We start from the raw sequence: 62,596 nt of genomic DNA, 5'->3' as shown, positions 1-62,596 counted from the left end.
CTGAATACTGTGCATCTGAACTGTAGCTGACCTCCCCCAACTACATCATGGGAAAAGCTAAAATAATGGCCCCCAGGAGGGCTGTGCAGTGAGGTTAGTTACTGCACTATGAAAACAAACTCACAAGCCTTCTTCTGCAAGTGAAGATGTTGCAGATTTGTGCTTTGGTCATTGGGATTGTCTTATTTGAGGCTACTGTTTGTGCCCTCAGATGCTATCCCATACCTCTCTGGAAAGTCTTTATCCCCAGCACAAGAGTACTTCAGTGGGCAGATGATTTGTTTAAAGAGACTTTAAAATCTCTTAAGATGATTTGTCTTAAAAAATTTGGAAACAACAGTATTTTAAACCACTGCCCTGGGTTGTGTGGGAAGGTGCTGAAATCGTGACATTTCTATTGGTCTCTCTCAGGTTATTGTAAAGTCGTATCAATGTACCCACTGTTATGTGGAAAATAAAGTCTCTAGGTTAGGTATTAGGATATCAGGGTGACTGGACACTGGAAGAGGCTTCCTGGGGACGTGGTCACAACACTGAGCCTGGCAGAGCTCAAGAAGTGTTTGGACAATGTCCTCAGGCACATGGTGTGATTCTCTGCAGGAACAGGACTGGACTCAATGATCCTTGTGCGCCCCTTCCAACTCTGGATATTCTGTGTTTCTGTGATTCTTCTTCCACTTGCACTTTTTTTTGACAGTAACTCCGCTACTTTTTGTCAAATAATTCTTAAGTTTATCCCTGGATGTGTAAGAAGAAAGTGAAATCACAGACTTCAGTACTGCCTGTCCCACCTTGAAAGAGATGGCTTCTCCCTGGTCCTGCTGTATGGCTGCCAAAGAGTGCTAGACTGGGACTCATCACCCTGGGATTTATTCACACATCCATCACTGTCTTGGTGATGTCAGTTTGCCTGCAGGTTGCCTGCAATGTGAGATGACTTGCTCATTACCTAATGGTGATGGGATATTTGCACGTGTAAGGTGCATCCACACTCTATGCCATTGTATGAAGTTAATAGAAATGTATTAACTCATTAATGTAAATGTGTTAACTTGCCCCACAGGACTTGCAGAGACAAGAGATGACACCTTGTATAAGCAGGAAATCTGGGATATCCCGGGGGAGAAAGGAATATTGAGGAAATAAATGCATTTGTAACTAGCAGTAGAGGTCACTCTCCACTCACCTCACTTCACCTTACCTTACCTTGCAGGGAACTTGGGAGGCTTCATTATTTGACTTGGGAATTGCTGTGCAAACACAATAAAAAAGAGTCCTAGAATATGTTTATAAAAATTAAGGGAATAACATGTTATTAGAATAATTGTACAAATTACTGTCATTGCAAAATTGCTTTTATGTACAAATATTCCAGTTGGGAATAATTACAGTCAGACTACATGTAGCTAATAAAAGAAAACCACACTCCCTTTTCCAGTCTATCTTCTTCGTAGTTATGAATTTGTTGTGTGAATCATCTAACTAGAACATTTCTCTAAGAAAAACCTTGTTTGATGGAAGCTTTATGTTGAAGGAAAGCACCAATATTATAATATTATAATAATAATGATAATAATGGGCAATGTTTTCTTGTATTTTGAGTTTTTAAACATAGTGTTTGTGAAGGACTATGATCTTGTAGCTGTAAGCTGTGATTCTGCTGAGGTACTAAGCATCCTCTGAGGGACTATTGAAAGGTGTTTTGAGCACATGAAGGATCTTGAATTGTTTTCCTCTCCAGGAATTTAAAATGTCTCTAAAGTGTTCCAGGGAAAATGAAAGACTGTAATGTATTTCATGCTTTGTGCTGTCCTACAACAGATAAATGCCCTCAGGTGGAGCATTTGACTTCTTTCTACATGCTCAACTGTGTCTAATAATTATCCTGGAATTATTTCATGTCTGAAGAGTTTACATTGGAGAGGATATGGCTACTTGACACTCTTACTTTGCCAGCTCCAGATTATAATAAAGCCTTTCCTCTAGAGTTAAAAATAACCACTTTTCAGCTGGCTTTTGCATAGAAGGCTCACTGGGGCAGGACAGCAAATGCAGTAGAACAGCAAGCAGACATTTTTACCATGAGTCTCTTCAGGAAGTGGGAAGCTGTGGACATCCCACATGTGCTACAGCATTACATGTGTGGTAAAGACCTGGACATTGCCTTGAACAGGAAGGGGATTGTGGGGGATGTACTAAAATCTGGATCAGGACCATAGTTCCTCTTGCAGGATTTCACAGACTTGTTGAAATGTTGGTGGGAAGTGACCTCTGAATGTCTCTAATCTAAACTCCACCTCAAAACAGGGCTGAAGCCTACACTGGATGCATACACTGCATCAACCATGGCTCTGCTGCTGTCACCTTGAACACCTCCAAGGATGGAGATGCCACAGCCTGTCTGGTAGCCTGTTCCAGTCCTCTGGTGAAGAAGGTTTTGTTAATGCTTGGAGTCTAATCTCCAGGTAACAGCTTGTGGACATTGCCTTGATCACTGCTGCTGATGACAAGAGCTTGGCTTCATCAGGTTTTTTTAATGCCTTTGCATAGTGGGCTGCTATTAGGACCTGTCTTGACCTCATCATCCTCAGACCCAGCAAGCCTAATGCCTTCAAGCTCTCCTCACAGGAGAAGTGCTCTGTGCCCTGACTGTTTCAGCAGTTCACCTGCTGGATCCTGCTCAAATTTTCCACCTTGAACAGGAGGATCAAACAGGTGCAGTTCCACCAGCACCGAGAAGGGGCAATAGCTTTCCTTGATCTTATGCATTATGAGGAATGGTTTGTCTCATTTGTGGCAAGGGGAAAACTGTTGTTTTGTGCCTAATCTTCCAAGATAACACTTGGGTCCTCCTCAGCAGGGCTGCTCTGCAGTCAGTTGGTTCCCAGCCTGAACTGATGCATGGGGTTATTCCAGCTTGGTGCAGTGCTTTGCATGGCTCTGCAAAACTCAGGGAGGTTTCTTGTGGCCTCAAGTTTCCCAAGGTCTCACTGATCAAAGCAGTGGTGCTCAGCATGACAATCACCCCGCCCAGTTTGGTGGTGCCTGCAAATCTCTAGAGGGAGTCTTCTTCCTCTTGTTCAGTCTTTAAGGACTCCCTTTCCATGAGCAGGGAGGACACAGCCTTGGTCTGTGGGATCTATGGACTAGACATCTTCTGGCACCTCTTCTCTTTCCCACACCCACCCTTGGCAAAGCTGGCTGAAGCAGTCAGCTCCTGCTGCAGCCTGGCTCCTGGCCTCTCCTTTCCCTGCTCTTCCCTCCCTGCAAGTGCTGACACCAGTGTTTGGAACAGGGTGGCAGACCAGGCTGGTGGGCGGATGTGGGATACACTCAGCCATCACAGATATTTTTGGCCCAGCTACTATTTTTCAGCTATGAAGCAAAGCTTCCTCGGGCAGCAGAGCTGTGAGCAGAGCTGGGCTGTTGTCAGCTCTGAGTGATGATTCTTCACCTCCCGCCACTGCTCCCCACAAAGCACCAGGCAGTGACAGTCCCCCTGCTCTGCCACCCTGGTGTGTGTGAGGGTGTGATGTGTTCATGCTGCTCTGGCCAGGACAGGAGCACAGCACAGACAGTGACCTCGGGCAGAGGAACCATAACTAACCCCCAGTCATGTTCTGGGCACAGCTGTCTGCAGAGTCAGTGTCTGCTGCTGGCCAAAAAGTACATGAATTTTTTTTCTGCTGTTGTTCTTTCTTTTCCTTTTCTTTTTTTTCTTCTTTTTTTCCCAAGCCATGTGCTGCTTTCCTGCCCGTGCTGTTGGCTCCAGAGGTCTCTCTTGCAGCAATGTAAACACGGCTACTGTATGTCCCGACGATTGCAGCCTGTAGCTCACAATGAGACAGCCAATGCCAATAGATGTATAATGAGCGTTTAAAAAGCACTTATTTTGTCATCCAATCATCCATCTTCCTCATTGTGTAAATATTTTTTTTTGTTTCCACAACAAAATGACTTTAAAAGAAACGTTCACCAGGAAGAAAGAAAATTTTGATTCTGGTGATAAAATCAGGACAGTCAAAATGATTAATATGACATTGGGGAGAGCTCGCAAATGAGGCTTAATTTCTGTGGCAAAAAGACCTCGTGGATACATCAGTGCTATGTTGTGCCTGGAAATTTAGTGGCAGCTGGAAATTTGATGGTGACCTCTGATAAGTAAGAAAATGGTGAGGGGTTTAATGAATTACTTGAATAAGAAAATAAGCCAGTCTGTGCGGTATTCTTCCTGATATTTGCTTTGCTATTAAGTTCAGTTAATGTGGTTCTCATCGTGTCAGGATGATTGTGTTGACAGCACATCACGACATATGAGCATCAGGGGAGTTTGACTGTCAGGGAAGGGGACACATTGCTTCACACTCACGAGGTAGAGCACGGAGGTGACTTTAGTAAGATGGCATTTGGAAGCCTTTGGCAGGAGACGTCAGAGATTGTAAAGATAGAAAGAGTCCTGGTGAGCTTCTTTGCTCTCCTCTGTCAAACTGGCCACAGGACCTAAGTTTTGGGTGGTTTTTTTTTTTTTTGGTTTTTTTTTTTTTGTTTTGTTTTGGTGGTTTTTTTTTTTTTTTTGGGGGGGGGGGGGTGAAAAAAATTAGTCTGTAATTATATCTAGAAAATGGAGATGGAGGGAGGTAGCTGTGACCACAAAGTTTGGGAAAGTTACACTCATGGTTGATTACAGTCAGTGCAGTCTGTTCTTAGCCTCACTTTATTAATTTGCAGTGTTTATTGTGTGGCTCTTGTATCTTTGTTGTGAGGTTCAGGAGCATTTTCTGTGAAATGTTGATTTTCCATGTGAGTATTTATAGACTATGTTTGAGTCACCTGTTAATCTTCTCTTGTAAAACCAAAATAAGCTCCGTGTTTCTGTCAGTATAATGCACACTTTCAAGACCTTGTTAATTCTCAGTTTTTCCGGTTCAGTGTCCTCCTTCTAGGCTGTAACACCACGACTACATTCACATTCCTGGTGGTAGCGACTGCCCAGAGCTTCTGTTCAGTAGAGGGCAATGGGAACCCATCTAGGCTGATTTCCATCTGAAAAGTGGACCAGCATGGAATAGATAAGGAGATCCTGAGGGTCAGTGGGCTACCTGTGAAAGCCTGTACTTGGCACTGGAAGCAGTCTCAAACCCTGTCAAAGGCAAAGCAATGTGGTGGTTTTGAGGTTTTTTTTTTTTTTTTTTGGGGGGGGGGGATTGTTGTTGTTTGTTTGTTTGTTTGTTTTAATTTAGAGCAATAAGAGCTGTGTAAAAGCCGTTCCTTTCTACATTCATAATAGTGCAGTTGATTAAAACCTCAGGTTTCCAGTCCTTTCTAGTTTCTGGTGTCCAGTTTTCAGTGTTTTCCAGAGAAAGTTGAGCAAATTTAGCCACTCGCAGCACAGTCACATTTCTTGGTTATCTTGCAGAGCCTCCTTCAATATAACTGCCCCAAGGATCCCCAAGTCAAAGGCTGGAAACCTGCAAGCTAAAATACACAGAAAGGCGACACAAAAGGCACATGCTGACTATTTTTCCTAAGAGCCTATTCAGTGCTTGGGTGACCATCTCAGTAAGTCTCTGCAGCTCATTTCAGATCCCTGCAGTTCATCCAGAGTCTATGGTCTGTGCATGAGGAGAGAGGTGGAGTAATCCCTGAATAATCTTGACTAATGCCATAATGAACTAATGGAAGCTTTTGGAAGCTCTTTGATACGGTATAATGTTCACCTTTGATCCTTTAAGTTTATGTGGGGCTTTGTGAACACAAAATTGCAAAACTGATATAGAATATCCTGTTAGACTTCCCAGAAGGAACTTAGATGTTTATGATGGAAGTCATAAAGGTATAGAGATGTTCTGTTTCTTTTCAGTTTCATGCAAGTGAAGCATTTCACTTCTTTAACAGATCTGTAGCCATCTCTACAGGGTTATAATTCTCACATCCCTTTAGCCCCTTGGTTAATGAGAACACTGCTCCTCCAGAGCAGAAAGGGAACTGAACATGTGACTTTATCTCAATCACTCCACTGCAAATTCTACTAGTTTGGTTCCAGGTGCTGAAAAGCTGATCAAAACCTCTCGACTCTCCAGTGAAGCAGATGAAAGATGTTTCCCACTCAGTGCTTAGCTAAAGGGATTGCAACAAACAGTGAAGCAGCAGAATGAACTTTTGGACTGAACTCACTGGCACACTACTTGGGTTTCCAGGTACAAACACCCACAGGAAAAGACACTTGTTTTTTAAATACATTTTATACCCTTTTCCAACACAAAAAGTATCCTGAGGTCCCTTCATAGCATTACCTTAAGTAGAAAAATCCATCAAACATAATATTCAATCAATCCCTTTTAATCATATGATCAAAGTTTTTTACCATGGCAAATTGAACAAGCATCTAAAATGAGAGATGAAAAGCAATCAACACAGCAAACAAATTACTTTGATCTGGGAGGAAGTAGGAGAGTAAAGGGAGATTTAGGTAAGAAAGCTGTGGTGGTGACTTCTTCACTGAGGGATTGTGTTAAAATAAGAGGAAGAGGAGATGCTGGGAGCCCCAGAGGGGAGCAGAGGACAATTTGGCCTATTTGATGTGGTGGGTTCTGAAGGCCAGAAGATATTTGATGATGTGGTACAAACTTCTGCACTGGAGGAAGAGCAGCAGCTAGACCCAGAAAATTCCTGAGATTTCTTTCAGTAGAGGTAGACAAGGAACAAAGAAGCCTTTTTCTTCATCAGATTTGGCTTAGAAAGGAATGGGAAGGACGGGAATATATAGAGGATAGAGCTGCTGCCAGAGTCTCTGTAAAATTAATTAGTAGATTTCACCTTATTTTTTACATTCATCAACAGGCTAGAGAGGAATCGAGTGGGATTATTTTAAAGTAATTTTCACTCGAACATGTGTACTTTCTAAAAGGATAGTAAAGAAAATATATCACACCAGACTTGATGGGATCTTTTGTTTCATACAGTGTGGCAATTTACTTTTACATTTGACTTCATATTTCCCCAGTAGGTGCAGTGAATTATTTAAACTGTGGAATGGTATTTACTATTTAGAGAAGGCCTTGGACAGCTCAGCAAACTTTGCCTTGTTTCTCTGTCCAAGAGCTATATATAGCCTTTGCTTAATCAAGGTCTCAGATGTTGTGTGAGCAGAGCTAAATATTTTCATGAGTATAAAAAAGATAACTCCAGCCATTTTGCTTTGCTTGAACCAGTGCTTGTCTAACTGTGTAGTAACTGAGGATACCTTAAAGGCGCATTGATTTGTGCTATTTCTTACTCGGAAATTAACAGAGACAAGCAGATACAAACAGTGCATCCTAAAAACTTTTACACTGAACATCTCTGTAAAGCTGCTTAGTTACCTTTCAGGCAGCCTTGTTCTTTACCTCAAGATACAAAAAACCAATGCCTACAGTTATGTTGCTTTTGACTCTATTGGGCTTGACCTATGATCTGTAAGTGCTCTGACAAGAGCAGGATTCTATAAGACATGAGAAAATTTATCTGTCTGAAAAAACTAATCTGACGGTGAAACCTGACAGTGAATGCTGTCAAGTACCCTGAGTAAAGTGCCATTTTCTCAGCTGAAATTTGACCAGGAACCTCAGGGATAGGAAGCCCTCTCTTGAAAAAATGACTGAAAGGTGTTTAATGACTCAGAGCAGTTAAGGGTCTGTTCCCACTTTTGCTGGTGGATAGACAATACGAAATGAACAAATGGAGAGCCCCTCTATCCTTTTGTTCCCCACTCTCCAAACTATCAGAGAAGAACTGGTGGGACATGAAGGTGCCCTGAGAGCAGGAGGTTAGGAAAATGACAGCTATGGGCAGCTTTGTGGGTGAGGATCAGGATCTGCAATTTGAAATGGAAAAGAAACAGATTTCTCCGTGCTGTGTGGGGGAGTTGAGATAGGAAAGACAGGGGGGTTTCAGATGGGCTAGGGGTGAGTTTAGTCCCTGACACTGTACTCCATCCACCTCCTCTGGCAAACTTTGCCTCTTGCTCTCTCATTTGGAAAATACCCCCTCACACAAAGGTCGCCTTAACATGAGGCACAGGGCCACAGTGTAAGAGACAGCACTGAGCTAAAGCCATCAGCTGTCGTTCATTTAAAGAAAACAGGGACCTCAGAGGAACCTGAGCAGGGCTTTCATTCACACTGGTATCGGATGGAGCGGCTTGGTTTAAAGCACAGCTCAGGGCCCAGGCGGCAGCACCAGGACAGCCGGGATCGTGCTGGGACTGCCAAGCCCTCAGCACCCACTGCCCCTCACACCCCACTGCCCCTCACACACCATGTCCCCTCACACCCACTGCCTGTCACACTCATTGCCCCCCACACCCACTGCCCCTCACACCCCATTACCCATCACACCCCATGGCCCCTCACCCTCCACTGCCCCTCACACCCACTGCCCTCATACCCCACTGCCCCTCATATCCCATGTCTCCTCACACCCACTGCCCCTCACACCCCATTACCCCTCACACCCACTGCCCCTCACACCCCACAGCCCCTCACACCCACGGCCCCCTCATATCCCATGTCCCCTCACACCCTACATCCCCTCACACGCCAAAGCCCCTCATACTCCATTACCCCATTACCCCTCACACCCCACTGCCCCTCACACCCACTGCCCCTCACACCCACTGCCCCTCACACCCACCGCCTCTCACACCCACCGCCCTCCACCCCCGCCCCGCTCCAGGCCCGTCCCGGGGGCCGGCGCTCCGCCCCGGGGCTGCGCGGCCCGTGCCCGCCGGGGGCCGGGGCTGGCGCTGGGGCGGGCCGGGGGAGGGCTGGCCCGGCTGCGGCGCCCCGGCCCGGCCAACCCGAGCCCGCCGGGGCTGAGCCATAAAAGCGCCGGGAGCCGGCGGGGCCGCGGCTCCAGTTGGCGGCAGCCGTGCCGGGCACCCGTGGGGTGGGCAGCGCGGCCGCCGCTCCGCAGCGCAGGGACCTCCGCCGGCCGCCCCCAAGATGCTGTTTTGGCACACGCAGCCGGAGCATTACAACCAGCACTCGACCGGCAGCTACCTGCGGTGAGTCCCGGGCGGCGGCAGCCCTGGCTCGGGGTGGATGTTCGGTGGGGTGTCCCCGTCCCGCGGCCGCCCGTTGGTTCCCCGGCGGCATTCCGGGGTTAGCGCCGCTCCCTCTGTCTGAGAGACCTTTTTCCTTTTTTCCTCTCTTTTTCCTTCTTTATTTATTTATATATATATTTTTTTTAGCGGCTGGTTAGGCAGCTCTTTGCAGCATTGCTTTATTGCTTGTGCCGGGTCCCCTCGTGTCCGGGCTGGGGTAGCTCAGCTCCAAGGGAGCAGGAGGTGCGGCAGCGGTGGAGCGCTGTCAGAAGCCTGCGGAAAACGCCTCTTGGCAAATGGAGAAGGCACCCAGTTTTCTGGGGATGGGATTTTCTTTCTCTGCTTTTTGGGACGATGTGTGAAAAGCGCAGAATTTCACTTTCTGAACTTGTCTAAACCAGCTTTTTCCTGCCTCCGCACAGTTGCGTTTAATTAAATGTGCCTAATTTAAGTACAAGGGCTGCTAAACAATAGTCTGTGACATGTGTAGCACAAAACCGTGTTTCCTGCTTCCAAACGATGTCAAAGCAGGCAACTTTGGGAGTTCCCTTTTTGCTGGGTGTTGGTGAATTATTTGCTTTCTGAAGATGTAAAGCTCGGCCGTCAGCTGGTGTCGATTGCCGGAGTGGGATTTTGCTGAATTGTGGCAGTGGAGAACCTGGCTGTGGCCCAAGAACCCTGACTTTCAAATATACCCCCAAATAACCACTCTTGAGAGAACATTGAGTTTGTCTGGGGAAGCACTTCGAACGCAGATAATGCTTCCCTTTCAAGGAGACACGCTATCTTGACTATTCCTGCTGCCTATCAGTGTACTTGCAAAGGAATTTTATTTTGGACTAAATAATAATCTGCCATTATCAAATTATACAATATTGGGAGATTCTTGCCTTCTGGCAGCTTCTCAGTTTCTTTGTACAAGATTCTTCCTCTCCTCCCTCTATGTCAATAACTCAGTTTCACAACATGCATGTGGCAAAAATCTTGTTCTCTCTTGCTTTGCACTTGCAAATCTGATTAGTTTAGGGCAGTGAAAATGATACTAGCAGAGGAGCATCAGCTTTGGTGCTTGTACATATTCTCTGTTAGAGAGTGTTTACGGTGGTCAGGCTGCTTCGTTAACTCCACGGATTTGTAGCATCTTGTAGGAGTGCTACAAGATCATCAGGTCTGGGTCAGGCTTCACTCCATAATTTAAATTCCGTTTAATGGGCTAGAAAACACATTAGCTTGTTTTTGCTGGCTTCATGCTACCTTGAGGGATAAAGGATACCTGTTTTGTCAGGAAGGCTGCTGGTGTGGAGGTGACCTGTTGGTGTTTTAGGAACAAACTTCGGCTTTAGTGTCTACCTCTGTGAACGTGGTGGGTTTGTTCTGGGATTAAGAGTTACAACCACTTTTATGGCAATAATGCCCTCAGGTGTTTCAGGGAAGGTTGGTTGAACAAAACCCTTGGCTTTTTATGTAGAGATGGCTGATTCTGGCCAATTCACTTTCCAGAGGATGTGTCAAGACATGCATTTCTAACTGGGGCATTTTTCTGCTGAGCAATGCCGTTCTGAAGGCTTTCCATACCCCCTTGTAGTGACTGCACAAGAAACTGAAATAGTACAATATTTGAAGTTGCTGTAAGAAAAGTTTGTGTAAGTTATATTTTGCAGAGATCAAGAGCTTTCTGTGTATTTGAGAAATCCGTGTAAATTCTGCTGTACCTCAGTGGTATTTGCACCTAGAGCAAGATGATACTACAGAAAAATTCTTGAAAATTTTCATTCATTTTTTGTGAAAACCCAAAACGTGTTTTACTGTTTTGTCAGCTAAGTGAACTCTCAAATAACTTTCTCTCCTCCCAGTTCTGCAAACTAATTGCTTTTAAGACCAGAACTGTAAACCTTTAGCATAAGGGTGAAAATTGGAAGATTTTAAAGCTTTTTTTTTTTTTTTTTTTTTTTTTTTTTTTTTTTTTTTAGGAACTTTTGTAAAAGCCTGCTTTTCCCTAAATTTGATTTGTAACTCTTGAGTTAAGAGTTGAATAAGTGTTGTGATGGGTTATGTACTTATAACTTAAAAATTCTTTTGACCTCACTCTAAGTTCCAAACACTTATAAAAAGGTCGAATGTTTAAGAAGGTCTTGACCCAAAGCAATTGTACCACCGGTCATTAGTTCAAATGCTCTAGAAATAAAATTGTAATTAACTTGTGTGGCTTCGTTGGAGCTTTAATATGGTGAAGCTTTTCAGAAACCAAGTCATGGATTCTTCCATGCTCGCAGAATTCAGCAATCAGACAGCTGTGCTGGCAGGTGTAGGGGTGCAAAGAACCTGATGTCAAATATGGCATTTAAATTTTGACTTTCCCTTGCCTAAATTTCTCAACTCTTTCAGGTGAGTATATGTACAAATTCCTCACCCCTAGCTGTTAAACCCAGGCCAGATTTTTTAGGCACTTTTTTTGCCGAAGTGCAGGAGTTTTTGGGCGCTGGAATTTTTGACCTGTTCTCGCCTATAAAGCCACAGGCATTCAGGGAACATTGTGCAGATGAGCGGGTTGGGAGCAAATGTTGGCATCTGGGCTGAGTGAGATGACTCCAGAGCAGTATCAGATCCTGCATGTGTGTGGAGCAATGCTGTCTATTTCAGAAATCTACTGCAGGCATTTCTGTCACTTCATTACTGTAGTAAATCATCACTAAGGAAAAAAAAAACCCTCGCTGTGGCAGCAGTTAGGCAAGAGCTGTGATTATGTCAGTAATGCCAGGAAGCAAATGGGGCTGGATGCCTTCGAGTGGCTGATAATATTGAGGGTGTGGGGTTGGAAGAGAGAATGGAAACAGAGATGGGTGTTTCTTTTCTCCTGTCTGCATCTGAAATGGTACAATTTGCTTTCTGTCATTGTTTTCCTGTAAACAGGAGTACCTGTGTTTGAACCAGGCACTTGAGCAGTTTACTCTAAACTGCTGCACTGTTTCACTGGTGACCTGGGTAGCCTTCAAGGTTGTGAGTGCTGTGTGTGGATCATTAACTGAACAGGCAAGGAAAAAATACTTAATGCCCTTTCAGGTGCATGCCTGTACATGCTGGTTGGTTTTTCTTAGAGCATTTTGTGTATGGGGTTGTCTGAAGGAGCAGAACTGTAGCCTGTGTAAAGAGGCTCTCGAGTCTTCACACATCTGGAAGAAGTAGAGGAGAAAAAGAATCACTCATTCTAAATTGTCACCGTGTTCAGTATAATCCTCCTAATTTGGAAGCGTATTAATGTTTTAAGTAGGTGGACACAATGTTAGTGGCATAGGAAAGGCTAATGTGGTTCTTCAGTGTCAGACAGGCTGAGATAAGGATGCTTATTCCTGACATCTCATTTTGTACTAATCAACTGATCATTTGTTGAGCTCTCGGCCTTGCTCATACCAGTTCTGCTTGGGGATTAGTGTGGGCTGGGATCAGCCTGGCACTAAATCAGCAGGCAGGTCACCATCAGCGTTTTGTAAAGTGGGAAATGGGGCTGTGTGCAGGTCCTAGTGAAGCTGCTCCCACACACCTGTGTGCGCATTTACAAAGGTAGCCCAGTGCTGACTTAAGAGCTGTGTGATTCCTTGGGACAAGGTTTATTAGAATGCAGGGGGATATTATGAATCAATTAATCCAGCTGTTCATGCCATCATTTACCTGAATATCTCCTTTGTACACCAGAGCTGCGTCAACTTCTCACCCATGACTTGAAGACATTTTACCAATCTGACATTCAGCTGTCAAAATGCCCTTTTTTGCCCTTTTTTTTTCTTTTTCTGCAAGACTTTCATCTGAGAACTTGAGAACTCTTAATCAAATAATTCCACAAGAATGAAGGATCTATTATTGATTTTTTTCCTCATCAAGAAAATGCTTAACTGAGAAGTAAATCTGATTTATTTCTTAAAAACTTATATTAATTCTCAGACATACTCTGTTTTGCCAGTGCTATGTTCTTTTCTGTGCGGTGCTAATATCCTAGACGCAGAAGTTGCCTGGTTACATTAAACAGGCAAAATTCTTCCTCCTTTAGGAATTTTAACCTGGTGTTTGTCCAGAGACCCCCCCCCCCCATTCTCTCAGATCATGGGAACCAAATGCAGATTGAGGTTGGGATAGTCCATAAACTCTTTGCAACTGACAGTGTATAACTTGCACATTGCAGAGATGTCCTTGCGCTGCCGATCTTCAAGCAGGAAGAGCCGCAGCTGTCTCCTGAGAACGATGCCAAACTGCCACCCTTTCAGTACGTCCTCTGCACAGCCACCTCCCCCGCCGTGAAACTGCACGAAGAAACTCTGACCTACCTCAACCAAGGTAGGGTCTGCAGTACCTGAAGGAGAGGGTGTTTCCTGGGAGCAGTTCAGGAGATTTAATCCCATACTTTGCCTTTCCGGGAGGGCAGCGGGATGGGAAAAGAAGGATAGAACTGGGGAGGGGGGTGAAGGAAAGGAGGAATATTTTCTGCATTTAGATAACAGATTATCAACTCTTTTAAAATAATGAAGTACCACTGATTTAACTGTGACTTAAGGCAGTGTTGTAGGATGCACAGTTCCCTGTGGCAAAGTCCTGGCTTGGTCTCAGCTTAAGCTGCAGCCTCCTGCCTTCATCTCACAAGGCCAGATTGATGAAGCAGATGGGCCAGCTTGGGCTAGGGAGGGCTCTCACCACTGCAAGTACCCCGGCACTGCTGGAGGGCATAGCTGGGGAATGGTTTAGCAGGTATCCAAGGGCTGCTCTGAGGTTTGGGCAGAGTGACATCTCTCCCACAGGCTGGCTGGTGTGGCTCTGCTCAGTGCCTAACTTGATAAGTTGCCAGGGTTCAGTGCAGCAAGGTCCTCTGTAGCTAACCTCACTGACTAGTTCATACTCCTGGATAAACAAACACTTTGTTTCTCTGTGATCTTTTCTTTTCCCCCCTTTGGCAGCATTTGTGCAGACACATCTGTGGTTGGTGTTTGGCTGTCACTTTGCAGCACCTCCTGTGCGTGGGTCTTGAGAGGATCAAACCTCTCCATGCGCAGATTATGCTAAAACATATTTATGCTCAATTTCTGCCAGGCTGTAAAAAAGGACCTAACAAGAAGGCTGTCTGCTTTCTTACTGCGATTCTCTCCTTCCTCAGGACACTGCTCCAGCTATTAAGGCTTTGTGCACAGAGTAGGATGCTCACTTAAATAGGTTTCTCTTAATGTTGGTAGAAATCAGAGCCTGGACCTCCCTTGGACTCAGACCTCAGGTGCAGCTTGCTGCTGGACCTGTGTTGGTAGCTGGTAGACCTGTAGAATCCCCACAGAAAGATCAGTGAAGTACTGCAGGCTCTATCCAAGGAGCCAGGTATTTCCTGTCATGTAAGCTGGTACTGTTCTGTCTCTCAGGATCAAAAGATGCTTGGGATATGTGACTGTGTCATCTCAGTTTATTCGTCTAAACACAGTGGATCCCAGGAGGTTATAATGGGGTTTATCAATTGTGAGATCAAGATGAGTCTTCCTGTGAAACACAATTCTTTCCTGTATTGGAATAAAAGAATTTTTTTAATGAAAATCTGTTGACAGCCAAATATTTTAGCATACATGAAGCAGTGCCTACTTTTTTTTACCTTGGCAGGGAAAAAGTTAGACAACTCTTAATGCAATACCATGAGTTTTTAAAAGACTGTGGCTGGAGCAGTCCATGTTTTCCTTTGCAAAGTAAGACTGTTACTGCCTTTTAGATAGACCTTGTTGTGTTAGGGTTTGTCCTTCTTACTGCTGCAAGGAGTTGTCTGTTGCTACATCTTGACACTGCTTCCTGCTTCGTTGGCATTTCTTGGATATCATCTGTCTTTCATCCCTCAAGGTGGGATCTGTCTTTGCAGAATACACCCTGAAGAGCATGAAGCTGGGCAGGCCTGGAGGAACAAAGCAGGGATGAGGCTGGCAGGAGCTGTGCAGAGGGGCTGAGTTGGGAAGTTGGTGTGTCTAGTTTCTGTTAGTGGGTTATTGGTGAGAACATTGCCATAAGTTAAAAAGGGATGAGGATTTAAAGGCTCTGTCAGAAAATTAGTTCCCTTAGTTCTGTTCTGTGAGCTTGAGGGGGTGTGTGAAGGGGACCTCAAGGCAGCTGAGGTTTCTGGAACCAATGCTTGTGGCATGGGAGAAGAACTGGCTGACTCCAAAGCACTGTGATGCAACTACAATGCCACAGCCATCTTTTGAAGCAATTTAATACCATTCCCTACACCTTAACAGCTTGTGCTGGCTGTAAGCAAAGGGACACCTCTTGCACCTTAACCTCTCTCTGTGTTTGTCATGGATTGGCCAAGCACTGTTACATAAAACTTCCCTTCCTGAGTGTTGTGATGGATTACTTTAGCAAATGGTAACTTCATTAATAAATGTCCCTCTGCCCTGCCTATGTGTCAGTCATGGCTGGCTGACTAAGTAAGGTGGATACAAAGACACAGTGGCTGTCCCAGCACCAACAAAGCAATTCACATCCAGTGTGGTTACTTTCCCAAATTGTGAGTAAAGGGTTTGGGGTTTTCTACTTGCTGGATGATTCTTGCTGCTTGCTGTTCAAATGTTCCTTCTCAGCTTCAGCTCTTCACCACTCAGTTACTGACCTTTTGTCACTCTGAAGCAGCTCTGCATCCTGCTCTGAAACACATTCTCCCCATGGTGACTGGTTCAGTGGTGGTGAGTGGACCAGCTCAGGAATGTCCATATGCAGAACTGCATGGAAGAAAGCTCTGTCAGACCTGACCTATGGGCTATGGAAAGCCAGAAGAACTGGGTAGCAAACTGAAGGCCAAGTTGCATAGCAGAGATAGAAGAGGAATCATTGAGGAGTTTCATGTGAGATCTGAAAAGACTTCATGTGGGCTAGGAAGGAGGAATGTCCAGTGGCTGTGTCTGTGTACAGGTGGGAGAGGGCTCCAGGCTTGTGGAGCATAATGGCTTATCTTGAGCCTTGCTTCTTGCAGGATAGACCCAGAGGGATGGTCCGTAGTGCTGAGGACAGAGAGGTATTTGGCCTGGACTCTCTCTCCAAGGATGGAGGCTGAGAGGACTCTGGAGCTGGAAACCAGAGACCAGAGTTTTCACCAAGGGGCAGAGGAAGTATTTGCAAGGGAGAATAAGGAGTGAGCTTAGCTGTTAAGTTGACTTGGGGACATTCAGCAGTGGCAGAGTCCCAAGTTTTTCTGCTCCAGTTTGAAACTATGAGTGCTCTCTGGCCACAACTCTAGAACCAGCCTGTAAATGAGGTAACTAGAGTCAAATCTGTAGCTTGGTTTCCAAAGACTGACTCATTACACTTGTCTTTCCCGATCTCTTTCCCCCCCTGCCTTCCCACATTCCTTGGGAAACTGGAGCCAAATTGAACACAGTATTAGTTTGCTGATCCTTAGGGCACTTCCTTCATTAAGAGGTCTTTACTGGCTCTCAGGAGGATTACTCATCTGATGGGACAAAGTACAGGCTTATTAGTTTGGTGTCTCAATACCACTCCACCTTCAGTCTATGAGACTGGTAAAGGTGCTGTCCTTGCACTGGAAGTTGCTGCTGGCATTGCTCCTTTGGTCAGGGCTCACATCTGTCAACAGAACTACACTGTCCAGAAGTCTGCAGCACAAACATCCTAACGTTTCTGGAACTAGCCTGCCTTTTAGCACTGTTTCAGTGTCTCTTGTGGATAGGGATTTTCAGACAAACAATCAACCAGCAACCATATTACAAACCACTGCTTCAGCAAGATGGCTTGATGCAGTGCATATTCCATGGTCTGCAGTCATATGGGGTGTGGTTTGACCATGGCTGGTTGAAACCAGTTTCAAACAGGGACAGAAATGGAAGCAATGAAAGGTGGTTCCAGAAATTGCAGCATGAGGAATGTGGAGGAAACAAGCACTGCGTACAGTAGATCTGAATGCTCATAAATGTGAGGAAATAAAATAATTCTTTTAGAAAACAGAATGTCAAAAATCACAAAAACCTGAAAGTCATTGCCCAAGGGAATCAGCTTGTAATGCCAGAACCACATGTGGATTGTGAGCTGTTCAAGTCATTTTCTTTCATGACCAGTGTTGGGCTGGCTCAGAACCTCAGATGTTAATTACTTCAAATAGGAGGAGGCTAAGTTTGGTGGCAAAGGGTCACTGAGAGCAGGCTGTGTGAGAATTCCAGCCCAGTGTCCCAGTGGTACTTCTGAGTAACTTGCCACCATCTGCCTGTAAAGTTTTCTTGGGCTCTGTTCAGCTCTCCCGGTCTGCAGTGTGTGACTTGTGGTTCTTGGCAGTGCAAAGATTTTAGTGTACAGCTGGTTAGGGTTTGGAAGGCTGGACACCTCTGCTTTATGGTGTCTTCCAGGAGTCAGCCTTAGTGCCAGTCCTAGATGGTTCAGGAAACAAACAAGCCAAAAACCCAGGCCACGAGGGAAAACTACTAACATTTGAGAGAACTTGTGAGATTGGGAGCGTTGCTGTAGAGGTGCATTAGCAAATGATGCCTCATAAACCTAATGGTGGACTTAGATTAAGTCTGAGGCACACCTAAACAAAAGCCCCAAATTTCAATCCCGGGGTGCCAAGGCATATACCGAGGTTCAAAAACATATACCCAGTGCATAAACTGGTACATTTTAAATGGTGCTGCATTTAAAATTGTTGGGTGTTGTCCTGCCTCAGCTCAACTGTAGGTGTGCTCTGGTTGCTTCTCCAAAGAAAGGTGCTGGCAGCACTGGGCAAGGAACAGCTGAAGAGGATGCTTTGGAGTAGATTCCCAATTGTTTGGGTAGGAGATGAAATTGCTTACAGCAGGAGGCAAAAGAGAACCTTTGCCTCCCTTAAAAAGTCTAAAGTTCAAATTCAGTTGTCTAATCTTCTACAGCCAGAGAACCCAGTTTTAAACAGTGAAATTTACAGTAAATGAAAAAAGCTGTTTTATACTGACGTTAACTCCTACGTAATTGAGTTTTTATGGGGTCACAACTGCTTGATGTTTGTACTTTCCCTGGAACAGTTCTTTATTTGCCTAAATGAAGTGTAGAGACGGCTGAGTGACCAGCTCTGGCTGGGTGTGCTTCTGGTTTAATTATAGCTCTATTGATGGGGATATTTTTTGCTTTGTCCTGTGCTAGGAATTACCTCTTTTCCTAATAGTCACTGCTATCACTGACCAGGCCCTGGGCATGTGTAGGAGCTCTGCTGCTGGTGGCTTCTCCTGTGTGGACAGGACAAACACTCCACTCTTGCCTGAGATCAGAGACACAACAGTGGCTTTGTGTCACTGAGACTGTGAGTGCCAGGTGCTCCCTGGTGCCTGCCCACCCACCCTCACATCCTTTTTCCCTAATTGTTACGGGCTGCCATACTGCTCCTTGACCCCTTCCCACCTTGTTCTTGGGTTTGGATGGCTTAAAAAATGAAATGGCTAACAAAGCCAATTTGTCTTTCCCGTTTCTGAAAGAAGCATTTGGTGTTTTTGGTTCTTGTGGTGCACTTCATCTTTGGAGAAGGAATTTGTCTCCTGCCTGACTTTGAAGACAGCTCTGAGTAGGTTTTGGTGTCTCAGCTGAAGCCATTAATTGTGCTAGAAGCAATTTCCCCATATGTTTGGCAGCTCTGTCTTCACTTGGCAGCCCAGGATAAACAACCCTGTCTCCAAACCACACCATCCCAAAGCTCACTATGAATCTTGCTTCAGATGACAGGGCACCTCTGCGTAAGTAGAGCATCTGACTTCTGTTGTCCCTAGGAAGCTAGAATCTCAGTTGTCTTTTAACCAAGAGGCTGTTTTCTATTCTTTTTGTAATCCTTTCTTCTGTTGCTAACATCTGGATGAAATTCAAACTGGATTGTGAACTTGCTGGATTGTAGCCTGTGCACAACTCCTACTGGAAGCCCCTAGACTGCATTTTGTTCCCCCATAAATCTTCAATATCTGTGAAAAAAGGGAGTGCTCAGAAGTTCCTCAGAATGTAGTAAGAAGTATGAAAATATTGGGAAGATTTTTTTCTTACATTCCACATAATTTTTTTACTTCATCCCATTATCTGTATTTATTTGAGATTCCTTTAATTATGACAAAGAATTTTTTGCCTGTGATTTTACAGGATTTGATGTTTGTGTGGATGTTACTGTCAGTGTGAGATGATGTAGAAATTTTCCAATTAGCTTTCTCTAATTTGTGTCCTAAAAGATCACATTTTATGTAGCAGTAAGAAGCTTGAAAGATACTGTAGGTTTGATGTGATTAGCTGTTTTTGTAGGAGTAATATACATTTTTATAAGAGAATATACCTTTTTTTTTCCCTAAAGAGATGGGGGAAAAAAGTACTTTTTTTTTTTTTTTTTTTCCTTCCTTTCCCTCCCATTTGCTTCCTAATAAGCATTTATGTGTTCCTGAAACTAGACAGCAAGCAGTGAGATTCCTCCTGTCCCAGCTTGGTGCTGTGTTTGTGACCCGTGTGGAAGGTCCAGTCAGCTTTGATCCTGTCGCCTTCCCTGCCCTGTGGTAGCCGCCTGATTGGGCAGCCACGAGTGGGAGTCGGGTTTGCTTTTTCCCAGTTTCCTATTGCAGAAATGTGCTGAAGGAAGGGATTTAATCTGAGGGCATCTAAGGGAGCTGCTAAGTGGGGTCAGGAGTCATACTCAGCTCTTCTGCATCCCTTGTCAGCACCCTCACCCAGGACCATTCGTTTTAGTTATCTGAAACTCAAGTAAATATTACACACAAAGCTACTCCTTCAGAGCTATAAAACTTGTTGTCCAAATGGACTTAAAACAGGTTGAAACCAGAAAAAGCCTGTATTTTTACTTACACAGGGAGGGCTGAGGTTTTCTGAGCTGGACAGATGTGACTAAGATAATCCTAAGTGTTTCAAGTACATGCTAGAGAAGTGGAAATACAGGAGGAAATTTTCACAGGGTAGGTATTTTTTTAGCTTTCCATTGGAGGATCAGAATTTCTTCACTGATTAATTAGTATTAAAAATCAAAGTTTATAACATGGTTTAGATTAGGTGAGATCAAGTGGATGAAGTCTGTGCGAAAGAAACCCAAGTTCACACATTAAAGTTAGCAGCTAGAAGTGTTTTTGAGTCTGCTGGCTTGTTTTGTGTCCTTGATTCAAAGTGAGACTGTATTCTTTGGGGATTTAAATGCACCTCCCTCTCTTGAGTGGAAACCATTGTAAAAGAGGAGTATTTCTGTTAGTGCCTGTTAGCTATGAAGTGTCACCACTGTAGAATAGACTGTCCTCAAAAGTCTGTGGAGAGTAGGACTCAAAAAAATGTTCATATAGTAAATGAGCAGTGAAATTTTCCTGCAGCAAACTTGGATCCGAGGCAGCTCTTTGGTTTTCCCACAAGAAAGAGGTAGGAAAGTAGAAAAAGGGGCAGGAAAACCCCCTTGAGTTGAGGGCACATTGTAAAAGAAGGAAAAACATAAAAGCAACAAGATGACAGTGAAGCTCTGTGGTGTGGTGATAGAATTAGGAGTTGAATTGGTGTGCTGTGTTCCTGTAGTGTTGCTGCCCTGTTGGTAGGGGCAAGCAGAGCAGGAATCCTCGGTGTTGAACTCCTGGGTACTAAAACATGATGGAGCTGAGGGGGCTTTGTGCAAGGGGAGAGGCAGGAGGCAGATGAAGACCCAGACTGTCAGTGCTAAAGCAAGGCATGTGTAAATTGTGGTTCTGATTGCCGCAGTACAAGCAAATTTAGGAGGAGACCACATGAAAGAGTTAATGAGCATTGGTGATGACTGGGCAGCTCCAAGAAGATGCAATCTGGACACTGAAGAGCAGAAACCAAGAAGATGCAGAAAGGAAGAAAAGACTGGTTGTATTGACTCTGTTCCTTCTCTGGCTGCTGTGTTGAAGATGGGATGTGGGGTAAGATGGGCCTGCAGTATTAGGATGACTCTAGTGTTCCTTTTGCATTTTTTGGCCCACAGCTTGTCCTCCTTTGCAGGATTTCCATGTTCCTAGCATAGTGGGAACTTCCAGGGTGGCCTATTGTGTAGCTGGTGAATTCATAATATCCACTGGATAAACATCTACAGCATCTTGTCAAAAGAGGCTACAGTAAGCAACTGCAGAATATCCACTGTCATTTGTGGTTCAGGGATTGAGAGTTCTGCTTCTGCTTCTTGTCCTGCAGAGTGTCCACACATGGAACACTTGAACAAGTCTTATGCTAATTTTTATTTTTCCTTGTGACTGACTAAAAAGGTATGTGTCATCAAGCATGCAAGTTCACATGCCAGCTCTGCCACTCTTGTCTGTTTACCGTGAGGGTTCATTAATCTTTCTTGTCAGAAAAATCTTTGTGTGTGCCTGATGCCCTGAATAGTTGTGTTTGGCTGTTTCAAAGGTGATCCTCCTGCCTGCTAGATGTGCTTTGGTTTGGTATGATAAATGCTTACCTTTTTTTTTCCCCCCCTCTCCCTCCTTATGCATGGTGCATTTGACTGTCAGCATTCCTTTGCCTTTATCTGTGCACACTTTAGGATGTCCATATAAAGTTGCTAAATGGAATTTTTATTGGCTTGGCTTAATAATCAAACCGTTTCCAGGCTGGTTCTGTCTAGTGCTGTGTGGATCCATTCTGAGAAAGAGGACCCTCTGTTGGTTTTTTTTTCACTTTTCCACAGACTTTTGTTGGGAATATTGCTTGTTGAAAGATTAGGGTTTAATTAATTTCTGGAAAGACTACGTTGTTACATTAAGTAAGGCCTGAGTCATATCAGCCTGGAACATCAGCATCCTAATTGGAAATTAGTGTTTCGTGTCGGTGTATTGTGCAGAAAACCACAAAATGCATAGCGCAAGTTGCCCTTGAAATGTAACACCAAAACAGAGAAAAGCAAACAGGATATTGTGGTTGTGTAGTAAATAACATTTGAACAAAATGTAACTTTGAGCTTGAAATGGTGATAGTCTTTTGTACTTAGAAATTACCTAAAATTTCTGATGGGTGTCTAAATTCCATGGAAATCAATAAGCTGTTAAACTTACAGCTTTTCAGCAGGCGAAATCATTCCTGTGTTGAACTAAATTATTTTTCATCTGTAGTAAGTGCTTGACATTCAATTCTACTGCCCCCATATTAAGTGGTCACGCCTACATTTAATGTGTGTGAATTATCAAAGACAATGCAAGTTTAAAAAAGTAAGCAGTCTATAAATCCTCCTTCAGATAGGTGGAATTGCTTCATGAATTACGAACCAGGAACTCTCTGGACCTGGGTGGGTACTACTTTGTTTGTAAAGCAAGTTGCTCAAACTCTAGCCTAGGAGATTACGTAAACTTGCTGTTGAATGTCTGTTTAAAATAGAAATTACAGTGTATCATCACCAGCTTGGGTTTTTGTTGGTGTTCCTGAAGCTTTCAATGAAGTTGGGAGACAAACTGCATCTCAGGAATGTGCTGTAGTTTTCTGAATGTTTATTACTGTCCTGTTCTCTGCCTGAGGTAGGGAAGGATTGTGGTGAGTGAGGGGAGCACTGGGTCACAAAGACGTGCAGCAGGCTGCTGCAGCATCAGCTGTGCTGGGGATTGCTTGCAAAGTGTCCCCTTCATTTCAGGTGGTGGTGACAGAAGTGCTTTAGGTGCCCCTGTGCATGTGTCCAGTATTACACCTGACCTGGGCTATTCAGTCTGATCACTGCAGTCTCAGAACTGGTGTCCTCTGCTCCTGTCTCCAGCTTTTCCACCACATATTGACATGGAAAGTTGTATCTGACCTGTATTAATCTGTGTTTCCATCTGAGACATATGGAAAGAGACTCCGTATGGGGAGGCTCTATTTCAGCTTTGTTTTGTGCTTAGCTAGTTGTAGTCTGACTTGGGAACTGGAAATGCAGATTGTTTACTCACGCTTACAGACCTGTTTCTTTACGGATTTGGATACCTGACTAAGAATGATCTGTTACTGATTCAGTTTTGGCACAGAACTGTCAGTGTGTGCCTGCTCATGCTGGGGAGTCAGCGATCCAGGATTCATAAATGATCTGTGTATCAGAGACTTGTGTGACTTCTTTGCCCTCTTTGACACCAGGGGGAGTTCAGCTTTCTTCAGGTTAGATTGCTATTCACTTTATTTTACAAAGGGATTTTGTTATCCAACATCCCAGGGTCATTCTTTAGAGCCTTTTTTCTCTACAGTAATAATTGCAGGGCTGAGATTGTAATTCACCATTTAATGAGTTTTGCTGGTAGTGATGGTGGAAAATATAGGGTGAACAAAGTTTAGAAGGTATTTTTCTAGGAAAAAGTACAATCCAAGCAGTTTGGTGCTATAAAAGTACAAGTATCTGAATGTTTTCCATGCTAATAAATTCTGGGTACCATAAGCCACAAAGCAATGAATTTGCTGGAAAGCTTTAAGGAGAATAAATTAAAAGCCACTACAGAAGATGGATATATATATAAGGGAACTTTGAGCAATTGGGACCAAATTCTCACTGACAGAGTTTCACAGAGAGGGTAAAAAATCCTCATGTTTTCTGGAGCTTGGCTGGGAGCAGTCTTGTTTGATAATCATGTAGCAACTCAAGTTAAACATTCAGAGTTCAAGGGGAAAGCAGTTAGCATAAAATACCACTTTGATTGAGGTTTTTCGTGGCATAAACTGCGTTCCAGGGCTTCCATCAGATGACCCATATATCTTTCATCAAAGCATGTTATTTCCTCTTTGGCTTTCTGTTAATATTAACTCTATCTACACTGCAGTTTCTTTTTCACTGGTATGCAGGATCTGTTTCTGACTCCCTCCAAGGTGAATGACTCCTGTCAGGTGCAGATGTGTGGTGCCCACTGCCTGCCAGGCTGCAGTTCTGTCCCTATCCCATACCAAGGGGCAGAGATGGCACGCTGCAGAGTTCTGAGTGCTTGATGCTAGTTAGAAAGGAACATGGATGATGTTTTTATGCTCATTATTTTCTTTTGTCTCATTGTAACTGGAGATAAGGCTGACCAGAGACTGAGTGTGTCAGTGCACAAGGGTGTCCCAAAAGCTGCTCATTCCTGAGATACTTGCTGAATGGCTGACAATGCTTCTGGTTTGACCATTGCCTTTCTCTATAGCACACCTCATACCACTACATTTTGCTGTCCCTGTTACCCCTGAGTACAGTCACAGATGTGTTTTACTGTCTTGTGCTTTGAAAGCCTAAATTAATCTTCTATAAGGATTAATTAGCTTCATACTTGCATGGGAATGAACTGTAAGTGCAAGAGATGCTTGGCTGTGTAAATGGGTTCAAGATGATGAACTGTATCACTGATGAAGTGTATCTCCAGAGTGAACCACTGAGCAGCCAATTCCTACAACACAATAAACATGTACAGCACATACCAGTATATAGTACAGCACACGTGGCACCTTGGGACATGTTTTAGTGGTGGACCTGGCATTCCTAGGTTAATGGTTGGAATTGATAGTCTAAAGGGTCTTTTCTGTGATTCTGAGAGAAGCCATTATTTTAACCTGACCTTGATCTTTTTAATGTTAATATAACAGTATTGATTTTGTACATCTTCAAAATTTGCTGGATGAACAATATTAACATGTATCAGTGGGAACATTAGAAAGTTGTGTGAGTTTAAGTGTGAAAGACCTCAATTTCAGGACTGTGGTTTACAAAATCCACTTTTGTTGTCCAGCAGTCTTCAAAGGCAGGTCACTGTTGCAATTTTGTTTAACTTACTTGCCTAGAGATGGATATAGATCTGTGCACGTTTCCATGGTTATTTTGGTACTTCATATGGTTTATTCTCTGCTCTCCTCATGCTTTAAGTCACTTGCTGGATTCAAGGGTCATTTCCTGTTTGCAGAACTCCTACTAACATTAGTAGGGCTGTTGTGCAAACGTTTGGGGCTTCAGTATGGCCTCTCTTGTCCTTCCTTGTTTTCCTTTTCCTATCTACCAGCCAGCTGAATAAGCACAATTATCTCTCTGCTCTGTGGATATAGTCTGTACTCATGCAGGTAGGATTCTCTAAAGGTGGTTTGCCTCTCTGACACATCTGCTGTCATAAGTCTTCCATTTCTAAATCCAGATCAAAAAAAAAAATCAGCATTTTTGTCTCTGCTGGTAGAAGCTGCTTAGAGGGAGATAGATCTGCTTTCCAGTTTTCTGTAGGGCCAGTTCTGCAGAGATACTAGTTGAGCCAGAAAATCCAAACCGATCTTCTCCTTGGTGCCTGCCTTATCATATACCTTGTGTATTTTTCAGGAAAAGGGAGGATAGCAAGATGAACAAGAAAAGCTAGCTATAAGGTACACATATACTCCATTAATCCTAATAATCCTGTCCTGCCTTGGTACTGGTTGCAGGTTTATTGTAAAGACTTGGTGTAGTACAGCTTTTGTACTGTCTTAGTCATTTCTGTGCATAAGGTATTGAGACATCAGTCTCCTTTGTCTGCTGTCAGCCTCCAAGAGATGTTATTTCATAAACCAGTTAGCTGAATTCTTAGTTGAATTGAGTAAATTCCTCATGTGAGGGTGGTGGTGAGGTGCGAATTCCCTTCCCAGAACTGGTCCTTGCACATGCTGTAATACCCATTGCTGCCTCCACACACATCTGAAGGAGTATTTATGCCCTTGGCAATGACTTTCCAGGCTTTATGAAACAATATTTTTGTGGTTCACCAAAACACCTTACAGGCCTGACTGCTCCCTGAAGAAGGCAAGGTTTTCCCCAGTTGCCATCCTCTACAGAATCGTTCCTGGACCTGTTGTGCCAGCCTCTTCACACAACCATTGCTTTGGCAGAATTGCTTTAGCAGAAGGGACAGACAAAGGCAGCGCTGTTCCAGCCATGTGGCATGGGGGGACAACTACCTCAAACACCCTGGTGACTTTGTGGAGGGTGACCAGAAAAGCAGCCCCGGGAGACAACTATAATTGATGTGCTAATGGAGAGCTTTTAGCTGCCAAAAGGCAAACCTTCCCCTCAGGTTTCTGCTGTGCTTTAGTGCCTATCGATTACTGGGGCAAATGCATTATGTTAGCAAAAATAAGCTTTCCCTGATCAGACGTATGCTTTATCAGCCACATAAATGCCAGCATGACTCTCTCATTGCTACAACATATTAAACACCTTGGAAATGTTTCCTTAAACTCTAGGTCAGTCTTATGAAATCCGTCTACTTGAGAATAGGAAATTGGGAGAGTTTCAAGATTTAAACACAAAATATGTAAAGGTAAGGAGAAATATAGATTTCTTTTCTTCCTGCTACTACATACAGCCTTTAATGAAGGGCCTGACCTTGCTCCCGCAGAGACAATGGAAAGCACTTTGCCATTGTTTTTAATGGGAGCAGGGGTGATGGAGTTGTTGAGTGCTAGTTTCATGGGACCTTGCAGCTTGGCGTTACAGGGCTCCGGGGGAACCTTTGTTCTGCTTGTGATCATGACCCCAGAGTTTCACTATGAATGTTGGGTTCAGGGGAATCCCAAAGTTCAGTGGTGAACGTGGTCAAAGCTGTGGAGAGGCAGACTTGTCTCCCTACTGAATTGCAGCAACATTGCCTGGGTTGTTATGTGACAAATGGAAAGCCCAGGTGTTTATGTAGTTCTGCCAGGCAGATTCTGTGTAGCTCCAGTTTACTTTGGTAAACATATATGATGAACATATAGAACTTGATCATTTGGTGTGGGGGACTTTTTCCTGTTGTTTCCTCCACTGCCAAAACAGTTCAAATTCAAAAACTTTGGTCTGGACCCTGGTTCTGGATCCAGCCTTCAATTCTTGGCTGTTCTGCCTCAGGACTTCCTTTGAGAAGTGGGAACTAGTTGCAAAATTTGTATTCCAATTTGGATTTCAAATGTTGTCCAAGTTTAGGCCATTCCCTATTTGTCTTTTGGCCCATTTCAGGTAGTATGGATTGGGATTCCAATTTTGCAGGTGTTCCCACTGTGGCTTGTTTGCATCTTTGCCCAAATGATTTGGGCATTTCTCAGGTTCACTGGCAAAAATTGCTTTGCTCACTTGATAGGGAAATCCCCAACAAGAGTGTGGGCTTGAGAAACTGGGGTGTTAAGGGTCATTAACTCATGTGAGTGTAGCACTCTGGAATGTACAAAAGAACTTATTAGTTAGGAGTACTTAGGACTTGTCTGCCCTGGGGATTGCCTTTATTCCAGCCTTTTTTCTCCAGTTATTGGCGTGGCTGCACCATTGCAGACCAGCCTGCTGTTACAGATGTTTTTCTGCTCTACCTACCCTTGTTTAACTACTCTGGGGCAAATCCGATGACTGGCTCTTAATGGCTGGAATCAAGTTTAATTCCCACTGACAAGGTGACAAGGACATGTTGGCTCCACTGGTGCAGGGACAGGTGAGCTGGCTTCCACATTTGCAAATCAGAATGGGATATACTGGGGTTGGGACATGGTACAGACACATTAAATATTACCCCCATATGACCCTTTTTGGGTGTTGAGGCAGTATAGGGATATTTGCATGCCATGACACCTAAGATTAGGTGGACATTGCTATAGTGCTTCCAGAGTGAATCCCAGAAAGCTGTACAGGGCTGTGTCACTCCTGTAAGATATGCCCTGTGAAGGGGGAAGTGTGTTTCTCTCTCAGGGGTCCCTTAGGAATTTTATACACATGGTGATGGGTCTCTTAGGTGGACCCTTCTACTCTCCTCATGAACGGGGGGTGAGAAGCATAACACATCAGCTTTTGCTTCTACTCTGGAAAGCCCAGGTCATCTTGAGCGAGAGTTCTGGATCACGTTGTTCATACTGCTGTCTTTTTTTGACAGAGTATAATTCGTGTAGTTTTCCACGACCGCCGCCTGCAGTACACAGAGCACCAGCAGCTCGAGGGCTGGAGGTGGAGTCGGCCTGGGGACCGCATCCTTGACATAGGTGAGACTCTTTCTTTCATTGTGGCACCTCTGCAGTGCTGGGGACATGAGTGGTGGATGGAGTGTTTGCATGTGTATTTAGGTTTTTTATGAATCCTCTGTCTTTGGGAGGGAAAGAGATCTACCACTATAGGTCCCAAGTAGAGATGTCTTTGATGGCTTCGCTTTCACATGCATGTTCTGATTGTATGGAAATGCTTTCTCTTCTTCAATTTAATATTTTTAAAATTTTAGGGGTTTTCTTCTACAGATATCCCGCTGTCAGTTGGTATCTTGGATCCCAGGGCTAGCCCGACCCAGTTGAACACTGTTGAATTTCTCTGGGATCCGTCAAAGAGAGCTTCAGCATTTATTCAGGTAAGAGATAAGTTACATTTCTGTGGTAAATACAGTGGTTAGATGTCTTTTAAAGACCTGGGGAGACAAAATAGCCAGTATATGAACAAGAGAGAAGGAATGTTAATGATAACTACTAACTCGTGTGACAATCATGTATAATTAATTTGCAGGATACTCACTAAAGCAATTTGCTGGCTACTTGTTAATGTTGGAGTACTACCTGCTACTGCCAGCATTTTCTTTAAAAAAATACTGACATTGGTGTTGCTTTCTAAGCATAGATTTTATCTCAAGGAAACTGTTCATAACCTGTTAGTTTTCCTTGCTTTCCTCTTATTCTGAGCATCAGCTATCTGTTTTTAATCTGAATGAGGGATTTACTTAAATCAAAGGATGTGTTTCCTGGAGCCCTGTTTCTTTCTAAGCTGCTTGTTCTCCTGATTATTTTGTCCAAAGGAACAGAAAACATGAACTGTTCTGTCCCTCTCAGATTTTTGTGAGGAGCCTCATTTCAGGCAGTATCTGAAATTAACATGAGCCCAGGTTCCAACTGTCTCCAGAGATGAGCACAGCTTCTGTTTTGCCAGGTCCATTGCATCAGCACAGAATTTACTCCACGGAAACATGGAGGAGAGAAAGGGGTGCCCTTCCGGGTGCAAATCGACACCTTTAAGCAGAATGAAAATGGTGAATACACAGAACACTTGCATTCTGCAAGCTGCCAGATCAAAGTGTTCAAGGTATGAGGTAGTTTTGGCTTTGTCATCAACTAGGTTAAGGCACAGGAACATGCAAAGATTTCACATTGTGAAAGTGGAGTGATGCAAATATTGGAGTAAAAGAACAGACTTCTAATTGGGTTTGCTTAAGATCTTAAGCAGGACTCTTGTGCACAAGGTGGCATAAACACTGACCTACACAGCAATTCTAGTTGAAGTGTTGCACCAAAACTTGTGCCAGTCTGTTGTGCCTCAAACCCTACAAAAATACTGAGATATTATGGTATATGGGATCTGCTGCTCCAGTTTTGTTCCTTTGAGCAATGTCTTTCTTGTTTCTGGAAAGATGGTACAAATGCTGGTTGAGGTCCATAACTTGTGGGTTGAAATAGTTCGAATCACACCTCAGGACTGTGGTCAGCCTATTTTACAATTGCAGTAGGTGTTAGTGGTGGATGTACAGAAGCAGCAGAGACTTTTGATTAATTCTTTTGTCTAGAAAATGCAGATCTGATCTTGTTTAATATATAGAATTCCTGTAAATCTTAAGGAGGCTTTTGTGAACTGATTAGATAAATCTGTTGGCCTCTGTCTCAAAATTTGTAATACTTGGCATAAGGGAGAGCCTGTGCTTGTACTTATAGCCTAAAGGAGCAGACAGAAAACAGAAGACTGACAGGGAAAAAATGGAAAAGAAGACCACCCAAGAGAAGGAGAAGTATCAGCCTTCCTACGAGACAACTATTCTCACAGAGGTAAAGTGTTTTAGACACACCGTACTCCATCATGTTGAGAGATAAATTTAAAAGAAAACAGTATCTGAACCCTGGAGATTGTCTTGTGGAGACATGTATGCTCAGATCTGAGTGAAACTGAGAGTGCAGCAAAATTACAAAATGACTCACTATCGAAATTTATTAAAGATGCCAAAGTTTCTTATGTTTTAGGGCATAAACCAACCCTTAGAAGCCTGGCTTTAAAAAAATAAAAAAAGAAAAAACTTTCTCAATTTTCATTGTCCTCCTGGGCACTTGTCATGGCCCTCAGGTGCCAGTTGTATGAAAATACAGTTGTCTGTATTTTTTTTCAGAACTTCTTGGCAAAAACTCATATTGGAGATGGGGCACTTGAGCAGATGAATAGGCTCTCTTATTAAATTAGTAATCTGTTTTTCTGTGAATGTGCCTATGAAGCTGTTGTTACATGCAAAATCTGAGAACGTTCCGGCTTGTTTTCTAGGAATATCTTAAGAGTATCAGATACATATTCTGATGTATCTGATGTAGAGTTGTATGTGTTTCTGCCCCTCCCTGTCATTACTAAGATGTTTGTATAAGCTTACCATAGGCTGCAGAATTAGTCAGCAACAGGACTCAAGAAAGGGATTTAAAAGTGTTCAGTCTCTCTATGAGAATGAGTTGTTTGTTTTTTTTTTTGGTTTTTTTTTTTTGTTTGTTTGTTTGTTTTTTCTGGAGCAGCTTGCTGGACTTCCAAAAATTAGGTTAATTATTCTTAATTTAAATCAACTTCCTGTTTGTGAGATCCAGTCTCTCCCACTCTGTTTTCCTCATGTTGCCAGGAACATCCAGCATGTTTTCTGATTGACAGACCTAATTCTACTGAGTTAGCAGATCCCAGACTCTCCCTGTGAGCTGGGATGCACTTTGACATATTGCATGGGGAAATGTGGCTTGCCAAAGAGTTAAATATTTGCCAGTGCTTGAGGAGATGATAAAATATTTGCTAGTGTTTGTGGAGATGATAATGCTCCAAAGCTACACTTGCTGTCTTTTTATCATTGCAAACAAGGCCACTACAGAGCATTTTCTTGAGCTCTTGGTGGTGGGGGGTTCAACAGGGCTAGATTTCTCCTGCTGATTACTGTCACTTAAATTCAAAACAGAGTCACCAATTCTAGCTGGGTTACTCTGGATTTACACTACTGTCGTCAAATGTGGAGTCTGACCTATATTTGTGAAGGCTTTTTAGTAGCTTTGTGTCTGCCTATCTTAGATTTTCTCCATTTAATACCCATTTATGACTGGAGCTGTTTGACTAATGGCCAGAGGTTTCAGCAGGCTGGTTCAAATTCTGCTCTTTTGCTGGTATAAACCTGAAGCAATGCCACTGGAGCATTTTTGTCACTCTTGCCTGGATTTAATTAGGGATTTATAATTGAGACCAGGGTTATTTCTGTATCATTGCTGCCTTCAGTCTGAGTTGACTTACTGGCATTGCTCTGACTTACAGCTGTGCACACTTTGGCCCAGTGTTATTTGGGGACAGGCTTTGTGAAATGGGAGAAAGAAATGTGGAATGCACAACTGGAATCAATCTGGCCCCCTGACAGCCTGCTTGGAGAGCAGTGTAGAAAATCCATGGCCCATCTCCTCCTCCCAGCAGGAGTGATGAGCTGAAGCTAGTGGCGTGGCAACAGCATGAATGTGGTATTAGAGGAGAATCAAATCCTTTATTTCCATCCTTATGAAAGTTTCCCTGCTGCCTTTCTTCCAACAGTGCTCTCCCTGGCCAGATGTGCCTTATCAGATGAACAATGCTCCATCTCCAAGCTACAACAGTTCTCCCAACAGCTTCAACCTCGGAGATGGGTATGTAACAAACACATGCTTTATCTGTCCTGTTGATATGGTAGCCTTTGTGTGTCCATGTATTTCATACTCTGGAAGATGATGTTAAGGACCACCACCCTTTCTAGCAAGGAGAAAGTATTTTCCAAAAGCCTTTAAGACCTTCCATCCAGCAATTCCCTGTAATGCAGAGTACTGTTTGTACACGCACTCTTTATATGGTGGCTGGAAGATGAGCATCAGAAGGCCTCCAGGGCAGTTCCTGGTGAGAACACACCCTGCCCTGTACCAGCAATTCCCAACTTCTCACAAGTGTGCTAGAGGCTTTCAGCACCTCTTAAGGATGGTATTTCTTCCTTTCTGTCTTGAGGTAGTTTGGGTTGCTGAATTCCCAGGTGAATGACATGTAAAGGAATCCTTTTCTGGGCAAACCTGCCTGGGTTTTGAGATGCCATTTCAGAACAAAGGACTAATCAAGGCATGTTTAATTCATTAAATAGCCATCATAATGAAACAGCTCTAATGATTCTGAAATGCTGAAGATAACTGTGTCAGAAAGGTACAGCAGTGTCCCTCAGTACTTACGAGTCCTCCCTGCTACATACTTCCCCTTAGGAATTTGACATAGGCCTTTTTCTTTTGGTATGACTCTGCCATCTTACTGCCTTCCCACACAATTTAATTACCAGGTTATATTAATCCATGTTGTATCACTAATTTTTGATGAATCCCCTCAACCTATGAAGAAGAACAAACACTGAAATTAGAAAATTTTGTCTTAGTAGAGAGATATGCTGAGTATATTTTTCCTTTGGTAAATTCCCTCACATGTTTAGGAGTCCTGTCTATGTTTAGGAGGATTTAGTAGAAATGTGGTTTTACATGATTTATGGCACTTGACTATGTTTAAGATAACACCAGGCTTGAATTATAAAGTCCTTTATTCAATTTTTGTAAAGAATTATTACTAGACAGTGGATTTAGTTAGGATATTTCTGGCTCATAGAAATTTAGAGTTCAGCCACCCTGTAGGTTACAATTTTCTTGCTTAGATGATGGCACATTAGTGAGTCAGCCATATGGAAAAATCTTGGTTGAGGTCAGTAAACCTGAGGTTTTTCTCTTAGTCTTGAGGAGGACCTCAACTGACCAACAAAAGACTCAGGTAGAGAGGGGTTTTTAAATTATTGTTTCAAAATTTGAACACCTTCTTAAAATCTGAGAGAGAAAAAAAGCCAAGTTGGATGTAATTTGTGGAAGTTGAGTCAAATAGAGAAGGGGGAAAAGGATGGACACTGCAATGTAAAATTTAAAATAATGTGTTTTTTTTTCTCTTCCAACTTTATATAATTTCTTTTAGCAACAGTTCTCCAACCCACCAAATGGAGCTCCTGCCTCCCACCAATGATGTAAGTACTTGAGATCATGTTAATGTGGTGCTTTTCTCTTTTAGGACACTGGTGAACAGTTCATTTCAAGACCTTCTTATTCTTTTTGCAATGTAGCATCTCCTTCCTTCTGCTTCTATTCAAGATGCCCAGCAGTGGCTTCATCGTAATAGGTTCTCTCCATTCTGTAGACTCTTCTCAAGTTTTTCGGGTGAGTTCAAACAGTCCAATTATTCTGGTTTTTTTCTCTTCTGTAAGTGTAGCTCAGGTAGCATCTACTGCTGGCCGCTTTTGAGGGGATCCTTGGTCTGATCCAGTAGCTACCATTTGTCAAAGAGTTTGTAGACCTATAGAGTAAGTAAAAATGGAAGAAAATAAATTAAGATGGGACTTCCTAAGTTCATTAAGTGCAACTTTGAAGCAAGTCCCGGGCCTTGTGCAGTTGCCTTAGAATATCTCCAAGGTTGGAAATCCAACAGTCTCTCTAAACAACCTCTTCAAATACCTAACTATTCTGACAGTGAAAATGCTTTTTCTTATATCTAATCAGTGTTTTATCTTCTGTCTGCTGCCTCTCATGCTGTCCCTGTGCATGTTTAAGAAGTGTCTGGCACCTTCACTGTATCCTCCCATTAGGTACCTGTACACACCAGTCAGATGGTGGAAGGGGCAGCAGTCAGAGGTGTTGAAACCATGAGGACACTCTCTGACTTGCAGCATGATGAAATAACTTTGTGAATGTGACAGTTACAGAAGACTGGGTCTTTTAATGGCCTGTGTGAAATATCCAGCTTGTTTATGGGTTGGCTGGAGTATTGTCCACTGTTCTTTTGGCAGCTTCCAGCTTTCTGTTTCACAATGATTGATTTGAAGTGCACACCTCTTTGAATTTGCAACTTTTCTGTGTGAATCTATCTGGTTTAGCTTTGTGGATTCTCTACTGCCTCCACCCCTGCCCTTTTCTGCTGCCCATACATATTATTTGGAAGCTAAGATTTGCTTAACTTCTGAAGAAAAATCAATTTGAAATATGTAGGTGCCGACTTACTGAAGATGTCCAAAGAAGATTTTGTTCAAATCTGTGGGCCTGCTGATGGAATTCGGCTCTTTAATGCAATTAAAGGAAGGTTTGTACTATTTCCTTCCTATTTTGTTGTTATCATCCCTTGATGATTTCAGTGTTAACTAGAAGTTAATCCTGGAGCTGTAGCATTTAGACTTCCTTTTAATACTTCAGAGAGGTTCTCTCAGGGACTGGAGATCACAATGATATTCAAATTCAAGCACAGCTCAGAAATGTTGCCAAAACGAAGCAGCATAATGTGTATCTCTAGTGGTTTTTTTGCTACCAGCTGATAGCTTGCAGCATTTCATGAGATACACAGCCTACAATACCCTATGCTGCATCTCCATCAGAGGTAAAAAACAATAAAAAACCAAAGGCCTGGAGCCTCAATTGACTCTTAAACTTACTTTCATTGCTATAACCTCATAAATTCTGAGCAGGATTTAAATCAGTAGAGGCAGGTATGATGAACTGCTTAGCAAGTGTTGTAAATTGTTTATTCTTACCTGATCTTGAAAAGATTAAGGTGCTCTGCATCACCTCCCAGGGGTCTCTTGTTAGACATCCTAAGCTGTGTAGTCACCAGCATCAAGACTATCCCTTGGTTTATTATTTATGCACAGCCTGAATGATTCCATCTCTTACTGATAGCTGACTTGGAACTATTTCAGATCCACTAAATAACTTACTACTTTTTTTTGATTAATCCATAGAAATGTAAGGCCCAAGATGACAATTTATGTCTGTCAAGAACCAGAGCAAAACAGGTCCCATCTCCACCAAAAACGAGAAAATGGAGATGGCAGTCTTTGTGGTAAGTTCTTAGCTATGGATTTTATTAAACACTTGCCTGTTGGGAATGCTACTTTATGCCTGAGCTCCTGTGTGGGACAGCTTGGTGTCCTTAGTGTTTGAAGGGATCCTGTTTATCCCAGTTGTGCCACTTTGGTTATGATTTCATAGCTACAGATTCCAAATGGTGCTGTCTGCCTGGGAGAAAGACCCAGCCTACAAATTATCTGCAGACTGCCACAACAAAATCTTTGTTCAGTTCTTAGTAGGGACAATAGCATTAAAAACCACCCTTCCATCCACAATTTCCTTTAGATTATGTCTAGTTTGAAAAAAGTCAGGGAAATGGAAGGTTGGTAGGTCTTAAAATGAGGTTATAATTCTTCAAAGTTCAAAGCTTTTGGGAATTTGTCATCCCTCGTAACACAATGTACAATCAAATGAGAACAAATATTATCCTTAAATCTTGCATTTAGTAATAAAAAGTCACAGCTTTCTTACCTGGTAGCTATAATTTGGATTTCATTTCTAAAACAATACTGTCATCCATGTTGTTACCTTATACATTGTGTGTTTTAGTTTATGCCTATGGGATCAGTGGATGGCATCTAATAAAATACTGCTTTTGTGTGACATAGCATGTGTTTTACTATTTGATTGAATTCTTTTTTTAAACTTCAAAATCACTAGAAGATAAATATAAGCAGCTTTATGAGAAGGCTGTTTAGTGCCCCATGATGCAAGTTGTAATTAGTCCCCATGTTTTTCTATTCTTAAAGTTGTGTGTGCTTTAATTACCTGTTGCATACAAGTAGTGGGTATTTTTCTGCAAATCATCAAGCCAGGTATTTGGGTGATGCTTTAAAATACTAAACTTGTTTATTCCATTTGAGCCTTCATCTTAAACCCATTTTGTTGTTGATGCTGAATGTCTTGGTGCCATCTGTATTTGCTGTTCTGTAACTGCTTTCCACTGGTTGCAGTGTATCATGCAATATTCTTGGAGGAACTGACCACGCTGGAATTAATGGAGAAGATTGCAAACTTGTACAGCATTTCTCCACAGCAGATAAATCGGATCTACAGGCAGGGCCCCACAGGGATCCATGTATTAGTGAGCAATGAGGTAAGGGGAGTACATTTTTGTCAGGGATGTAACAGTTGTCTGACTTCTTGAAGTTAGAATAAGCTTTCAAATTATGGAATGCATCCGCAAGGGAGAATTGTAAAGCCATTAATCCCAACAAGTTGAAGTAAATACTTAGGGTGAATCAGCCATGCACTGCACTGATCTTGGTGTGGTTTCAAGACCTTTGCTTTGTAAAAAATGTTGGTGTTCTTGTTTGATTTTTTTTTTTTAAGCAAAGCAAAACAAATTGGTCATTTATTGCTCTGTACAACTACCTGAAAAAAGATTGTGGCGATGTGGGGCTCTGTCTTTTCTCCCAAGTAACAAGTATCAGGATGAGAGGAAATGGCCTCAAGTTATACTGGGGAAAGTTTAGATTGAGTATTAGGATAAAAATTGTCTGTTGAAAGGGTTATCAAGCATTGGAACAGGCTGCTCAGAGAAGTGGTTGAGTCACCATCCCTGGGCGTGTTTAAAAGTCATGTAGTTATGGCACTTGGGGATATGGTCTGGTGTTGGGCTTGCTGGTGCCAGGTCAGTGTGCATGATGATCTTAGAGGTTTTTTCCCAACTTAAATGATTCTGTAAATTTCTTTTCATTTTGGCTGCTTACACACATTTTAAAGTGAGGATCTAAAGTAAGAACTTTTAAAATTAAATAGGTAAGTTGCCCAAAGAAAAGGTAAGTTTTAAAATCTGTAGGGCAATTAGTTTTACATCTTGGCCCATGATTCCAGGCACTGGGTCTGTCACTATGCACACTATAATTTATGGACCTCTGCTACTGTTTGTGTCCCATTATATGATGCTTTCATTTAGTCCATTCCATTAACTTACAGGTTAATAGTGAGTTGCCCTTCTTCCTCTTTCCCCCCTACTAAATTACGTACTCATTCATGCACCAGAATCACTTAAGGAGCTTCATTTATAAGAAGCATTGTTAAAACAAATGAAGCAGAGCATAGGTCTCAACTGGAGCCTAAATTGAAGGCTGTAATGCTTATTCCTGAAGTCTCCTTGCTATTCCAGCCTGATTAAATCTGAAACTTTGATGCTTTATGGATGCAAAGTGCTTGGAGGCAGCTCTTGGTAGGGGAATTGCATGAACCAACCTGGGTATAAGGCTTTAAGTATTTAAGTCAATTATTAACAAGGTCTATTGCTTTTCTAATATTTTTTTCTTGTTCTAGTACTATAGTGGCAAGAGTGTGGCAGTCTGTGAATGTACTTCATGCATCATTAGGCAAAGAGACACAAACTGGCTAGAAAAGTTTGATTTGAAGGAGTAGAGGCTGGATGTTAAATCCAAAAGAGTATTTTGATGTGAGGACTTACAGCTGAAAAATGCACTACTTGAATGATACTCAGTAGCTAGGAGAAGGCTTTTTTCACAAAGCTTGAGTTCATAAACTGATCAGAGAGGTTCTGGTCACACCTCCCTTCTCTGAAGTTATGTCCAGTATTTCCTTCAACTGTGTGAGACACCTCCTGAGTGTAATTCACCTTCTCTGTCTCATGTAGCTGCTCTAAGATGGGATTGACTAAGGATGCATCTTAAATGGGGTTTTCTTATTGGATTTGAAATAATCTCTTTTTAAAGTTGTTCCTAGAATCTGCATCTCTTCTGAAAATCTAGTTGCCTCTCATGAATAACTCAAATAGCTTTAGGTTCTAGTCATTCTTCCCATGATGTGCCTTGCTTCTCGTAACAGTTTCACTGTGATTCCTGTTCCTCGGCAAAATACAAACAGGCAAATTATTCCTGCAAGCACAGCCTCTGTACTAATGTCTGATCAAAATAGCCAGATGGATGCTGCTGAGGTGGCTTTTCAGTAGCAGTTCCTTTATTCAGCAGGGAGTTAATTTCTTGAGGTTTACCATTTCCAGGTATTCTTTAAATGCTAATAAGTTCAGCTGAACTCCATAATTTAGCTGAATATGTAGTTACCACTGTTGGATTTTTAGGAGAGGGACTACCTTAATCCTGTCTAAACTGGTAAAGCTTCACTGAAAGCAACAGAGCATGATCTTTAATAGAATAATGGGAGTGGTATAAGAACTTTCAGGATCAAGAGCTGCAAAGAGGATGGTAAAATGCTGAATAAGCTAGATCAGTTTCAGGCAAGCACATTTAGTGAGAGTTTCCCTTAAATACACTAGCAACTGCAAGGACCTTAATTGATCAGTCATGGATGTTAATAATATCTTGGGCAGGGTTACTCAGGACTGTGCAGGACTAGACACAAATGCTGTTTGATACTTCTCTCTAAGTCTGTACTGGCCATGAAAGAAAAGTGAATTTAATTGCTAAAAACATGATGTGTTGGCTTTTTTCCTTCTGCCCTTCAGATGGTGCAAAACTTCCAAGACGAATCTTGTTTTGTTATCAGCACATTAAAAGGTATGTATTGCTGCTGCTGTTACCTTTTACTCTAAAGATAATTCCTCCTTTCAATTGCACTAAACATTATCACAAACTCTATGCTGTTATCCTGAAAAGATAAGTAATCTTATCTAGTGTAAGTCAAGGTGTTGACTACACTGTGATAGACTGATTGAGCAATGCTTTACTCTGTTACACTGTTACAAAAATTTCATAAATCCATTGACACCATTGACATAAATGAGCAGGAAACCTTCAAGTAAAATGATAAAATATGGCAGTATATGTAGGGTTTTTTATGTAAGTTATTTGACTTAGATGTTCAACATTGGTTTTCATGAGTGGGTTGTGAAACAAGTGTACAAACTATTGCAAACTACCTAGAAAGAAAAAATTAAGTTCTGTATCTCTGGTGTTTCCTAAAAGCAATGAAAATATGCTTTGCATTTCTTTGTTACAGCTGAAAGCAATGATGGCTACCACATCATTTTAAAATGACCGTGCTGCACAGAGAGACTTTAATGGCCTAAAATTTAGTGCCTCATTGAGATTGCTACAACCTAGACTGGAAACATGAAGAACCTTCTGGATAAATGCTCCTGTGAACTAAGAATTACCAAACATCTTAAGAAAAAACTTGCTTTTACAGATAGAAAATTTTGGTGGTGTGTGATTTTGGTGGGTTTGGTTTGTTTTTTTGTTTGTTTGGTTTGATTTTTGTTTTGGTACTTTTGTTTTTTTTTTAAGCTGGAGCTGAGAACATCCTCAGCTTGTACATGTTTTTTTCCTCCCTCCCTCTTCAGTCTTAAAAATTGTAGAGGTTTCTGCTTATTACTTAAAAACATCTGCCTTGTACTAAAGGGAAATGAAAGATAAACAAATCCCAATTCTCTTGACCCCTCATGTTCAGGTGAATTGATTTACTTGCAGTTCTGAGTGCTCTCTTGCTTTCAACACACACCCTGATGCTGATGGACATAGACTCCCCAGGGCTCCTTTTCTGCATGTTGAGGTGGAAGGCTTGGGGCTCCCTCCCAGAACAGACTGGGCAATGCAGAGGATGGGTTTGGTGCCCAGCCTTCACCCCAAGTGTCAACCCTGGAAGCCCACACTTAGCTGTTCTCCACCTGCAGATGTGCTCTAAGTGCGGAGACCTTGGTGCCTCCTGACAGACCTTCTGTAGTACCAATCCAGCAGAACAGTTCTGGGGGGGTTCAGGGGAGTACAGACAACTTGAGGTGAGCAGTTCAGTACTATATTATTAACTTTAGAGTAGTCTCCTTGAATGGAGCATATGATGGTTTTCTGAGGAACCGTTTTGAATGTTGAAAGCTATAGTGCTCATGACAATTTCATACCGTGGATTTATTCTACTCTACAAATCAGTGATTAACTGCTATCTTTACTGTAACTGGGAATTAGATGTTACAATCTTAATGGATTTTCATCCTGTTACTGAAGTAAAACTGTTTTGATCAAGACCAGGTAACAGATCATCTTAGTTGCTGCTTCTTAGATTATCACTCTTTCACTTTTGACTCCTGTTTCCCATATCTGTAACTATGATCAGCTCCACCCTCCCTTGGTCTTTTGGGACTCTGTCCAGGCTCTATTAAGCTAAAACAGTGGCTTCCACTGAAGTCAAAGGCAAACTGGATCACACCTTTCTTGCATGGATGATATCATTTCACTATTGCCAGCTAAATAATATGGCTGTTTCCCCAAACTGGGTTCTTATATAGTATCAAAATCTGGTTCTTGAACATTTCATTTGATCCTGAACTGATACAGAAAGCTGAAATGCCAAACATCTTCCTGGAATGGAAATTTTTCAAAAAATTAGACATTGCCAGCTGGAAAACACTGAATAAAATGTTCCAGGCTTTTGAAATGTAAACGTTTAATTAAATCCATTTGGCCCTTAAAGCAGCACCAGTTTGAGCTACTGTTGCAGCCCTCAGAAATTGTCGTTTCAAGTGCCTTGTGTGCCGTGTCTCCCTTGGGGCAGAGATCTTTGGCTGAATTACAGATCCCATGATGCTCCTACCCTGAGTTAGTCAAACAGGGAATGCGTCATGAGGGCTGGAGAGGTGCCCAGGGAAAGAGGGGGCCACGGAGCCCTTGAATTACAGCTCCCAGCTGACACTAGAGGAATTCGGACAGACACGGACTGATATTTCTCTGACAAAAGTTGTGTTTCAAGTTTTCCCAACAGAAATAAACAGCAAAATATTGAGAAAAGCAACCTTTTTTTCATTAAAGCATCAAGTTTTGCGCAAAAAACCCCACCCATCTCCACTGATTTTTTTTTTTTTTTTTTTACCCCAAAAATAATACTAGAATAGAAAACTTGTGTTACAATGGGAAAACCTTCAGCCAACTCTGCTAAGTGAGCAGCAATGCCTACTTAGGCATGATGGTGCTCAACTGACTGTCCTGGATGCTCCATGAATTGTAGGCATGCAAAAAGGATGCCTAGGCTTTGGGACATGGTGGTTCCCCCCTTCTGAAATAAAGGGAGTTGAGGCTTCTTGGTTGAGAACCAGGCTGTGTAGGTGAGAATTTCTTCTGGCCATGGAATCCAGGTTGTGGCCACACACAGCTGCCTTCCAAAACAGTGAATGACTTCCAGCTGCCTTTGTGAGCAGGTGGGACCAGAATGCCCCTGTGTACCAGGAGCTGCTTGATTTGTTTTTTAGAAGGTGCTTTGGAAGGCAGGTGTTGGCTGTCATTTTTTACCCTGCTCTGTAATACTGGCCTAGTGCATGGTCTGGCTGTCATTGGCATGCAGCTCAGGTGAATCTGACCTCATGGCAATGGTTCTAAATAGACCTTGAAGTTCCCAGGAGTGTAGCCTGTATCATGTGCTATCCACTTAGATGTGGTAGCCCTGTAATTGAGGGGACACAGCAATAGTGATCTACATTAGAGTGAAGAAAGAATAGAGGTGGCTTTGCTGCCAGAATTAGGGACTGAGAACTGTTTGCTTGTTCTAAAAATTCTAACTTCTTGATTGTTTAAAAACAGCTCCTGCCCATAAAGAATTATATGCTAAAGTCCTCATAGTGTTTCAATAGCACTTGCTTGATGAATTTTGAACAAAAAGAAGTCTGCTAGGGCCTTGCTGTATTTAGATTTTTAAAAATAAAATAATTGCATACTCATCTGGGGATGAATTTGACAATATATCTTGCTTTCACACTCTAAAAAGATATACCAGAGTAAACAATTTCATAGACTATAAATATTTTCATACAGATTGGCTCTGTGTGAGCCTGTTGTAAAGCTTAGGGATGTGTGTATAATACCTAGCCTTATCTGACAGAATAGTTCTAGTCCTTGTTGAATGTCTGTAGCCCCAACAGAAATATGGAGGTTTGTGTTTAAGTAACATACACATCCATGAAGACACAGCATGGCTGGTTTGATGTCCAGGAGACTTGAGTTACTACAGCTTAGAATCAGAAATTCTAAGTCTCAATGTCTTGAGTTGAAAGGGAACCTTAAGGGTCACAGAGTCCAATGCCCTGGTCCTTACAGGAATACCTAAGAGTGGTTCCTGTGACTGTGAGTGTCATCCAGAGCAGCCCAGGTGCTCCTTGAACTCTGGCAGATTTGGTGCCATCGCCAGGAGCAAAGGAAGTCCCTGGAGAGCCTGTCCCAGTGACCAACCACCCTCCCAGTGAAGAACCTTTCTCCAATGTCCAGTCTGAGCTTGCCCTGATTCAGCTTCATTCCATTCCCTCGCTTCCTGTCACTGGTCACCACAGAGATCAGCACCTCCCCTCCACTGCTGCCCTTGAGGAAGCTGCAGAGAGAGAGAGAAAGAAAGACTTGTCTCTGTGGGTCAGGTCATCTTTGGCTCTCCTTGGATCTGCCATCCCTGGAGGGACTTGTTTGACCCATTAGTGGAAGTGACAGCCTCTAGAAGGATGCTTTTGTTTCCTCAAGACTGGAGGAAGCGCAAATGTTTAGTCTGGGATAGATACCTAAATTCTAGATAGACTAAAGGCAGGAGAGGTGAGTAGCTCCCACTCATCTAAATAGATTTTACTTTTTTCCTAAGTGCCTGTTAAACTCATTTTTATTCTTTTTTATTGTTGTTGCTCCTATTTCTTTCTTAAAATGTAAGAAAGCATACTCAAAGTGATTTAAACAAAAGTTTTTTCAGCTATATATGAAATTTGTGCAGCAGAACTTTATAAGGACTGGGGCTTAGGGTAACAGTGAGTAACATGGTTTCCCAAGCTGTCCAGCTCTTCAGTTTTATGTGTGATGACAGCCACTATGAGTAAAAGTGGGCTTGCTGGGAATGAAAAGGCAGAATCATTATGTGATTAATACCAATATGACTCCAACCAATACCGCAAAGTACAGACTTGCATTCTTGTTGGATCTGTACTGTCAGTTTGAAATTTCATAAATTGTGGCATTTTCTCTACCAGCTGAGTCAATTGATGGAGATCAATTAATATGACTCTGGTGATGTCCTGAAAACTCACAGTAATGCTCATGGTACACAACTGCAGGGCAGGGAGAGGGCAAACCATCCAGTGATAAAAATTAGGCCATCTGACTGATGTGGTAGGACTGGTGCTATTAAAATTAAAGCTCCTTTCTGCTGGCCCTGCATGGTTAATTGGCTAAAATAGAAATAATCATTCAGTATGGAAAATACTGGAGTTCTCATTGTCTTGGTGTGAAATTTAATGGACTGAAGTTTTGAGACTTGGAGGTGGTACTAGGATTTTCCAGCATTTGAGAAGCCCTGAATGGCACTCTCGTTATAATGTAACATATACATATATATGCATATATATATACATATATATCCACATACATACTGTACTGTATCAACACATATTTGTGCTGAGTACATGTGTTCTTTGGCTTTAACTGGTACTCTGCTTTGTTTAGTTGCAGTTCAATGTAAGAGACTCTGGTTGATCAAGCTTCAAAGCCCTGCCATTCCTTGGGTAGAAATGTAAAAGTCCATAGTAGCAACTAGGTGATTTGGACATGGTACACTTGGAGTGATGTTAAGTTCGATGAATTTCTGCGATATAAATCCCAGGCCTTGGTGAAGATTAGCATATTCTTTCACTGACACTGCAGTTCTACATTGCAGCTTCTGAAAATTTGTTAGAGTAACAGAGAAATAGATCGTCCAGTGCTTCGTGAACTAGTAAGGCTACTCCATAAGCAGAACAACCATACGATGACTTTTCCTAGCTCAATGTTGTATTGCTTAAGCATTGGCTGTAATTCTAACAATCATCTGGTGGATGACTGAAACAGGTTTTTTTGTCTGTATTTTGTCTGTCTGTATGTTGGGATTTTTTTTACTTCTCAAAGACATGCTTATATTCAGACTGTAGCTTCTCTTTCTCCTCCAGTTATGAAATGGTTTAACTTTATGCTAGTAATAGAAGTATTTTCATAAGATTATAATCTGTTTGACAGCACAGGGTACTCAGAGTGGGGAGTGTTTGGCTTTGATCATCACTACTGTGGGTGAATATGAGAAGGCAGACTGGAGGTGTATCTTAACATGCTTGGCTCTCTCTAACAAATGGGTTAAGCTAGTGCCTAATTTTTTGTGCATTTTTGATTTGTACCTTTTTTTTTGCCATTCCCTCAAAATTCTGCTCCCTGGTAGGGGATGCATTGGTGACCAGATGGTGTGCCCAACTTCTTAAAGTAGCCTGCTGTTGTCCTGGTTTGCTTGGGGTGAGTGTTTATCTTTCAAAGGGGAGTTACCTCTCTTCACTGACAATGCAGCTGTTAGAAGCAGGCAGGCAGTGCTGGCCACAAAGATGGCATGATGGGCAAGGGCAAGTGGAGGTGGGTCAATGGAAGGCTGAGGCATACCAGTTGTGAATAAATACTGCCCCACACTTTGTCTTTTCGTTTATTGGTTTTTGGGGGTTTTTTTGTACATGAATAAATAAAAAAAAGAAAGCATATTTTGCACTGGCTCTTGTACTGTTGTGCAGAAGAAATCTGTATCTAGAATCTGTGCTCCAGTCAAAATGCAAATAAATCTGTTTGTAAGAAGCATGGGTTTGGTCTCTGGTTTATTTGGTGTGGTTGGGCACAGGAGAACCTTGGCATCAGCTGCTGTTCAGCATGCAGCTGCCAGGGGCTGGGCACCCTCTCAGGGTGGGGGGGAGCAGAGTTTGCAAAATATTGGCCAGAGTTGGGACTGACTTCCTCACAGCACAACACAGTGACCAGTTTGTGTTTAGTCCAGGTCAAGGCACGAGGAGAAGCACCTTGTTCCTGCAGAAACCGTGACAATGGGCATGTGCTTCACTGCAGGCACCAGCTGTTGGCAGCTGGCTTTGGTCTTGCAGTGCTCAGAAGGCACAGCCATTTCAGAGCCTGGTCCTCACTGACATCAGAGACAAGCAGAGTCCCTCCTCACAGCAATGCTCTGTCCCATTGAGCAGCTGTGAGACACATGCTGGCAGTGAGGTTTGGATTGTGGAGCGTTCACAGTGGTTTGGCTGGAAGAACTCCAGTATCCTCCAAGGTTTAAACCATAGATCTAGTAACTTACATAGTCAGGAAATTAGCAGATGTTCAAAGTTATTTTCCAGTTGGAGAAGATGGAGCCCAGTATGGAGATAGTATCTTTCACCAGCCAGACTTCATGTCAAGGCAAAGTAATGAGAATGAATGTACAGCCAGTGTAAGGGTGCTCCTTAATCTGAATTGACCTTGAGCAATTTCAGCTCCTTTCCTTTGCTGAAGAAGTATTTGAATCTCAAAATTAGAAAACTCATCTTGAGCCTATATGTATAGCAGTTCATATGCAAAGTGTAAGGGCACAATGTTCCTAGATGGAGGTTCAGAAAAATTTAGTATTTTTTCCTACCAGTGGCTCAGGCATCCCTGAGAAGAGAAAAGGGACTGTCTGCCCCAGTTTCTGTTAGCCTAAAATGCCTCTGGAGGCAGAAGTCCAGCCATCTGGGGCCTGATACTCTATTTAACTGCTCCATGCGTGGTCAGGCAGCATTGTGTCCCACAGGGCTGCTGAGTTCAACACAGCTTCAGTATAGGTTCAAATTCACTTCCAGGCTGCAGCAGGGGATCTGGGTGGGTTGTTCCCTGAGGGCAGGATGCTGGTCGGCACTTGAGGGTCCAAGGCTGGAATCTGGGATCTCCGGGGCTGGCTGGAGGGTGCCAAGTGTGGGGGTCACTGGCAGCAAGTGCTTGGTGACTTGGAGGTTATATGAGCCCTGCCAGCTGCCAGAGCCATCCCTGGAGCTTTTGGGAGCTGGAGGTGAATCCCTCTCTGAGTTCTGGAATGTGAGATGCCAAGTTCAGTTCTCACTAAACTCCATGCAAAGCTATCCCTCTTCTTCTGTAAGCTTGACCCATGTGTTGGCAGGGGTTGGTCAATGCAGGAAGGAACACTAGGAATGTTTTTACCTAATAAAAAGGGTTCAAGGACTGGGAAAGTGGTAATTCTGCACAATTTACTTTCTATGAGAAACACATGTAAACAACCTCAGAACAATCTCAGAAGTTAGCAGCAACTATAGGACTGGACAGGAACTGCTAAGAGCTTTTAATGTGTGAGGAGGAACAAGACTTGGGACTGGAGCTATTTAGTCAAAGCATTGGCATAGTCTCATCTAAATCCTCAACCGGAAGTAAACATCTTGAAATTAATTTTCTAATTCACAAACAATGGAGTCTTTCAATTAGATTAGTCAAAACTATGGAGCAGGCAGAGAAATAACACCTGTCATATTCCTTCTGTAAAGAAGCTAAGTGCTTCCAGGCTTACCTGAGTAGGAAGGAATCAACCCTGCAATAAATTAAATTGTTGAGGGTTTTGTTAGTACAGCAGAAGCTGGTTGTCCTGATCAAACTGGAGTTTCAGACAAATGTTGACTCTTCTGCTCCCCAGAGATGCATGGCCCAGGGATACACATCATCCTATCCCATCCTAAATCTTCTATTTTTGGCTGTTGCAAACAGTGCCACTATCCATTTTGCTGTCTAGAGAAGCCTCAGTTCTGATTTATCTAATATTAAGTAATAAGCAAGTATGGTGCAGCTGGAAAAAAGGTTGATTAGCAAGAATCCAAAATTAGCTAAGGACATTAGTACACTGAGAAATAGTTTTTCCAATGATGAAAATTTAAATGCTGAAAGCTATGTTGTAGAGAGGAGGCATGCTAGAAATATTATGTTGGATAGACTTAAAAAAAAAAAAAAAAAAAAAAAAAAAAGGCAACGCTGAGATAATTTTCTCCTTGAAAATATTTTCAAAGCCTAGTATGTCCCAGAAGAAAGAGCTCCTGGATGGGTTGGCACCACTTTGGGAATTAAGCTCTCCATGATCTTAATTGTTTAACCTATGGTATGAAAACAAAGGAAAAGTTAAGTAAAAAGATGAACACATGACAGTGCAGGTAGGAAATCCTGGATGAGGGTGCGTGGCCAGAGCTTCCCTGGAAAGGAAACCCAGTGCAAAGGCGTGGAGGCCACGTATGCTGAGCCAAGTGTGTGCTACTGCACAGGTGTCCTGAGGACATAAACATTGTCCCAGACAAAATTATTCCAGAGCTGCCCACATTTTTCCCTTTTCCATCAGATTCACCTCATTTCACGGCGGTGCCTACGAGGCCACAACTCTTGTTTCTCCAGCAGCCATGGTTATTTACTGTCATATGCGTGTCTTGAAAGAAATGAAGAAAGAAATGGATCCCCAACTGAAAACATGGGGATAAAATTGGTGATTGTTGAAGTGATTACTGAGGAAAAAAAAAAAAGGAGAGACTTTTTTTTTTTCCTGAAGCTTTGGCTCCCTTTTGGTTCTTCCAGTCTCTGCCAATAGCTTTGCACTTTTCAATTCTCAAGTAGTTGAATTTTTGATCTAATTATGGTGATGATTGTGGTCACCTGCTGACCAGCTGCACAAACAAAGTAATTGAGAAAATGAACCTTTGGATTCTTGGAGAGTCCCAGTTTAAAACAATGAAACTATTTTTTTTTATCTCATGAACAACACCAAGTGGTATTAATCTGTCACTTTTCAGGTTCCCGTGCCCACAGGTGATGACCCTCTGCCTCCATCTGTGAAAATGTCCTTAAAATTATATTTTAATGCAAAGCACCTGAGCCTCAGTGGTGCAAAGAGCATTACCAGGAGCCTGAACTCAGACCCTGGGCCAAAGAGATGGATGTGTTTGTCAGGGCTTGGGGGGAAAAACTAGCCCAACACTTGCTTATAAAATTACATTCTCATGACATTACAGCACTGTGAAACTCAGAAACCCCAAACCACCAGACTCTTGGTGCATTCCTGACCTGTGGCCACCGCTCTTGGTTGAACAAATATGGGATATGTGGGGGAGTGATTTCGGTTTTAATAAGGGAATAAATATAATACATATAAATTTAAAAAAGAAATTACATATTATATACCCACTAAGTACAGGAAGAATGGTAAGACTTTAAATAAAGCACTCTGCCAGATGTGTGTTGTCTGCAGTGTCTGATTTTTAACTTGATTCTTCCTGTGGAGATTTATAGCTGAAGCATGATTAAGACATTAAGTAAAATATTAACAGACCATTTTGATAGTGAGGAGTACAAAACACTAAGCCCCATCCCAACAGAGTGTCAAATCCCCACTACCAGGATCCTTTTTCAGGTGTTTTCTTGTCACTTTAAGCAAAGTGTCAGGTGGGTGGAGGGCAAGGAAGCCTCCTACTAGTAAGTGTTAGGGAAGAAATTGATGGCCCTTAATTAAGGGTGACACTTTTTTACCTACACATTAGACTTTTTGGGAGGTCTTATAAGGAAGCTAGGGGTGGAAATCCCTTTTGTGCCAAAGCTGAGAGATGCAAATGAGCCAGCAGGTGTTCCTGGGAGTTTTAGTTTCCCAGATTGGCCCACAGTGGGGTCAGCCTTGGAGACAAGGAACCCTCCTTGCACATGGTCAGGAGTCCTGGCTTTCTAAACCAAATCATTCCCTTCCTCAGTGGCAGGGCTGGAGGCAGAGCTGGGGATTCATCTCAGGTGAGTGGCTGAAGAGTTTGATTGTGTGTTGTTAACTGCTGCTGTGCACTGTGCTTCTTGCTGAACTTTATTATTGAATCACAGAATTGTTTGATTGCAAGGGACCTTTAAATGTTATCTAGTCCAACCCCTCCACAATGAGCAGGAATATCTTCACACAAATCAGGTGCTCAGAGATTTATCCACCCTGGCCTTGAATGTTTCCAGGAATGAGCTTCCATCCCCTCCCTGGGCAACCTGTTCCAGTATCTCACCACCCTCCTTGTAAAAAACTTCTTCCTTATATCTAATATAAATTGACCTTCTTTTAGTTTAAAACCATTACCTCTTGTCCCATTGCAATAAGCCTTGCTAAAATATTTGTCCTTTAACCTCTGAAAACTGCAATAAAGCTCCTTGAAGGTCTGTACCAGGTCTCACAGCATGAAAATCCCTATAGCTTTCCCCACCCTTACAGTATTTCCTCCACTTCTCTGTTCATCTCTCTCATTTCATCAAGGGCTGGCACTACGTGGCCCACCCAGCTGTGATACAAGTTTTTGCTATTAAAGTGCTGGGAATGAAGCTATGGCATAGGCTGGAGAAGTTTTGTGATAGGAACATCTAGTGATGGTCTTTTTTTTAGTGAGTGGTGCTCCATGTGTTCTTTCTGCTGTGTTCCTTAAGGGTCTGTGTGACTTGAGGTTTTGCCTGTCTGGTTGTTTAAATGAGACAAATCCTGAGCAATTCAGAGCAAAAGTCATCTCTAAAAGTCATCTAAGCTGTCCAGGGGATAAAAATGGTCACAAAGGTAAGTAATTTTCTGTCCCCAAATCGTAGGGCCAAATTCTTGGTACAGGCAGCAGTATCACCTGCACCAGTAATCTGTGCTGATCCCTCCTGGCAGGACTCACCTGTGGGTGTTCAAGGAATTGCCAGCCCAGTGCTGGCTGTGCAGTACTTGGCATTGGTGGGAGCTGTAGAAAGATGCAATTAAATCAATTACAGGCTAGTGATTTTGCATTCAATGAAATAATTACTCTTGAAAACTGGCAGTATGGGTGAAACTTGCTCCCAGCCTTAATATCAGGTTTCACTATCTTGCCAGAAAGTGTGATTGACGTCAGCCTGTTACTGTGACAAAGGCTATAAACTCATAGGCTCATAAAATAATTTAGCCTGGAAGGAGTCTTCAAAAGTTATCTGGCCTAGGCCAAAGGCTGCTTGGTGTTGTGCAGGGCCAGCAAGGGGAAGCCCATGGCAAGTGCTAGCCAGGAAATCCAACCAGAGATTATAATATCCCATTCTTGCCTCAGATAATTTATGCATCACTAAGAAAAGATTTTTGTCTTTCCAGTGTTGGGTGGGAGAAAATTAAAACAACATAGATGTGCCAAGCCATAATTATCTTTCAGTTCATCCCTTAAGAATGTCTATTTAGAAATTAAACTGGGGTATATTTATTTACTTAGTAATTTTCCCCAGTGAATATGAAAAATATAACTTGGCAACGACTTTCTACCAAGTTAGGCAGTCCCTGTGAAGGTGTGTTTGCCAGCTAACATGCAGCTGGACACTGAAGTTGGAGCTGGACACTAAAACCTTAAGGGTTTACTTGCTAACAGTACTGCTTCACAGTGATGGGTAGGATTGGCAGTGTGAGGGATCTGGGGGGGTTTAAACTGGGGAGAAACTTCAATGGATGAGCTTTTCTGTACTGTGTAGACGCCATCATGCTCCACACGTGCCTGACAGAGCAAGTCTATGTTTTGGGCAGCTTGGGGAATCTGTGCTGTGAATGCATTAACTCTCCAAACTGGGTTCTTGTGCAATTGGTTATGTGTGCTGAAATTTCTTGGCTCTGTTTGCTTGTTCTGATGTCTCCGGATGTGAGAGGTTGCATTAACTTGGCTTTTTTTTGTGCATGATGAAAGAACACACAATCAAGAGGAGAAATGGCTCCTGAGTTGGTGGATATGAGATGCTTATCCTTAAGTTACAGTCTTGAAGTAAATAAAGATGTAAGCTATTTTCAGTGCTTTTTAATTTGGATGGAGAGGCTGCAACTGGTAGGGCTTTCTCCACTGAAACCAAGGTAAGTCTTACAAGCTGAGCCTGGGTCATGGGCTGTAAGCATGAGAAGCATTATTTGGTGCCTTCATGTGTCTTCTTTGAGGAAAATCATCATAGTGTTCCTTCAAAAAGTGGGGAAATTCTAGAGGGCAATGGATGGGAAAGCTCCTAAATCACCCAAGTTGTGACCATGGCCTTTGCACTGAAGAGTCCAGTTCTAAGTGCAACAATCTCAGATGAATGGGAGGCACATACTAGAACAGGTTTGACCTTTGAAAGATTTAAAATGTGGGAAATGGCATCATCTTAATTTTAAACTTCCTTCAAATAGTCCTCCTGTGATAAAGCTTCTGAGAAAGAGAAGACTCCTGCTACATAGCTGGTAGTAATTTTTTTGAGCAATTGATATAGTACTTCAAAATTGCAATTCAACAAATGGTAAATTTAGGTTTTGCCATTCAAAATTACTCCTTTCTCATTTTCAAAATGGGATATTCTGACACAGACTTTTTCCCCCTTGGCAGAGTATTATTTAATTCATTGTTCACCTCAGTAAATTAAAGGCAGCAGACAGGGTAGAACACCAATTGCTTAAGGTACATTTTTATTAAGTTATTTAACCTGTACACTTTGTTCTCACTTCTTTGAGAACACAAATTGTTTTCTGAACATGAACTTGACATGATGACTTGGCCACAAACCCATGGAATTATGTTTGATAGATCTGGATGCCTCTTGAGTATGGCTGCAGCATCTCTGGAACCAGCTCAGCTGAGATCTATAGGGTTGATAGGAACTTTCTTAGAATTAGGTTTAAGGCCAGCGTTTCCTAACCAATCTGTAACATTTTGTTTCTTTATGTATTTTCAGTGGAGTACCTTAGAAAGACATGCTGTTTGTCTGGGGAAATTTCATGTTGTTAAAGTTGAGTTTTCTCAGCATATGAGAGAGCCATGATTGGTGAGTATGTCCTAGTTCTTGCAAAAGTTGCTGAAAAAAGAGTAGGATTTCTTTTTCTTTTTTATGATGTTCAGATGGACTTTTTGGGAGTTGATGATTTTTCTTTTCCATGTAATCTCTATGAAAAGGGAAATTCTGTATTGTAAAAATAGTTTTGGTCTGTCAGAATCCTGTGGCAGTAAGTGAACTAGGGAAGCATGGCTAAACCCTCTTTACCAGAGAAAATGGAATGGGTATGACTGCTCAGTGAAACAGCATCATGTTACAGAATTGGCCTGGCAGTGCATCCCATCACACTGAACAATATATGGGCTGTATATTTTTGAGTAAGAGCTTCGCTGTAGCACTTGATACCCAATAACATTTCTCTTTGAAGGGCTTGCCTGAGTATTTTGATATTCCTAAGCAGATCCAAAGAATTCATAGGTTGATAAAACATTTTCCACAACAAACTATGAGCTGTAGGGTTGGTTTTGCTGAACAGCTGCAGAAGTGGATGAGGTATATGTGGTACTGAAGCTGAAACACTTGGATGTTTGTATCAGCTCCCTTGAGAGTCACTGGAACAACACTTTGAGATGCTACTGAAGAGAAAGTCCTGCTGTAGCAAATAGTGGGTGAAATTATTCAGGAGTACTCATGCTTATAGCAATTCTGTCTTCAGATCTATTGATCTTTCTTTGTGTGTGCTCCTTTTCCACCTAATTTGGCACAGCTCTGTTGCCAGTTGGTTACTGATATTACAATGTAGGGGTTGATAAGCACTTGCCAGCGTTCAGAAACTTTCCATTCCCACACTTTACAAGCCCTGGCCATTTTTCAAACCTGTCATTTGAAGCTGTTTGAATCATGGAAGAACAATGACAAGTGAGGGAGAATGTGTTACTACTGATATTTATCTGGGAGCCTCCTTTGGTGCAATTACCAGCTGGGGAGATAAAAAGTGCAGTGCAAAGAGTGTGTTTGGATGGTGGTCAAAAAATCGAGGTTAGTGCACTCTAAGAGAAGCTGGAGAGTGCTGGATCAGCACCAAGCAGTCACAGCATATCACACTGTACAGGCTGGGTCCTCCGCATGGGAAAATGAAGCCAGGGACACTCCTGGGACAAGGAGCAGAGAACCCTGGCTTCACCTGTTCCCACTGTCACTGGAGATTTAGAGCTCAGAGGTGGAACTCCCTGCCCTGTGCAGGCAAGAACAATATTTGATCTTGCTGCACAGGTAAGGTAGGAGCCATGGGCAGTCACCAGCAAATGCTCTTATATTTCCCATCTGTGTCCCACATGTCTTCAGAGACTTTGTGATCCTGTGAAATAGCAAGGGGTAAAATCCTCATGTAGACACAGTGAGCCTCTTCTTCACTGATCAAAGTAACCCTTTCCTCCTCCCTGACCTTCTTCATTGTCTGGGTTCAGGTTTTGTGTGGCCAGACAGTCTCAGGAATTGATGTGTGTGTTAATGACCACTCACTACACACTCGTAGGTAAGATCAAAAAACGTTTGTCCTGTGCTTCTTCTTCCACAGTATTTTGTTTCCATGCCCCACACCAACCCCGCTTAATTTTTCTTTCAGCTTTTCTAGGTGTAATTTGCCCCTACCTGCAGAGCTGCTGATCCAGCACTGCTTCTCTTTGGTTGAGGTGTCTGTGCTTGGGGATGGGTTCCCACACCAGGAGGTGTCCAGCTTCTGCACTGACCCACAAAGATTCCTGCCCTGCATTCCATTTCTGCCTGGGCTGCACTGTAAGCCCTGTGCCAGTGTCTATGCAGAGACTACTCCAGGTTAGAAATAAATGACTGGTTGTGACTTGGGAGAATTTCTTAATCTGATTTATCTCATAGCTACAACAATGGGTATATTGGTCCCAGACACTATGTTTGAGGTGGCTGGGAAAGAAAATGCACATTCAAATGTGACAGTAGCAGCCTCAAATGAAGAGTGTGTGTCTTGTCCTCCTTCAGACAATACCAGAGGTCATCAATAAAGTACTATTTTACATCAATAGAGTACATCAATAAAGTTGTGCTACACCCTGGGGATCTGGTTTTGGTTTTCTGTGGAGTGTGAATGAGGGGCCACATCTCCAACCTCTGAGAGTAACCCCTGTGATGGTTTAACTTCACCATCTTCCTACGAAATCACAAAGCTGTGGTTGCCCTCTCAGTGTCTTCTCATCTCCCAGGATGTCTCTGGCACAGGTGGTGGTAAACTTGGATTGTGAGAGGGATGAACACTTAAAGAAAAACATTTTAAGCAGGGTCAGTTGCCTGATCTGATCCTTAATACCTCCATCCCAGGGTGCTGAAGCCCATCAGCAGGAAGAGTGGGGGTGTATGGCTTGGCTCTTTGCTGCTCCATAGGGAAGTTGAACATGAACTGCTCAAGTGGTTTATGTATCTGATTGAGGTCCTCAGCCAGGGATGAGGCAATTAACTAGTAAAAAACCACAGGCCCATGGAGGTACAGAACAAAAGTCTTTTGAGGGAGCAGGCAGCCCTGTGGATCCAGAGTTGTGTGCAGCTTCCTGCAGCAAGTACAGTGCAGCCCCAGCTCCTTACACTTGAACTAACTTTAAAAAGAAATGTCAGTACCATTATTACTTGATATGGGCTACTATTTAATCACTCAGTGAAGCCCTCCCTGTATTCATGCTTCCACTAATTACAGCTCCTTAAAAGACAAACCAATTAATGGTCTCTTCTTATTTTCCCTTGAGATAAAGCTGTAAAGCAGCCAAAGCCCTCAGTGTCTGTCAGTGATTTTGTTGGTACTCTCAAAGCTTCACTGTATGTAAAGCTTAGGATTGCCCAAGCCAGGAAACCTGACACAGAGCTCTCTTTTTATCTGCAAAGAAAGACATTGTGTCATGGATTTTTAGGAATAAAGCTGCAAAACAGCTTGGTGTGGGTTTTTCTGTTAACCAAAACAATGTGTTGAAGCATTCAAGATGTGTCTGTTTACTAAAGTTCATGGAGCATGTAGAAGTCCTAAGCTCTACCTGCAATGACACATAAAAGCCAGCACCACTAGTTTTGCTTAAATGTTTATGTGCAACTTTTTCCATAAGGTTTGAGTCAGAACTGGTCTTTTGAGATGAGTTATGGATGCATGAATTTCTAGCAAGACGGCATGACCACAGTGGAGACTGAGTGCATGTGCTGGTTGATCATCACAGGTAGCCCTGCTGTGGCAAAACTACTTTCACATGGGATTTAGCAGTGCACAAAACAAACTGGGGGATGTGGTGGTTTGGCAAAAGTGAGATAGTTGATGCACAGACAAATCCTTACCCTGCAGTATTTTTTTTTAAGGTATTAACTGGGAAAAACCCCAAACACAGAGTGCTTGTCATTCTGCAGAGCCACATGGAATAAATGAACTAGTTTGCTTTAGGGTGCTCACAGATTTTTTTCAAGCCCAAATTCTGATTGCAGATGTAGAAATTTCTCCTTGTAAATTCTGAATATGGGCAGTGGTGGAAAAAACGTAGATTTTCAGAAGTGAAGAAGAAAGCTGCTTGTAACACTGGACTTGGAAAATTATCTTTCAGAACTGAAAAACTTACTTTATTATTATTATTGTTAGTAGTAGTAGTAGTAGTAGTAGTACGAGTATTGCTTGCTGAATGCAATTAGTCTTTTTCTGTAGGACTAATGAATGAGAATTCTTTAGGGGCCATTTTCTTTCTAGAAAAATGTACTGTATCATCAAATTTTCTGGTGGAGAAAAGAGTGGTTCAGTTATCCTATGATGACAAATTCAAAGTCAAGAGCAGCACCAGTCAATTCTATGATTTCTTGCTATGAAAGGGATGCAGGCACATGCTATGATTTGTGGTGTTCACATCAAAATCTAAAGGTGTTTCTAAATGCTGTGGCTGCTGTTATTGCTATGGCCTATTGTGAATAAAGATGCATCACTTGATTTTTCACTCGTATCCCACTTGATCTAAAGCAACTGGATTCCCTGAGGGGATGCAAAGGTTTGTAGGTGAAGGGCAGGGTACAGGTGATCAGGGCAAAATTTGTATTAAAGGTATCATCTTTTGGTATTAAATTTAGAAAAAGTTGTCAGGTTTTGAGGCATGAAAGGACATTTTCAGCAGTTCTGCCTTCTCCTTACAGACAGTGCCTTGCCTCTGCCCTTACACCATCACAACCAGTGCTGTTTTCTCAAAACAGTCACTTTTCTTAGTTGTCTTCAGTCATCACCCAAAACACTTCTTGTTTTTCCTGCAATTCAAAATACAAACAGTATCAATTTTGGCTTGTGTTCAGCAATAATCCTGATAAGATTTCTCACTAATCTCAACAGAACAAGTTAAAAGTAATTTCATTGATGCAGTTCTGTGGTATCCTGAAATACATCAAGTTGTCATTTATGGCATACTTGTCATACAAAGACAAAAATAATTGTAATGGCTTATTTGTGGTGTTTGAAGAAAAAAGTGTTCTAATAGTATGTTTTAGGTTTCTTTCACTTTTGGCTGCAAGGTCTGGAAAAAATTAAACCTACTAGACTCAGAAAGAAAGGCATATGGAAAGAAAATATCTGGAGGTAGAACTTTAGATCTATTAAAGGGAGTGAGGAGTGAGTAAATAACATACCAAGATGAACTAGCCTGGAGATCACTGGCTTTGGGCCCTGGTTTATAGGTAATATTTACAGGAAGAGATAGGCCTGAGGTCTACACAGTGAATGACCCCAAAGCTGGGGCATCAAAAATGTAATTTGAAACCATCTCTAACTAAGATACAGATCAACTGAAGAGATGGTTTTAAAATATCATAGGATTAGTAACAAAAAGGATAAGTGTGACATTAGTCTCTTTGAAATGCCATGAATTAGGAATGTGGATAATGATGGCTGGAAATGTAATTGCATATGAATTAGCCTACTGGTGTTGGGGAACAGAACTATGGTGTTATACACACTATTACCAGCTCCTGAATGGCTTCCAGATAATATTGGAAGATAATTGTTTATACAGCTGGATCTTCTCTATCTGCTTTCAAACCACTCTGCAACCATGTGGAAAAGATTTTATTGTATTTTAAATCTGGGTATCTTCAGAATATTCCAATACCTCCTGAGCTTGGAGAAAAGTCCAGTTATTGCATAGCTCCAAAAATTCTGGGCTGGAAACACTTGTACATCTCCATGGGAGGAATATAATTCCTACAATGAACCAAGTCCTTAAGAAATGAGAGTTTCCATTCTTAAGGCCCTCTAAGAAAGCTCAAGACAAGGTTTTTTCCCTTCTCTTTCATTATTTTATTTATTTATTTATTTTTTTTTTAATTTCTGGGTGCACACTTAGTGATCTGGCTGTATAATTGCAGAGCTATTGAAATGAATCTGACAATCAGGACGTTATTTTGGTGGTGGATGAATCAATAATACAATTGTCATAAGAATGCCAGGGATGTTTGCATAAATTATAGAGGAAACAAGGTAGTGGCTTATGTGCTTTGAACACTGACTGTTTTGGTGGGCTTTTTTAATAACAGTCATTTTTAATATATGTTACCATACGCAGATTCCTTCCATTAAAAGCCTTGGCCTGATAAAAATATGGCCTTAATATAAATTGATCTTTTTATTTCACAACATCAAGCTCTTAAGAAGAGGAGAAAATAGTGGTGACATGCAGAATGTAGCATTTTTTTCTTGGCAGGGGCTGGCATTCCATGTCCCAAAAATCAAATCAAGATTTATAACGAAACAAACGTATTTTATTGAAATGAATGGAAGGCAGAAGCTGGTTAGTTTACTGGATGAGTAACATGTTTTAAAAAAGTCTCAAACTTCTCTGTCTGACTGGATCCACCCAGAGAAAGTTCCTTCAACTCCATCAACACACAGAGGAACTTATTAACTGCAGAAGTACCACTCATGCCAACCATGAGAAAGGCAAAAAGATGAGAATGGAAGTGGATGTTGGTGAAAACAAGGGTATCTGGAATTTTGTCTAGTTTTGGAGAAGCTGCCTTGATGGTGTTTTTTTGGTGGGAAAGAAGGCTACGCAGAAGATGCTGCACTTAAGCATTATTTGTAATTGCTCTGATGGGGAGCTCTGGGGAAGCCCCCTTTCTTTCTCTGGACCCAAATCTCCTCTAGCAGAAATGGCCCCCTTCCTTTGTGCTGCTGCAGAGAAAGCAGTGACAGAGCAAGGCTGAGCAGCAGGAAGGATGGAGTAAGAGCTGGAGGCTGATAGCTGCTTTGAGACCTTCTTGCAGTCTTTGGTTACTGCATTTTTCCTTTCTTATCCATTGTTTTCTTTGTGGGTTTTTTTGTTTGCTTTTCCCATATTCCCCCCAACATATGTCAAACTCTCTTAGATTACAAATGGCAAGAGCTAGTTTGAGATATACTCCCACTACATTTTCAACTCCTGACCATTACTGCCTAGCAATAATCTGCTCCAGGACAAGTCTGAGACTCAGCCTTTATATATTTTGGCCCCTTATGGAAAGGGGTTTTTGGGACTGCACTGCTAGGGAGAAGGGCAGCTGCATGCAGGGAGCCAGCCAGGCTGTGGGATGTGAGCATCACAAGTGTGGGACAGGTGGATGGATGGGAGATGTGGGGTTGCTAGCTGAATTCAAGCCAGGGAGGAAGCTGTCTGGGATGGGCTGTGAGCAGGGAGGGCTGTGTGAGGGGACAAGGTATCCCTTAAGCCCAAACCGAAAAATACTTAATCCCACCCTGCAGGCCTCAGGGAACTGCTTGGTGCAACGTGCTGCTTGGATGCAGAATTAAGCCCTGCTTTGTTCGCAGTCACACTGGGCTGTAGCTTGTGCTCCTGTACCTTTAATGACTGACTGATGTCTGTCAATCAGTGTGTTCCAGTGTGCCTGTGCTTTGACTTCTCACCTGGGCTCCCACCTGCACCTACTCTGTGTGAAGGGGACCCTCCACTTTGCAGCAACCCATAGAGGTTTTGAGGTCTGGACAGAGGTGCAAAAGGAGCCACCCAAGCCATTGCAGAGCAGTGCAGTGCTACCCTTGTTCTCTTCCCTCTTTTGAGAGCCCAGTGCCTGCTGTTCACTTTCCACCAGCAAGTTCTCACAGGACAGGCCCTTTGCATCTGACAGGGGTCTGATGTCCTTGATGCTCATGTGGTTGGCTGCTGGGATGCTTGGGAACAGTGTCTTCCTCCTTGCACTTCTGCAGAAACGCTGCATTTCTGAAATGAACTATGTTGTTTGCATGTCAAATGGCATGGGGCATTTTCACAGCTCTCCTGGCAGCCATAGGCTTGGCGTACTGCAGGCTGAAGAGTTGCCAAGGGCAAGCATTTAGAAAAAAAAAAAATTAAAAATCCTTTGCAGGCAACTGCCAGAGTTTGGTGCCAGGTTAATCAGAACTCCCCATTGTCTCTCTGAGACAAATGTTCTGATTAAATCTATTGTTGTTGGGCTTGATGGGACAAAGTGTTACTGAGTTACATCATAGCTATAATGTGGAAACTGGAACACAGCACAATTTATGGTGGAATGTTCCCTGGTATTGTTCAGAAATATCGCCACAGAAGAAGTTTGTGGGAATGATTATTTGAAAGCTGCTGGGCTAACAGTGGCTTGAGCCCAGCTCCAGGGTGTCTAACTAGGCTCTGCTCCATAGCTTAAGTAAACTACTTAACCTCCCTGTTTCTGCTTTGCCCTTTATGAGCAATGGTGTTAAAGTGTTTGTCTGCCTTTCTGCAAGGATCTGCTCATGTTTCCATCTGGCTCTGGTTTATGCAGCCGTGCTGGTGTTGCAGACTGTTGCCCTGTCTGTTGGACTGAGGGTTTTCTCTTCTTCCTGTCCAGCCTGGCCGTTGTGTTCTCATTGCTGCAGCATTTCAGAGATGACTGGGAATGACCCTGAGTTGTGCCTGCTGGGGCTAACATGGCAGAGAGAAGCTGGCAGCCACCACTTCCAGAGTTTGCTCCTGCAGGTCTGCAGTCCAGTGCCATGGGAAGAGCACTGAGATTCCCTGGTTCATAAGCAGTGCTGGCTTAAGGACTGTTTTAAGCACAGTGAGGGCTTAAGGACTTTGTGGTTCCTGACCATGGAAGACAAGCAAGTAAAATGTTGGTTGTGCAAGAGGCAACACTGGTGGAGACCTCGAAAAAGCTATTGCAGGACATGAAAGAGGGGGGAATCAGACTGTCTTGTCTAGCCACCTTATGTCATTCAATAAAAGACTTATATCCGTGAGACATGTAGCCCATGAGATTGCATCCAGATTTCGTGGCTCTCATCCATCCTCATGCAGACAGTGCTGCCTGGTTTCTGGTTGTCATTAGCTAACGGGGCTTACCGAGGTGACATAGCACAGCAGATAACTTGAGCAACCCTAGGTTGTCAGTATGAAGCTGAACACTGAAATTGGAGAGAAGGTCATCTGTCTCTTTCTCACTGACTCTTTTGTGTAGCAAACAGCAAGGTTTGCATGAGCACCTTCTGACATTTGATAATGTCATCTCTGCAAAGTGCCATTGTGTTGGAGAACTGGAGACAGACTGAACAAAAGGCACAGGACTCTTAGGAAAGCAAGTAACAGAGCATAGAGGGGTCTTACATGAAGTCTGGGTGGGTCTAGCTAGTCAGGTTTACCATGATAATGGACTGTAATATCTCATCTCATGTCTGTAATTCTTTGAAGATGCTCTAGGCTCCTGAACTCTGAGGAAAATGTTTTCATGATGCCAAAAAATCTCAGCCTTTGATGGCTTTCCCTGACGTGGCTGAGTCACCTGCTCAGATGCCTTTCTTCCTCTTGTCAGTTTGGGGTAGAGGAGAAACAACCCTTCCTTTTCCTTCATCTCATCTTGTCTTTGCCTTTATTTTTTTTTCTCTCTGTTTTTTGTTTTGTTTTACCTGAGTTTGGGGAGGGCAGTGAATTACAAGCTAAAAAACAAATTGCAGCCTGTGGCATCAACAGGGAGCTTTCGTATTGTAATCACCTGGGTTGTGTTGTCATAGCTTTGTTGATATTTTTGCCATAAACACAGCACTCTCAAGACAAAAAGACCATGCTGTAAATTAATTTTTCTTGGCAGTATGAGCTTAAAAATGAAAGGTTTATTTTTGTCACGTGTGTTTAACATAGAAGCTAATTAGAAAGGAATGTTAACACATGACGTTAACCACTAGCTGCAACATAACAGGAAAGCTAAATTTGGTAATAGTGGAGGGGCATAACCCAAGTACCCAGACCAGCAGACAATGGTTAGTGTTACCAGAAAGGGTTTGTCAGTGATATCTAAACAAGTGGGAACAGTTCAGCTGGCAGCTTGAAGGATGACATTAGGATCAGAGGTGTAGACAGAAACTAAAAAAATAAAATAAAGTGTTGGAACAGTTTTGAAAAGAGATGACTGCATGGATTAGTTGCCTCATCTATTGATGAAGTTGGTTTGGGTACCAGCTGGTGAAGCTGTACCAATGATTTTCATGGGCCATGACAACTTATGGCTCATGAGCTACAATGGAGGAAATTGCTGAAAATGTGCAGTGCTGTGAGGAATGGATTCAAGATGATGTGAACTAGTATTATGTGGTGTGTTCTCATCCCTGGAGGGGAAGAAGAAAATAGTCTAAAACTGTTTTAGGAATAGCATCTCAGCATAGTCAAAAGGACACCACAAGAAATAAAATATTAATTAGCTTCCAAAGATGGGAAATTATTGACCCAGAAACCCTGCTTCTTTCAAAGAGCAATGAAATCAGAGAAATTCATAAAGACACTAGGAATGGCAAAAGGAAATTCTACTAGCAGTGAAGCTGATAGTGAGTCCTAAGCACTGCAATTGAATATTATAGCAATGTATAATGAGGCAAAATAATGATCTGGCTTGTTTGTGTAAGAGTATCTGGTGATGTGATGTTTTCACCAATGAAAATCTAAGAGAGAAAGTAGCTCAACATACAGGAGTGAAGCCTTCCTGAGGGGAAAATAAGGGGGGAAATTTGATGTGTGCAAAGGAAATAAGATGCCTCCTAACATTAAGGAAGGAATTAGTGGTTGATGAGAGGAATGAGGCACTAGACTCAAGCCTTCAGAGAAGAACATATGCTTATTTTTTGACTTGGGAATGCAGACATTGCATGTGGTGGATGACAGTATCTGCTGGGAAGTGACAGTGTGATGCTGTTACCAAACATGCTGAATTAACCGGGTATTTTTCTCAAGATCCAAATTTGTTGAATGTTTGTAACTCCTATATTTTTTCATGTGATATACCATACTCTGGCTTTTCGAGAAGACATTTATTAGACAGAGACTGTCAGTGGTCAGAACAAATGTTTCCTTGAAGATGAATTTATGATATTTTGGATGTAGTCAGATGATAACTTAGCTAAGCTGAACAGGACTCAGGAGTGACTCCAGGCAGATGTCATTGAAAGAAACCCTCAGTATTCAGTGATGCAGCTCCACACAGATCTGCCTTCCAGAAAAATGCCACCTCCCTTGCCTGAGAAACTGAAATACTTAAAATAGACAGTGACTTTGGATCTGTATGGGACCAAAAGTAGTTTTACTGTGCCTGCCAGACCCAATACCTAATCCTGCTGTGTCTCAAGGCATGGGAGAGATTAGATCTAGACCTGCACAGTCTGGCTTTTCATGTGAAGAAAACTTGGATGCACTGGCCTGGAGGAACCTATGGTATTACCCAGTAAAGAAAAATGAATCTGGTCTCAGTAGATCAGGAAGTGCTTGGTCCTGCACTCTCTGGTGCTGAAACCATTCCAGGTAAAATGGCGAACTATGCTTAGAGTCATCTTTAGCCCTCCAAAAGTCAAGTATCTTGTCTAAACTATTGGTTTCATATCCCACTATAGTCAGCTTGCATGGAGTAACTAGTCCAGCCCTCTTTGCCACAAACATTTGGGGTGAATCCTTTTTAAATGCAGAAGGAGCCTGTGTGACCAGCATATACTGGTGATGAGCTTGTAAATGCTGGATATTGAATTAGTTCAGCCCAGTCCTCCTTAAGTGTATCCCTCTCTTTTCTGGAAAGTTGGGAATTACTCCCAATCTTCTCTGAGTGTCTCCCTGTGCAAAGCTACAGTTTTTATGCTCAGGTGGGTCAGTGTGATGCTCTTGAAGTGGGACCATTCCTGCAGCCTCATTTCAGACAGGCTTCTTGTTAAGTTTGATATTACCTGTTTCTTAATATG

General features: G+C 42.5%; 1 protein-coding gene and 1 long non-coding RNA gene across 2 annotated transcripts; both read left to right on the top strand.

Moving 5' to 3' along the window:
• The first annotated feature begins 8,744 nt into the window (after window positions 1–8,744).
• Window positions 8,745–42,200, top strand: TFCP2L1 (transcription factor CP2 like 1). Its single transcript, XM_083865655.1, has 15 exons — window positions 8,745–9,043; window positions 13,257–13,408; window positions 26,210–26,286; window positions 27,859–27,964; window positions 28,214–28,320; window positions 28,890–29,042; window positions 29,666–29,776; window positions 31,539–31,630; window positions 32,970–33,018; window positions 33,115–33,208; window positions 34,034–34,124; window positions 34,777–34,877; window positions 35,839–35,981; window positions 38,334–38,385; window positions 38,828–42,200. The coding sequence occupies exons 1-15, from the start codon at window positions 8,982–8,984 to the stop codon at window positions 38,863–38,865; spliced, it is 1,428 nt and encodes a 475-aa protein (XP_083721781.1). The 5' UTR covers window positions 8,745–8,981; the 3' UTR covers window positions 38,866–42,200.
• Window positions 30,174–30,547, top strand: LOC310911739. Its single transcript, XR_014590586.1, has 2 exons — window positions 30,174–30,311; window positions 30,346–30,547. It is a non-coding gene; the product is annotated as an uncharacterized lncRNA (long non-coding RNA).
• Window positions 42,201–62,596: the final 20,396 nt, after the last annotated feature.

Source organism: Zosterops lateralis, assembly GCF_965231275.1.
Source record: "Zosterops lateralis genome assembly, chromosome: 7".
NCBI classification, from domain to species: domain Eukaryota; kingdom Metazoa; phylum Chordata; class Aves; order Passeriformes; family Zosteropidae; genus Zosterops; species Zosterops lateralis.
The sequence above is the reverse complement of the archived record's forward strand: the minus strand, read 5'-3'. Positions and strand labels throughout refer to the sequence as shown.

Bases quoted from the DNA above. Each gene is read 5' to 3' on its own strand.
- TFCP2L1 (XM_083865655.1), top strand. From the start codon at position 8,982: ATGCTGTTTTGGCACACGCAGCCGGAGCATTACAACCAGCACTCGACC. The intron at 13,409-26,209 runs GTAGGGTCTGCA...CTTAAACTCTAG, and splicing joins TCTGACCTACCTCAACCAAG to GTCAGTCTTATGAAATCCGT. The intron at 28,321-28,889 runs GTAAGAGATAAG...CTGTTTTGCCAG, and splicing joins GAGCTTCAGCATTTATTCAG to GTCCATTGCATCAGCACAGA.